General features: G+C 46.0%; 2 protein-coding genes across 2 annotated transcripts; both read left to right on the top strand.

Moving 5' to 3' along the window:
• The first annotated feature begins 35517 nt into the window (after positions 1–35517).
• On the top strand, positions 35518–42389 carry LOC113747456 (mucin-5AC-like). Its single transcript, XM_027287292.1, has 8 exons — positions 35518–35521; positions 35906–36507; positions 36730–37044; positions 38350–38487; positions 38524–38697; positions 38821–38907; positions 40049–40080; positions 42086–42389. The coding sequence occupies exons 1-8, from the start codon at positions 35518–35520 to the stop codon at positions 42387–42389; spliced, it is 1656 nt and encodes a 551-aa protein (XP_027143093.1).
• An 812-nt stretch (positions 42390–43201) lies between these two features.
• LOC109137030 (cell wall protein DAN4) lies at positions 43202–46758 on the top strand. The gene is made up of 7 exons (XM_019254125.2): positions 43202–43860; positions 44069–44133; positions 44299–44486; positions 44626–44882; positions 45515–45579; positions 45670–45818; positions 45909–46758. The coding sequence occupies exons 1-7, from the start codon at positions 43375–43377 to the stop codon at positions 45992–45994; spliced, it is 1296 nt and encodes a 431-aa protein (XP_019109670.2). The 5' UTR covers positions 43202–43374; the 3' UTR covers positions 45995–46758.
• Positions 46759–71756: the final 24998 nt, after the last annotated feature.

Raw genomic sequence — 71756 nt, 5'->3', positions numbered from 1 at the left:
GTTACCCCCCCAGTCGTTGCAAGCAGTAGTAAGTAGTTGTCGGGGCAGTTGTTTTGTTGCTGCCAAAACTTGTGTTGCCGGCGATTTTGTTGGAGCAGCCATGTTGTGCCTCAGTAAGTTGTTGGAGCACGTGTTGTCGTTTCCCCGCAGTCGTACTCGTTGTTCGCACCAGTAGTTGTTATTGGAGCCAGCTGTTGTTGTCTGCTTGCACCAGTAGTTGTTCTTGGAAGCAGCTGTTGTGTTGTTGTGCAGGCAGTAGTGTTGAAGTGGCTGTTGTTGTTGCCCCCCACAGTCGTTGTTGCAGCAGTAGTTGTTTGTGGGGGAAGCTGTTGTTGTTTACCCCACAGTGTTGCAGCAGTTACGTTGTTCTTGGAACAGCAGTTGTTGCCTCAGCTGTTGTTGTTGGAGGCGATGTTGTTGTTGCCCCCACAGTCGTTGTTGCACGCCAGTATTGTTGTTGTTTCAGCAGTAGTTGTTGCAGGCAGATCTGTGTTGTTGCCCCCACAGTCGTTTTTGCAACAGTAGTTGTCGGGGCAGCTGTTGTTGTTGCTGCCAAACTTGTTGTTGCAGCCGAGCAGTAGGGTAGTGTTTTTCTTTTGGGGCGGCCCGCTGTTGTTGTTGTATGCAGCAAGTAGTTGTTTAAGCAGCTGTTGTTTTTTTCTGCCAAAGTTGTTGTTTGCAGCAGTATGTGGCCACAGTTGTGTTGAGGAAGCGTTGTTGTTGGCCATCGAAGTTGTTGTAGTTATTGAGCGGGTAGTTGTTGTGGAGCAGTGGCAGTTATCTTGCAGCAGCATTTGTTGCAGTTGTTTGTAAGTGAAGCTTTGTTGTTCCCCCCACAGTCATTGCCAGCAGTAGGTGTTGTTGGAGGAGCTGTTGTTGTTGTTGCAGTAGTTGGTTGTTGAGGCTTGTTGAGGCAGCTGTTGTTGTTGTTGCGACCTGTTGTTGTGCAACGTAGTTGTCGGTTCAGCTGTTGTTGTTGCCCCCACAGTCGTTGCACCAGTGTTGTCAAGGGCAGCTGTTGTTGTTGCAGCCGTAGTTGTCGAGACAGCTGTTGTAGTTGCCCCCACAGTCTGTTGCAACAGGTAGTTGTCGGGGGCAGCTGTTGTTGTTGCAGCTGTAGTTGTTAGAGTGGCTGTTGTTGTTGCCCGCACAGTCGGTTGCACCAGTAGTTGTCGGGGCAGCTGTTGTGTTGCAGCTTTATTGTTAGAGTGGCTTGTTGTTGTTGTCGCACAGTTGTTGTGCAGCAGTCGTTGTTGTTGGAACAAGCTGTTGTTGTTGTTGGAGCTGTTGTGTTGTTGCAAGAGTAGTGTCAGGGAACTGTTGTTGTTTCCCCCACAAGTTTTGTCTGCAGCCGTAGTGTTGTTGGAGCAGCTGTTGTTGTTTGCCCCACAGTCGTTGCAGCAAGTTAGTTGTTGGTCGGAGCTGTTGTTGTTGCAGCAGTAGTTGTTGTCCAGCTGTGTTGTTGAGCCGTAGTTGCGGGGCAGCTGCTGTAAGTTGCCCACACAGTTGTTGCCAACAGTAGTTGTTCAGGGCAGCTGTTTGTTGTGCAGTCGTTTGTTGTTGGAGCAGCTGTGTTGTACTTGGAGCTGTGTTGTTGTTGCACAGTAGTTGTTGTAGCAGTTTGTTGTTGTTGCAGCCCCTAGGTTGTCGGGGGCAGCGTTGTTGTTGCCCCCACAGTTGTCTGCAACAGTTTAATTGTCGGGGCAAGCTGTTGTTGTTGCAGCCGTAAGAGTCGGGGCAAGCTGCTGGGCAGTTGCCCCACCGTTGTTTTGCAACAGTAGTTGTCGGGGCAGCTGTTGTGTTCGCTTGTTGTAGTGTAGCGTGGCTGTGTTCTTGCCCCCCCGGTCGTTGTTGCAGCAGCAGTTGTTGTTGTGAAACAGCTGTTGTTGTTGTTGGAGGCGTTGTTGTTTGTTGCAACAGTAGTTGTCGGGGCAAGCTGTTGTTGTTGCCCCAACGTCATTGCAACAGTAGTTGTCGGGGCGGCTGTTGTTGTGCAGCCATAGTTGGCGGGGCCAAACTGTTTAGTTGACACCACAAGCTTTGCAACAGTTAGTTGTCGGGGCAGCTGTTGTTGTTGCAAAAGTAGTTGTTGTTGGACAGCTGTCAGGGCAGATGTTGTTGTGCCCCAACAATCGTTGTTGCAGCCGTAGTTGTTGTTGGAGCGGCTGGTTGTCGTTCGCCCCCACAGTAGTTGCAGGCAGTAGTTATTGTTGGACAGTAGTTGTTTGCCACAGCAGTTGTGTTGTTGGAAGGAGCTGTTGTTGTTGCCCCCACAGTCTTTGATGTGAGCAGCTGTTGTTGTGTCAGCACTAGTTTGTGGGAGTGGATGTTGTGGTTGCCCCTAAGTGTTGTTGCAGATAGTAGTTGTTGTTGGACAAAACGCTGTTGTTCTGCGTTGCAGCTATTGTTGTTGTTGCAAAACAGTTAGTGTAGGCGCCAGTTGTTGTTTGTTGACAGAAAGTAGTGAGGGGAAGCTGTTGTAGTTTCCAACACAGTCGTTTTGCAGCAGTAGTTGTTGTCCGGGGACGGTGTTGTTGTTGCAGCGTAGTTGTTGGGTAGTAGTAGCTGCTGTTGTTGCCCCCACATTCATTGTACGCAGTAGATGTTTTTGGAATAAGATGTTTTTTGATGTTGAGCTGTTTTTTTGTTGCAACAGTAAGCTGTCTGGACAAGCTGGTTGTGTTGCCCCCACAGTGGTTGTTGCAGCCATAGCTGTTGTTGGAGCAGCTTTGTTGTTGTGTTGCCCCCCCACATCGTTGCAGGCAGTAGTTATTGTTGGACACCAGTAGTTGTTGCCAAGGCTGTTTGTTGTGGAGAGCTGTTGTTGTTGGAGGAGCTGTTGTTGTTGCCCCCACCGTAGTGTTGGCGCAGCTGTTGTTGTTGCAGCGCACTAGTTTTGGAGCCAGTTGTTGTGTTGTTGCCCCCCACAGTCGTTGTTGCACCAGTAGTTGGTTGTTGGGAGCAGACTGTTGTTGCAAGCAGTAGTTGTGGGTGAAACTGTTATTGTTGCAGCCGTATTATTGGAGTGGCGTTGTTGTTGCCCCTACAGTCGTTGTTGCAGCAGTGGTTGTGTTGGAGCAAGTGTTGTCGTTGCAGCCGTAGTGTTGGAGCAGCTGTTGTTGCTTGCAGCCGTAGTTTGTTGGCGCAGCTGTTGTAGTGCCCCACAGTTTAAAAAAAAAAAAAACAAAAATGTTCAGCAGTAGTTGTGTTGGAGGCGCTGTTGTTGTTGCCAGAGTATTTGTTGTTGGCGCCGCTGTTGTTGTCTGTTTGCACCAGTAGTGTTGTAGCCAGCTGTTGTTGTTGCAGCCGTTGTTGTCGGGGGCAAGCTGTTAGTTGCCCCCACAGTTGTTGCAACAGCACTTGTGGGGAGCTGTTGTTGTTGCAGCCGTAGATGTCGGGGCAAGCTGTTGGAGTTGCCCCACATTTGTTTTGCCAACAGTAGTTGTCGGGGCAGCTGTTGTTGTTGCAGCTGTAGTGTTCCGAGTGGCCGTTGTTCTTTGCCCCCATCGTCGTTGTTGCCAGCAGTTAAGTTGTTGTTTGTAGAACAGCTGTTGTTGGTTGGAGCTGTTGTTGTTGTTGCAACAGTAGTTGTGGGGCAGCTGTTGTTGTTGCCCCAACAGTCATTGCAACAGTCGTTGTGGGGCGCTTTTTGTATTTCCGGGGGGGCCATCAGTTGTGGGGCCACTGTTGTAGTGCCCCCCACAGTTGCTTTGCAACAAGTAGTTGTCTGGGCAGCTGTTGTTGTTGCAGTAGTTGTTGTTTGGAGCAGCTTTCAGGGCAGCTGTTGTTTGTTTTGCCCCCCACAATCGGTTGTTGCAGCCGTAGTGTTGTTGGCGCGGCTGTGTCGTTGCCCCACAGTAGTGAAGCAGAGTTATTGTTGGCCAGTAGTTGTTTGCCACAGCATGTTGTTGTTGTAGGAGCTGTTGTTGTTGCCCCCCACCGTCGTTGATGGAGCAGCCGTTGTTGTTGCAGCCACTAGTTGTTGGAGGTGGATGTTGTTGTTGCCACTAACAGTTGTCGTTTTTTGCAGCAGAGTAGTTGTTGTTGGAACAGCTGTGTTCGTGTTGCCAGCTCTTGTTGTTGCTTTGCAACAGTAGTTGTCGGCGACGTTGTTGTTGTTGAGCAGTAGTTGCGGGCATCTGTTGTAGTGCCCCCACAGTCGTTGCAATAATAGTTGTCGGGGAGGTTGTTGTTGTTGCACTGTTAGTTGTTGGAGTAGTTGCTGTTGTTGCCCCCCCCCAGTCGTTTGTTAAGCAGCCGTAGGTTGTTGTGGAATAGCTGTTTTGTTGTTGGAGCTGGTTGTTTTTGTTGCACAGTAGCTGTTCGGGCAGCTGTTGTTGTTACCCCCACAGTCGTTGTTGCAGCCGTTAGCTGTTGTTTGAGCAAGCTGTTGTTGTGTTTTGCCCCCACAGTCGTTGCAGCAGTAGTTATTGTTGGACAGTCGTGTCTGCCACAGCCATCATCGCTGTTAGAGGAAGCTTTGTTGTCGCCCCCACAAGTAGTTGTTGCGAGCAGCTGTTTTGTTTGCAGCATAGTTCGGGAGCAGCTGTTGTTGTTGTTGCCCCCACAGTCTTGTTGCACCATGTAGTTGTTGTTGGAGCCGCTGTTGTTGCAGCAGTAGTGTCGGGGAAACTGTTATTGTTGCAGCCGTTTCACGTAGTATGGGAGTGCTGTTGCTTGTTGCCCTACAGTCGTTGTTGCCGCAGTGGTGTTGTTGGAGCAGTGTTGTTGTTTGCAAGCCGTAGGTGTTGCGCAGCTGGTTGTTGTTTGCAGCCGTTTAGTTGTGGGGGCAGCTGTTGTAGTTGCCCCACAGTCGTTGCAGCAGTACGTTTTGTTGGAGCAGCCGTTGTTGTTGTTGCCCCCACAGTCGTTTGCAGGCAGGCTAGTTATTTGTTTGGAACCGGTAGTTGCCCCACAGTCGTTGTTGCAACATTAGTTGTTGTTGGAGCAGCTGTTGTTGCAGCAGCAGTAGTTTGTCGGGGAGGAAACTGCTTGTTTCAGCCGTGTATTGGAGTGGCTGTTGTTGTTGCCCCTTACAGTCGTTATTGCCGCATTGGTGTTGTTGGAGCAGCTGTTGTTGTTGCACCGTAGGTGTTGGAGCAATCTGTTGTTGTTTGCCCGCCGTTTAGTTTTGGGGCTAGTAGTTGTAGTTGCCCCCACAGTCGTTGCAACAGTCGTTGTAGGGGAGCAGCTATTATCGTTTGTACCCAGTAGTTGTTGTTGGATAGTTGTTGTTTGTGTTACAACAGTATTTGTCGGGGCATCTGTTGTCTGCTGCCAAAGTATTGTTGCAGCAGTAGTTGTCGGGCAGGCTGTTGGTTGTTTTTCCAGCAGTATTTGTTGTTGGAAGCTGCTGATGTTGTTGTTTTCCCCCACAATCGTTGTTGCAACAGTTAGTTGTTTGGAGCGGCTGTTGTTGTTGCCCCAACAGTTCGTTTTTGCAGCAGTAGTTGTTTGTTTGGGTAGCTGTTGTTGTTGTGCAAGCAAGTAGTTGTCGTTGGAGCAGCTGTTGTTGTTGTTGCAACAGTAGTTGTTGTAGCAGCTGTTGTTGTTGCAGCCGTAGTTGTCGGGGCAGCTGTTGTAGTTGCCCCCACAGTTGTTGCAACAGTAGTTGTCGGGGCAGCTGTTGTTGTTGCAGTAGTTGTTGTTGGAGCAGCTGTTCGTTTGTTGGAGCTTTGTGTTGTTTTGCAAACAGTAGTTGGTTGTTAGCAGCTGTTTGCTGTTGCAGCCATATGTCGGTGCCAGCTGTTCTTGTTGCCCCCACAGTTGTTGCAACAGTAATTGTCGGGGCAGCTTTTGTTGTTGCAGCCGTAGATGTCGGGGCAGCTGTTGGAGTTGCCCCCACAGTTGTTGCAACAGTAGTTGTCGGGGCAGCTGTTGTTGTTGCAGCTGTAGTTGTTAGAGTGGCTGTTGTTCTTGCCCCCACAGTCGTTGTTGCAACCGTAGTTGTTGGAGCGGCTGTTGTTGTTGCCCCCACAGTCGTTGTGCAGCCGTAGTTTCAGTAGTAGTTGTTGTTGGAGTAGCTGTTGTTGTTGCAGCAGTAGTTGTTGTTGGAGCAGCTGTTGTTGTTGTTGCAACAGTAGTGGTTGTAGGCAGCGTTGTTGTGCAGCTGTAGTTGTCTGGGCAGCGTTGTAGTTGCCCCACAGTTGCTTGCAACATTAGTGGTCGGGGCAGGTTTGTTGTTGAAAAGTAAGTTGTGTTTGGAGCAGTGTTGTGTGTTGGACTGTTGTTGTTGTTGCAACAGTAGTTGTTGTAGCAGCTGTTGTTGTTGCAGCCATAGTTGTCGGGGCAGCTGTCGTTGTTGCCACCACAGTTGTTGCAACAGTAATTGTCGGGGCAGCTGTTGTTGTTGCAGCCGTAGATGTCGGGGCAGTGTTGAGTTGCCCCACAGTGTTGCAACAGTTTTTCAGTTGTTGTCGGGGCAGCTGTTGTTTTGTTGCAGCTGTAGTTGTTCGCGTTGTCTGTTGTTCTTGCCCACAGTCGCTGTTGCAGCAGTAGTTGTGTTGGAGCAGCTGTTGTGCAGCCGTCGTTGGGGGAAACTGTATTTGTTGCAGCCGTATTTAGTTATTGGAGTGGCTGTTGTTGTTGCCCCTACAGTCGTTGTCTTGGCAGTGGTTGTGTTGGAGCAGCTGTTGTTGTTGCCCCCACAGTCGTTGCAGCGTAGTAGGTGTGTCGGTGCAGCCTGTTGTGTTGCAGCAGTAGTTGTTGTTGGAGCCGCTGTTTGTTGTTGTTGCAACAGTCGTTGTGTTGTAGCAGCTCGTTGTTCTGTTGCATCAGTAGTTGTCGGGGGACGAGCTGTTGTAGTTGCCCCCCACAGTTGTTGCAACAGTAGTTGTCCGGGCAGCTGTTTTGTTTTGCCGTAGTAGTTGTTGTTGGAGCACGCTGCTTGTGTTGTTGGAGCTGTTGTTGTTGCTGCAACAGTAGTTGTTGCAGCCGCTGTTGTGTTGCAAGCCATAGTTGTCGGGGCAGTGTTTTGTTGCCCCCCACAGTGTTGCAAACAGTTAATTGTCGGGGCCGCTGTTGTTGTGCAATCCGTAGATGTCGTGGCAGCTGTTGCGTTGCCCCCACAGTTGGTTGCCCCAGGTTGTCCAGGGCCGCTTGTTGTGTTGCAGCGTAGTTGTCGGAGAAAGCTGTTTGTAGTTGCCCCCACAGTTGTTGCAACAGTGTTGGTCGGGGCAGCTGTTTTGTTGCAGCTGTGTTTTTAGGAGTGGCTGTTGTTGTTGCCCGCACAGTGTTGCACCAGTAGTTGTCGGGGCAGCTGTTGTTGTTGCAGCTGTAGTTGTTAGAGTGGGCTGTGTGTTGCCGCAAGTCGTTGTTGCAGCAAGAGCAGTAGTTTCTGTTGGAACAGCTGTGTTGTTTTGTTGGAGCTGGTGTGTTGTGCACGAGTAGTTGTCAGGGCCACGGTGTTGTTTCCCCCACAATCGTTGTTTGTTGCGCCGTAGTGTTTATTGGCGCCGCTGTTTGTTGCCCCACCGTCGTTGCAGCGTAGTTGTTGTCGGGGCAGCTGTTGGTGTTGCAGCCGTAGTTGTTGTTGGAGCAGCTGTTGTTGTTGTTGCAAATTAGTTGTTTGTCGCAGTGTGTTGTTGAGCCGTGTTGTCTGGGCCGTGTTGTAGTTGCCCCCACCGTTGTGCAACAGAGTTGTCCGGGCAGATGTTGTTGTTGTTGCAGTCGTTGTTGTTGGAGCAGCTGTTGTTGTTGTTGGAGCTGTTGTTGTTGTTGCAACAGTGTTGTTGTAGCAGCTGTTGTTGTTGGCCAGGACATCGTTGTGGGGCAGCGGCCAGTGATTGTTGTTGCCCCCACAGTTGTCTTGCAACAGTAATTGTCGGCAGCTGTTGTTGTTGCCCGCCGTTCGTTAGCCGTTAGATGTCGGGGCAGCTGTGGAGTTGCCCCCACAGTGTTGCAACACGTAGTTGTAGGGGCAGATGTTGTTGTTGCGCTGTAATTGTTTAGTTTTCAGAGTGGATGTTGTTCCTGCCCCCCCGTCGTTGTTGCAGCAGTAGTTGTTGTTGGAAAACAGCCTGTGTTGTTGTGGAGCTTGTTGTTGTTGTTGCAAAAAGTAGTTGTCGGGGCCAGCGGCAGCTGTTTTGTTGCCCCAAACAGTCATATTGCAACAGTAGTGTCTGGGCGGCTGTTGTTGTTGCAGCATAGTGTCGGGGCCATGTTGTAGTTGCCCCCACAGCTGTTTGCAACAGTAGTTGTCGGGGCAGCTGTTGTTGTTGCAGTATTTGTTGGGAGGCAGCTTTCAGGGCATCTGTTTTGTTGTTGCCCCACCATCGTTTGTGTGCAGCCGTAGTTGTTGTTGGAGCGGTGGGGCTGTTGTCGTTGCCCCACAGTAGTCTGCAGCAAGTAGTTATTGTTGGACCAGTAGTTGTTTGCCACAGTTGTTGTTGTTGGAGGAGCTTGTGTTGTTGGGCCCCCACAGTCGTTGATTGAGCAGCTGTTGTTGTTGCAGCACTAGTTGTTGGAGTTGGATGGTTGGTGTTGCCCCTTACAGTTGTTGTTGCCCAGCAGTTAAGTAGTTGTTGTTGGTGGAACAGTGTGTTGCTGTTGTTGCAGTTTCCTTGTTGTTGTTGCAACAGTAGTTGTCGGCGCAGTTGTTGTTGTTGCAGCTCCAGAGTAGTTGTCGGGGCAGATGTTTGTAGTTGCCCACAGTCGTTGCAATAATAGTTGTCGGGGGCAGGTGTTGTTGTGTTGCAAGCCATAGTTGTTGAGTAGCTGCTGTTGTTGCCCCCACAGTCATGTCGCAGCAGTAAGTAGTTGTTGTTGGAAATAGCTGTTTGTTGTTGGGCGCTGTTGTTTTTGTTGCAACAGTAGCTGTGCGGACAGCTTGTTGTTGTTGCCCCCACTAGAGTGGTTGTGCAGCCATAGCTGTTGTTGGAGCAGTGTGTTGTCTGTTGACCCCACAGTCGTGCAGCCGACCGGTAGTTAGTATTGTTTGGACCAAGTAGTTGTGCCACAGCTGTTGTTGTGGAGGGAGCTGTTGTTGTTGGAGGAGCTGTTGTTGTGGAGGAAGCTGCTGTTGTTGCCCCCACAGTAGTTGTTGGATCAGCTGTTTGGTTGTTGCAGAACTTAGTTGTTGGAGCAGTTGTTGTTGTTGTTGCCCCCACAGTCGTTGTTGCCACAGTAGTTGTTCTGTTGGAGCCGCTGTTGTGCAGCAGTCGTTAGTTGTCGCCGGAAAACTGTTATTGTTGCATCCGTAGTTATGGAGTGGCTGTGTTGTGCCCCTACAGTCGTGTTGCAGCAGTGGTTGTTGTTGGAGAGCTGTTGTCGTTGCAGCCGTAGGAGGTGTTGAGCCAGCTGTTGTGTTGCAGCCGTTAGTTGTTGGGGCAGCTGTGAGTTGCCCCACAGTCGTTGCAGCCAAGTAGTTGTTGTTGGAGAGTGTTGTTGTTGAACGCAGTAGTTGTTGTTGGAGCAGCGGTTGTTGTTGTTGCAACATGTAGTTGTTGTATCGCTGTTGTTGTTGAGCCGTAGTTGTCGGGGAGCCTGTTGTACGTGCCCCCAAAGTTGTTTGCAAACAGTAATTGCGGTGCAGCTGTTGTTGTTGCCAGCCGTAGATGTCGGGGCAGCTGTGGGAGTTGCCCCCACATTTTGCAACAGTAGTTGTCGGGGGCAGCTGTTGTTTTGCAGCTTTGTCGTTGTTAGAGTGGCTGTTGTTCTGCCCCAACCGCCGTTGTTGTCTGCAGCATTAGTCTGTTGTTAGAACAGCTGTTGTTGTTGTTGGACGCTGTTGTTTTGTTGTTGCAACAGTATTTGTAGGGGCAGCCTGTTGTTGTTTTGCCCCAACAGTCATTGCAACGTCGTGTCGGGCGGCTGTTGATTTTCAACCATAGTTGTTGGGCAAAACTGTTGTTAGTTGCCCCCACCGTTGTGCCACCGAGTTGTCTGGGCAGCTGTTGTTGTTGCAGTAGTTTTAGTTGTTTTGGAGCAGCTGTAAGGGCAGCTGTGTTTGTTGCCCCCCCATAATCGGTTTGTTGCACCGTAGTTGTTGTTGGAGCGGGGTGTTGTCGTTTGCCCCACAGTTAGTTGCTCGCAGTTAGTTATTGTTGGACAGTAGTTGTTTGCCACAGCTGTGTTGTTGGAGGAAGACTGTTGTTGTTGCCCCCACAGTGTTGTGGAGCAGCAGCTGTTGTTGTTGACAGCACTAGTTTGTTTGATGGATGTTGTTGTTTTTGCCCCTAAAGTTGTTTGTTTGCAGCAGTAGTTGTTGTTGGAACAGCTGTCGTTGTTGTTGCAGCTCTTGTTGTTGTTGAACTAGTATTGTCGCGCAGTTGTTGTTTGTCTGCCGCAGTAGTGTGGGCAAGCTGTTGTAGTTGCCCCCCACGTCGTTGGCAATATTAGTTGTTCGGGGGCAGGTGTTGTTGTTGCCGCCGTAGTTTTGGAAAGTCGTTGCTGTTGTTCGCCCCCACAGTCGTTGTAGCAGCAGTAGTTGTGTTGGAAATAGCTGTTTTTGTTGTTGGGCTGTTGTTTTTGTTTGCAACAGTTAGCTGCGGGGCAGCTGTTGTTTGTTACCCCCACAGTCGTTGTTGCAGCCGTAGCTGTTGTTGGAGCAGCTGTGTTGTTGTGCCCCCACGTCAGTCGTTGCAAGCAGTCGTTTATTGTTGGCACGAGTAGTTGTTGCCACAAGCTGTTGTGTTAGAGGAGCTGTTGTTGTTGCGTTGCCCCCACAGTAGTTGTTGGAGAAGCAGCTGTTGTTGTTGCAGCACTAGTGTTGGAGCAGCTGTTGTTGTTGTTGCCCCACAGGTCGTTGTTGCCCCAGTAGCTGTTGTTGGAGCAGCTGTTGTTGCAGCAGTAGTTGTCGGGGAAACTGTTATTGTTGCAAGCAGCCGTAGTTATTGGAGTTGGCTGTTTTTGTTGCCCTACAGTCGTGTTGCAGCAGGGGTTGTTGTTGCGTATCGCTGTGTTGTTGCAGCCCTAGGTGTGGGCAGCTGTTGTTGTTGCGCCGAGTTGTGGGGCAGGCTTGTTTGTAGTTGCCCCCCACAGTCGTTGCAGAGTAGTTGTTGTGGAGCGCTTTTGTTGTTGTTGCCCCACAGCGTTGCAAGCAGTAGTAGTTATTGTTGGACAGTATTGTTGCCACAGTCGTGTTGCACCAGTAGTTGTTGTTGGCGCAGCTGTTGTTGCAGCAGTAGTTGTCGGGGCAAAAACTGTATTGTTGCAGCCGTAGTTATTGGAGTGGCTGTTTGTTTGTCGCCTACAGTCGTTCTTGCAGCAGTGGTTGTTGTTGGGCAGCTGTTGTTGTTGCAGCCGTAGGTGTTGGAGCAGTGTTGTGTTGCAGCGTAGTGGTTGGGGCAGTGTTGTAGTTGCCCCACAGTCGTTTGCAACAGTAGTTGTCGGGCAGCTCTTATTGTCCTGTACAGTAGTTGGTGTTGGAGAAGTTGTTGTTGTTGTTACAACAGGATTTGTCGGGGCAATCTGTTGTTCTTGCTGCCAAAGTTATTCGTTGCAGCCGTCGTTGTCAGGCAGCTGTTGTGTTGTTCCAGCAGTAGTAGTAGTTGTTGTTGGAGCTGATGAGTTGTGTTTCCCCACAATCGTTTGTTGCCAAGTCGTTGTGGCGCGGGCTGTTGTTGTTGCCCCCACATAGTCGTTGTTTCGCAGCAAGAGTGTTGTTGGAGTAGCTGTTGTTGTTGGCAGCAGTAAGTTGTTGTGGAGCAGCTGTTTTTGTTTTTGCAACAGTAGTTGTTGTAGCAGCTGTTGTGTTGCCATCCGTCGTTGTCGGGCAGCTGTTGTAGTTGCCCCCACAGTTGTTGCAAAGTAGTTGTTCGGGGCAGCTGTTGTGTTGCAGTAGTTGTTGTTGGAGCAGCGTTGTTGTTGTTGGAAGCTGTTGTTGTTGTTGCAACTGTAGTTGTTGTAGCAGCTGTTGTTGTTGCAGCCATAGTTGTCGGGGGGCAGTGTTCTTGTTGCCCCCACCGTTGTTGCAACAGTAATTGTCGGGGCAAGCTTTGTTTTGAGCCGTAGATTCGGGCAAGCTGTTGGAGTGCCCCACCGTCGTTGCAAACAGTAGTTTCGGGCAGATGTTGTCTGTTGCAGCTGTAGTTGTTACGAGTGGCTGTGTTCTTGCCCCCCCCCACAGTCGTTGTTGCAAACCGTAGTTGTTCGGAGGGGGCTTGTTTGTTGCCCCACAGTCGTTGTTGAAAGCATTAGTTCGTTGTTGGAGTAGCTGTGTGTTGCAGCAGTAGTTGTTGTTGGAGCAGCTGCTGTTGTTGTTGCAACAGTATTTGTTGTAGCAGCTGTGTGTTGCAGCTGTAGTTGTCGGGCAGTGTTTTAGTTGCCCCCCCAGTTGTTGCAAACAGTAGTTGTCGGGGGGCAGCCTGTGTTTGTTGCGTATAGTTCGTTGTTGGACGAGCTGTGTTGTTGTTGGAGCTGTGTTGTTGTTTGCCAACAGTTAGTGTTGTAGCAGCTGTTGTTGTTGCAGCCCATAGCTTGTCGGGGCAGCTGTTGTTGTTTGCCACCAACAGTCGTGCAACAGTAAATTGTCGGGGCAAGAGCTGTTGTGTTGCAGCGTAGATGTCGGGGCAGTGTTGGAGTTGCCCCCAAAGTTGTGCCAACAGTAGTTGTCGGGGCAGCTGTTTTGTTGAGCTGTATTGTTCGAGTGTCTGTTGTTCTTGCCCCCCAGTAGGTTGTTGCAGCGTTAGTTGTGTTTGAAAGCTGTTGTTGTTGTTGTGGAGCTGTGTTGTTGCCAACCGTAGTTGTTAGGGCCCAGCTTTGTTGTTGCCCCACAGTCATTGCAAAAGTAGTTGGCGGGGCGGCTGTTGTTTGTTGCAGACCATAGTTGTCGGTGGGCAAAATGTTTTGTAGTTGCACCCCACCGTGTTGCAACAGTAGTTGTTCGGGGCAGCTGTTGTTGTTGCAGTAGTAGTTGTTGTTGGAGCAGCTGTAAGGGCACGCTGTTGTGTTGCCCCACAATCGTTGTTTGCAGCCGTTTAGTCGTTGTTGAGTGGCTATTGGCGTTTTGCCCCCACAGTAGTTGCAGCAGTAGTTATTGTTGTGGACCAGTTAGTTGTGCCACAGCTGTGTTTTTGGAGGAGCTGTTGTTTGATGCCCCCCACAGTCGTTTATGGAGCAGCACTGTTTTGTTGTTGCATCACTAGTTGTTGGAGTGGATGTGTTTTTGCCCCCACAGTCGTTGTTGTACGCAGCATTAATTAGTGTTGTTGGATAGCTGTTTTTGTTGGTTGGAAGCTTTTTGTTTTTGTGAAAAAGTAGCGTCGGGACAGCTGTTGTTGTTGCCCCCACAGTCGTTGTTTCAGCACTATCTGTTGTGGAAGCAGCTGTTTGTTGTCGTGCCCCCACAGGTCGCTTGCCAGCAGTAGTTAGTCGTTAGAGTCAAGTACGTTATAGCACGCAGTAGATTGTTGGACCAAGTAGTTGTTGCCACAGATGTTGTTTGTGCCACAGCTGTTGTTGTTGTTGGACCTTGTGTTGTTGCAACGTAGTTGTCGGGGCAAGCTGTTGTTGTTGGCAGCTTGTAGTGTAGAGTGGGCTGTTGTCTCTGCCCCCACAGTCGTGTGTGCAGCATTAGTTTGTGTTGGAACAGCAGCGTTGTTGTTGGAGCGTTGGTTGTTGTTGCAACAGTAGTTGTCGGGCAGTGTTGTTGTTGCCCCAACAGTCATTGCAACAGTAGTTGTCGGGGCAGCTGTTGTTGTTGCAGTAGTTTTGTTGAGCGCAGCTGTCAGGGGCAGCTGTTGTTGTTGCCCCCCACAATCGTTGTTGCGGCCGAGTTGTTGTTGGAGCGGGTGTTTGGTCGTTTGCCCCCACAGCTTAGTTGTTTGCAGACAGTAGTTGGTTGTTGGAGTCGCTGTTGTGTTGTTGCACCCCACAGGTCGTTGCAGCAATAAGTTATTGTGGACCAGTAGTTGTTGCCACGCTGTTTGTTGTTGGAGGAAGTGTTGTTGTGCCCCCACAGTACGTTGTTGGAGCAGTGTTGTTGTTGCAGCACTAGTTGTTGGGAGCAGCTGTTTGTGTTGTTGCCCCCACAGTTCGTGTTGCAACAGAGTTGTTGTTTGAGCAGCTGTTGTTGCCAGCAGTAGTTTTGTCGGGGAAGGGACATGTTATTTGTTGCAGCGTTAGTTATTGGAGTGGCTGTTGTTGTTGCCCCTTTACATTCGTTGTTGCAGCAGTTGGTGTTGTTGGAGGCAGCTGTTGTTGTTGCAGCTGTAGGTGTTGGAGCAGCTGTGTTGTTGCAGCCGTAGTTGTTGGGGCAGCTGTTGTAGTTGCCCCCACATCATTGGCAAAAACAGTAGTTGTCGGGGAAGCTATTATTGTTTGTAGCAGTAAGTCGTTGTTGTGGAGAATTGTTGTTGTGTTACAAACAGTATTGTCGGGGGCCATCTGTTGTTCTTGCTGCCAACGTTATTGTTGCCATGAGTAGTGTTCAGGGCAGCTGTGCTTGTTGTTCAGCAGTAGTGTTGTTTGGACGCTGTTGATGGTTGTTGTTGCCCCACCAGTCGTTGTTGTAGGCAGTTAGGTGTGTTTGGAACAGCTGCTGTGTTGTTGGAGCGTTGTTGTTGTCTGTAACAGTCGTTCTCAGGTCGCTGTTGTTGTCGCCCCACAGCGTTGTTGCACCCGTAGTTTTGTTGGAAGCCGTGTGTTGTTGCAACAGTAGTTGTTGGGGCAGCTGTTGTAGTTGCCCCCACAGTCGTGCAACAGTAGTGTCGGGGAAGCTATTTTTGTCTTTTTGTACCAAGAATAACCAAATAAACAAACTCCAAAAGAAAACAAACAAACAAACAAACACAACAGAACAAAATTAACTTCCACACTGTTCCCTCGCACACACGCACACAGACACACTTTAAGACGCGGCTGCGCTGCACTGCACTACCACAGGGCCAGCCGGCAAATAGTCAAGGGTTACGGCAGTGACCCAATGATAGTGTAAGCAACTGAATTGTACATAAAAATTAAAAACGGACCCAGCCAAGGCAAAACAGTTCGCCAGGGGGTAAAGCAATCCCCGGGAAACAAAGCAATCATCGGGAGGCAAAGCAATCACCGGGAGGCAATGCAGTCACCGGGAGGCAAAGCAATCACCGGGAGGCAAAGCAATCACCGGGAGGCAAAGCAACACCGGGAGGCAAAGCAGCAGTGATTTGTGGATGGTTCACTGCCTGAGGGAGCACAGGATAAGATCAGGGCTCTTCTTGGTCGGTACAGCTCCATTTTCTCAGCCCATGACGGGGACCTAGGGTGCACTGATCTGATTTCCCACGAGATCCCTCTGCTAGATGATGTCCCAGTGCGGCAACGGTGTCGCCGAATTCCCCCATCTGAATATGAGGTCGTTAAAGACCACATCAATCAGCTGCTTGGAGCCCAGGTCATTAGGGAGAGCAGCAGTCCTTATGCCTCTCCAATTGTGCTGGTCAGAAAGAAGGACGGCAGTATTCAGATGTGTGTGGACTACAAGCTCTTGAATAGTAAGAGCAGGAAAGATGCCTTTCCCTTGCCCCGCATTGATGAGTCGTTAGATGCCCTGACTGGAGCTCGTTGGGTTTCCACCATGGACCTGGCCAGTGGGTACAATCAGGTCCCTGTGGCAGAGGCTGATCGTTCCAAGACGGCCTTCTGTACCCCCTTTGGCCTTTTTGAGTGGAACCGCATGCCCTTTGGGCTTTGCAATGCACCCAGCACCTTCCAGCGGTTGATGCAGCGGATATTTGGTGACCAGCAGTGCCAATCCCTGCTGCTCTACCTGGATGACATTGTGGTTTTCTCCTCTACCATTGAGCAACATCTGCAGAGGTTGGGTGTGGTGTTGGGGCGCTTGCAGCGCGAAGGGCTAAAGGTGAAACTCAATAAGTACACCTTCTTTCAGCAGGAAGTGCGTTACTTGGGGCATGTCATCTCTGACCAAGGTGTCTCCACCGACCCCAGCAAGGTTGAGGCGGTCTCACGTTGGCCATCTCCTGCCACTCTGTCAGAACTCCGCTCCTTCCTTGGTTTTGCCAGCTACTACCGCCGCTTTGTGGAGGGTTTTGCAAGGTTGGCTGCACCTCTGCACAAGCTGGTGGCAGAGCTGGCAGGTCTCAAACCCAAGCGAGTAGATCAGACAGTTTCTGGTCGTTGGACGGAAGAGTGTTGCCATAGTTTTGAGGCACTGAAAGCCCGTCTCACCTCTGCACCTGTTCTGGCATATGCTGACTTCAACCTCCCATTCATTCTGGAGGTGGACGCCAGCTATGGTGGTCTTGGAGCTGTTTTATCACAGGAACAGCATGGTAAGGTTAGGCCCATAGCCTATGCGAGCCGCGGTTTGAGGCCCACTGAACGCAATATGAGCAATTACAGCTCCATGAAGTTGGAGTTTTTGGCGCTCAAGTGGGCAATGATGGAGAAATTTAGGGAGTACCTGTTGGGCCATAAATGTGTCGTTTACACCGACAACAACCCCTTGAGTCACCTGTCATCCGCCAAGTTGGGGGCCACCGAACAGCGTTGGGCAGCCCAGCTTGCATCGTTTGACTTTGAACTCAAGTACCGTTCAGGCCGCAGCAATAAGAACGCTGATGCTCTCTCTCGTCAGCATTCCCCCAAACCACAGGATATACAAGCCATGGTCCATGGTACATCGCTCCCAAAGCCCTTGCAGCAGGCCCCACAAATAGACAGGGTAGATATGACACAAGCCACCATTGCAGCTTTGCCCCATCAGCCCCCCTCTGACATTGCCACGCTCCAACACACTGACCCCGTTATCCAGGAAGTCTTGGCTTTCTGGGCACGTGGACAGCGTCCCAACAAGGAGGAGCGGAAACAGTTGTCCCAGTCAGCCTTGGTGTTGCTTCGGCAGTGGGATCGGTTGGCCGAAAGGAGTGGTGTTTTGTATCGGCAGGTTTTTCGGCCAGATGGGGGTGAGGTAGTGTGTCAGTTGTTGTTGCCTGCAGCGTTAAAAACAAATGTGTTGACTGAGGTTCACCAGGGGCATGGTCATCAGGGGGTCGAGAGGACCTTGGAGCTCCTACGCCAGCGATGTTATTGGCCAGGTATGTCTGCTGAGGTGGCACAGTGGTGCCAGGCATGTGAAAGGTGCCAGGTTGCCAAGGTGAGTCAACCCGCCGCTCGTAGTGCTATGGGGCACCTGTTGGCCTCTCGGCCTAACGAAATCCTTGCCATCGATTTTACTATTCTGGAGCCCAGCCATAATGGCATGGAAAACGTCCTTGTAATGACGGATGTTTTTACAAAGTACACGTGGGCTGTCCCTACCCGTGATCAGCGAGCTGCCACTGTAGCTCAGGTCCTGGTTGTTGAGTGGTTTTCAAAATTCGGTGTTCCAGCACGGATACACTCCGACCAGGGACATAGTTTTGAGGGTATTCTCATTCAGCAGTTGTGTGTTCTGTATGGTATAGAAAAGTCTCGCACCACGCCATACCATCCTTCAGGGAATGGGCAGTGTGAGCACTTCAATAGAACACTCCAAGACCTGCTGCGTACATTACCCGTGTCCCGTAAGCATGACTGGAATTCCTGTCTGCCCCAGGTCCTGTACGCCTGTAACACCACCCCGCATCAGGCCACTGGTGAGTCTCCCTTTCTCTTGATGTTTGGCCAGGAGCCGAGACTCCCAGTGGATTTTCTGCTAGGGAGAGTTCCGGATCCCGTTTGCGGCAATGTCCATGAGTGGGTCCAAGAGCACCGAACTCGCTTACAGATAGCTTTTGAGGGAGCTCGTGAGCGGTTGAGGGTTGCTGCCGAGCGCCGGAAGAAAAACTATGACCAACATGTGCGAGATGTTCCTCTGAAGAAGGGCCAGTTGGTATGGTTGCGAGACCTTGGTATACGGGGCCGCCACAAGATCCAAGATCAGTGGGCCTCGGTTACGTATTGTGTCTTGAGGGCACCGAGGGATATAGAGGGGGACAGGTGCATCAAATCAAAATCAAATCAAATCAATTTTATTTGTATAGCCCAAAGTCACAAAGTACATTTGCCTCAGAGGGCTTTACAATCTGTACAGGGAGTGACACCCTCTGTCCTTAGACCCTCGGTTCGAGTGAGGAAAAAAAAAATACAAGACACTCTGGCAGGGATGAAAAAAAAAAAAAAAAATCCTGCCCGCCTTTATGTGGCTGTCTCCCCTTGTGATTGGCCGAGGCTGCGACACCGGTAAATATGCCCAGGACCAATGAGTCCGTCCTGCTACACAGAGTAAAAGTCTCTGTGTGCAAGAACGTGTGTGTGTGCGTGCCTGTGTTTAGATGCATGTGTGGCAAAAAGTGACACTTTTTGTGTGTTCTTTGCAGATATATTTCTTGCATAGCTCAAAACATGTTTTTATGTCAATGACTCTGGTCACAGCAAACCTTGTGATACCAGGGGTCATTGTGATAACATTTTCAGCAGCTGCCCTGCCATGTGCATGTTGAGGTACTAAACTCCAAAAGATCCTATCATTTTTTTACTTGAATCCTTCAGCAGGAGCAGCCTCAACACCAGTAAACCATAAATCTTTTAATTTTTTTGCATGCTCCAAATTGGAGATGTGCCCTCTGCAAGGCAAATGAGTGACCTCATATATCTGGACAGGCCTGTCTTTGTTTGTTTTGTTTATTTGCAGCTATACTGGACAAATGAGCATGATTGGGAGAGGAGGTGGCTGTCAGTGTGTTTAAACTGAAACGGGTCGGTGGTGACCCTAACACAAGAGTAAGGTTAAGAGTAGACTTAAGACTTTCCTTTCTGATAGAGCTTATAGTTAGGGCTGGCTCAGATCATCCTTTAGTTATGCTGCCATAGGACTAGACTGGGGACCCCCTTCCCTCCCCTCTCTCTCTTTCTCTCTCTCTCTCTCTCTCTCTCTGTCTGTGTCTGTCTCTTTTAGGGTTATGCCTAGTCAGGCATGGTATTGGTTGAAGATGCAGTCACATCTCCCTTACTGAAAACTCTATCTCCCTCTTACCATCTGTAAACATACATGTATCATTAATGCATGTTACTAACCAAACTTCCTCCCTGGAGTTTCTGTGTTGTCCAGCAGGTTCTCATGGATCGTGGCTGCTGCTGTGATCCTGCACGACGTCCACTACATATATTATTACTGTCATTATTACTACCATATCTCCATTACAGTTTATAGTTAATGATTTGCTGCTGCTGTGTATGTGTATCTCTATCTCTATCACAGGTTCCACTCCTACTGTAATCATTTTATCATTCATTGTAATTCATTGTCATTTTATCATTCATTGTAATTCATTGTCATTTTATCATTCATTGTAATTGTACAGTATGTTTGTGTTGATTTGTTCTGTACACGTGACATCCATTGCACGTCTGTCCGTCCTGGGAGAGGGATCCCTCCTCTGTGGCTCTTCCTGAGGTCTCTTCCACCTTTTTTCCCTGTTAAAGGGTTTTTGTGGGCAAGTTTTTCCTCACTCGAACCAAGGGTCTAAGGACAGAGGGTGTCACTCCCTGTACAGATTGTAAAGCCCTCTGTGGCAAATGTACTTGTTGAGTTGTTCACGCTCCCTTCAAGTGAGTGCCTCAGTGAGGAAAAAAAAAAAGCGAGCGTCTCAGAGTCGGCAGCGAGCCTAAAGGAAGGCAAGGACCATCCGTCCTCATTCTGAAAAATGAGCCAAAGAAAAAGGAGCAGCATTTGGATGACGGCTGACACGCGTCCAGTGTGAGTTGACGCCGGGCAAAGGAAAACGCGGCGCAGCCGTCACGCGGCCGTAACGCCTCCGGTGTGAGTTGGCCTTAAAGCGCAATATTTGCTTTAAAATAATTTCGTTTAAGTCTGGCTCTAAAAACAATTTGCATAGTTCTATGAAAATATTCTTGTGTGAAACATTTTAATTTCAAATTTTATTGTTTTGAGTTTCTGTATTGTGTTTCCACACAAGAACAATTTTGCACTAAAAGCTTTTGCACTTTATTGTAGCCTGCTGTGTTTTTTATTGTGTATTCATAAGTCACATAAGTCAAAGTAGTTTTACACACATACACACACTTTATACAAAGGGTAAATAGGGATCTCACTGTCAACTCAAAGGGATATGGCAATGGAATATTTACAGTGAATCCATATCAGACTTTAAATTTCTTCCACTCGTCAAATGAAGCTATAATCAATATTTCAGAATAATTCAAACTCAAATATTGGTGGGAAATTGGTGGGAGTTCGAAATTATTCTGATCCAAATTTCAGCCCATCATTCCTCCCTTTGATTATTTTATTTCCAGGATAAAATGAATTAACCCCAAGCTAGCTTCCTAAAAGTGAATAAATATAAAAATGAGCCAGATGAGCCAATTTTTTTAACAGCTCTTTGAAATGAACGGATCACAAAGATCCGGCTCCCTCCAAACAGCCATAAATCCCATCTCTAATCAGGACTCAAAAGCTGAGGTGTCAGTGAGCAGATTCTATTGGAGACAAAAACCTCTCGACAGAGTGAGCCAAAACAATAAGGCTGTGAAAACTAACCTAAATGAGTCTCCCAGAAGGGAGAACTAGGCCAAACTAAAGTTAACAAAAAACACTCCTAAGGAGGAAAATCAAAAGGCTACAAAACATTAACTTAAACCACTTCTAGAAAAAATGGTAAAGAAACAAAAACTCTCCTGAAAGGTGGAGGCTAGACAGTACCTTATATACTATAACCAAGAACTGAAAATCTCTCCAAGGGAGGCTGGCAATAAATCCACTAAACTAAGAAGTACGTGTCGGTTGCGAACGAGCCAGTTCAAAGAGTCGGCTCTTTAAAGTGAACGATGGGAGCCAGCTCCCGTCCGTCCACGAGTCATTTAAAAAAAATTGTTTTTTTTTTTTTTTACTTTTCTATTCAGGAAAAGTACCTGCAGGCACTGCGGGCATTGGCTACGGGTGTCACATGCATGCTGTGCAACCAATCATGTGAGGATTGACAAGGAGCATACCACCAAGCAGGGACGGGCGGGGGTAGCACTGCTGAGAGGTGACAAGAGACAAGAGGAGGGAGACACGCTGAAGGAGAGAGAGAAGGGAAGACAAGAGAGGAGTGTGGTGCAAAAATATATTATTTTTTACACTACAGTCGTCCCTCGCTATATCGCGGTTCACTTTTCACGGACTCGCTGTTTCACAGATTTTTTAAGTGTAATTTTGCATGCTTTTTTTTACAGCGTACTGTACAGTATGAACGCGCATTGGGTTCTGCGTCCTAAATTGGCTAAGGGAGAACCGCACATGTGTTCTGCGTCCTAATTAACTAAGGGAGGACTGTACAAAATGCGTGTAAAAAGGTGTATAAAAGTGTGTGGTTAGGGGTTTTACGGCCTTAAAACATGTATAATAATTGTAAAACTTACTTCGCGGATTTCGTTTATTGTGGGTTATTTTTAGAACGTATCCCCCGCGATAAACGAGGGAGCACTGTATACAAAAACATTTTGGTTTTATTTGTCCTGTTAGATCCCGAGTTACCCCTGTACAGGTGGTTTCGGCCCAGCTCTCCGTCTCACGGGTCCGATCCTCAAGCCCGTGGGTCTTACCCTATCGGGACGGTTTAGAGGACTGTTTAAGCTGGTGGCGAGGAGATTCGCCAAGCTTCTAACTGCCTTCATCCGCACGTCTACCCTGCTTACTCTAGTATAGCACCTGACCATAGCACCTGACCGAATAGCCCCTGTGGGCCAAATACTACACTAGCCGCGTACGTTCACGGCAGCTCTCCTCTCATTGATCTGTGCACTTGGTATGGTGCTAGGATATTTTTTAGTGGCTCGGACAGTGAGCCCCAAGGGTCTGTTAATTTCAGTGGGCTAGAGTAACCTATTAGAACCTTATTTGATGTTGAACACACTATACCTCATGATTACACCCTGTAGGAGATGTCATAAATGTGAGGTCCACAACTTAATCTTTAACTGCAGTGGATATATTTATTGCGAAGTTTAGCAAGGGCAAGCATACAGTTTAATTCATTCAGATTTGATTACTCCTATCCTCTAAAATCACTATCCTTATATTAATAAATTTGATAACCTGATACGAAGGCTGTTGCTGAGTTACTGAGGTTGGTCCAATTTGGAGAGAGGGAGGGAAAGGGTGAAGCGGTGATCAGTCGATCCAATCCTTTCACGACTGCCAAACTGCTGGATTTCATCGAGAGTCCCTGGCTTCGTCCAAAGCCCAGAAAGTCCCCGACATCCACAGTCTGTCTTCGGCAGGAGGAACACGAAAAGAATTCTGGTTGGTCCAGTCGAGGCCCACAGCTGGTTTGGGGGTGGTTATCCTTCTTGGCTCGGCTCCCTCTTGCCAGCTGTGGCTCACCGGATTCTTCTCTTGCGATGTTGGGCCGTTCATCTTCCCTCTCTGTGGTTTGGTGTCTAAGTCCGTAGATTCAATGCTCCCGTTTTGGTCTGTCGTCCAGCATGTCTCGAACTTGGGTGCCGGCTGACGAGGATAACCCCGATCTCCGTTGTGCAGTGGCTCTTATACTCCCCGTTTGTTGGATTTTCCCCCTACCAGGCTACAATGAGTCACTTGCTGGAGTCCAACCATATTAGGTGGTGATTGTCATAGTTCATCCTCTCTGTTTGTCCCTCCAGATGTTTCCTGTTTGCTTCTCTCATCCCCTTCTTACCCTTTCTCCAGACTGGTTGCTCAAGTTTCGCTTCCTCAACCCCTCAGCATGATTTAGTTATTATTTTTTACCTTAGCTACCAACTTATTGCAATGATTTCACAATCTCCAGTAGTCAGAATCTTCATTTATAATCACAATCTTTTCTTATGGTTACACTCATTTCAACAGTTCATTTTTGCATTTGTTTAAACACAGAATCATCATTAATCACATTTTAGCTTAGCTCATTTTTATCTTTATGCATTACTCACTCATATATATTTTTTTAAATGTCCAAAGGCTTAACATTACTGGCATAAATGAAAAGTCCCTTCGTTCCCCATTTTCAGGCCGTCTGCTGGGGGGTTTCACTTCCCCATTTGCAAGGCCAGACAGTAAGACACTCTGTCATCCGTCTCACAGGTTGTTATTTTAACTTTTCCGTTGTGTCAGCGGATCAGGGATCTCAACTCACTTGACAGTCCAGATGTCAGTGGTGGGCAAATTTTTTCAGTACTGTGTGTGTGTGTGTGTGTGTGTGTGTGTGTGTATATATATATATATATATATATAATGTCAATAGCTGTCCTTTTTTTAAAACTTCTTTGCTAGGTTTTTACAGGCCTTTCTATCTGCTTTGTGTAGCAGAGTGATTTTTGAAGCAAGTTAGTGCAATCATTGGGTGGTTTCAGGGAGTTACAAGGGATTTTACAACTGTAAATGCAATTGGCAACAACAATTTATTGAAATTGAAGTGATATGTGTTCAAATACAAATCACATACAAGTCAGCGCTAAATAGTTTTTAAAATTCTAAAAGGTCGAAGTGGTAAAATGAAGAGCCATTTGGGAGCCAAATGATCCGGCTCACTAAAAAGAGCTGGAATTCCCATCACTACTAAGAACTATGGAACCAAAAGCTAGACTAAGAAAGTTACAACAGAAAATCACTCTTTCGAGGCAGGAAAAACTTAGGAAAATACACACTGTGGCTTTGAACAAGACTTTGGAGCTAGCTTTGGTGATGAGACATGAGACAAAACACTTTGGCATAGGACAAAGGGAGACACAGAACCTATATAGACACACACAGACAGGTAATGGGGAACAGGTGGAGACAATCAGGAATCATGGCAACAGGTGACACACAAGGGAAGGGCAAGTGATCTGAAACGAGAGGGCAGGTAAATTTCTAAATAAAACAAGAAGTCACAAGACAAAAACATGAACACCAACATATCACTCCGTTGTGACAGTATTATGTTGCTGTGCCCTGCTCTGCTCACTCACACACAGAACAGCTCTCTGTCTCTCTCTTAGTCACTCAGGTTCACGGGTCTTTTCCGTCAACGTTTAGGGTTTCTTCAGCTTTAGGTTTGTTTTTACTTCGGTTGTAGTCACTTCCACGACTTTTGCCTCCACCGGCCGCACCTGCCCCTGACCAACCTGCTTCCCTAGGTACGTGACCATAGCCTTACCAAACTCACACTTGGCCAGGTTAAGTGTTAGGGATGCGTTAGCCAGCCGTCGAAACACTTCCCTCAAGCTGAACATGTGGGCCTCCCATTCACTTGAGTACACTACCACATCATCGAGTTACACATTACAACTAGGCACGTCTCCTAGCACAAGGTGCATTAAGCGCTGGAAGGTAGCCGGAGCGTTTCGCATGCCAAAGGCCACGACTGTGTACTGCAGAAAGTGGTCAGGAGTAACAAATGCAGATAAGTCAGAGACTTGGGACGTTAGTGGCACTTGCCAGTACCCTTTAAGCAGGTCTAATTTTGTGATAAAGGTAGCAGGGCCAATACTGTCAATGCAATCTTCCATATGGGGCAATGGAAAAGGGGGGTTAGCAAACATGGGAAGCTCCAGGGGCTGCAGCTGGGCTTATGTAAACCATTTTCTACCAAGTAGCTAACCTCTTCCTTCATCTTTTCTCTTTTCGCTACTGGGCAGCAATAGGTGTGTTGCTTGATAGGAGTGGCTGCACCTACATCAATGTCATGCTCCAATACGGTGGTACGGGAGGGCACATCGTGGAACAGAGCGGGGTAGGATTGGAACAGCTGGAGTATATCATCACGCTGAGACTTGGGCAGATACGACAAGCGCACACCAATATTGGACAGAAACTCTGAATTTGTCAACCTACCACACTGCTGACCATCAGAGGGTAATACCAAATCATCAGAGGGGGACTTCACACACACCAGAGAGGCAGTGGCTACCCTGGGAACGATGGGCTCAGGGATATTGTCCTGCTCTGCCCGGACTGCCTCTCCTCGCATGGTCTCTCCCCTGGGAAGATAAGATTTTAACATGTTAACATGGCATAAGCGTTTTTTTCTCCTACGGTCAGGGGTGTGAATGATGTAGTTTGTGTCAGACACTTTGCTCTCCACCGAGTAGGGACCCGAGAAACGAGCACTAAGCGCAGAGCCAAGCACAGGCAACAGAACCAGCACCTGATCACCTGGCAGGAACAGTCTTTTCACCGCTTTTTGGTCAAACCGTTGTTTCATCCCAACCTGTGCTGAAGAAAGAGCCTCCTTCGCCAATGAGGTCACAAACTGCAGACGCTCCCTACACCAGGAAACAAAACTCAGCATGTCAGACTTAGGAGAAGGGGATACAAACTGCTCTTTTAACACTTTCAATGGACCACGCACATTGTGACCAAAAACAAGCTCAGACGGACTGAACCCAAGAGACTCCTGCTTAGCGTCACGGATAGCATAAAGCACAAAAGGCACACCCTCGTCCCAATCCCTCCCCGTATCATGACAGTACTTTTTCAGCATGGACTTCAAGGTCTGGTGCCAGCGTTCAAGAGCGCCCTGTGACTCAGGATGGTAAGCGCTGGACACTGCATGAGAGACACCTAGAGACTGTAAGTGTAACACCCTGTCTTTCTTTATTCGGTCCCTTGTCTCTTTAAGTACTCTCCTGTCATTTCAGGTCCCATCTTCCTTGATCAGCTCATTCCCCTCACCTGGTTTTCCCCGCCCATCTCCACACCTGCAGCCCATTTTCTCATTAGCTCCTCAGGGTATATATACTAGTCCATTTTCATTTCATCCCTGCCAGAGTGTCTTGTATTGTTTCGCCAAGCTCTCCAGCAATCCCTGTTTTTTGACTTCCTGTTCTGATCCTGTTTTTGCCTGTCGTGGATTTTGGATTCCTGCCTGCCCCCCGTCGGATTTGCTTGCCTGTTTTTTGATCTCCTGGTTTTGACCCTGCCTGTTTCTGGACTTAGTAAACTGATCTTCCCTCGAACTTGTCTGCTTCAGTGTCGTGCTTTTGGGTTCTCCTTGCCAGTATCAGTACTCGTGACAGTAAGGTTTGTCGAAAGGTTTTTGAAAGGAAGTTTGTTCCTTGGTCAGTCTGCACTGTCTTCGGTAAACCAAAGGTGGTGAAGAATTTTGTCAATGCCTTTGTTACCGTTGGGGCAGTGATTTTTCGTAAGGGGATAGCCTCAGGGAATCGAGTTGACACACACATCACGGTTAACAAAAACTGGTTACCGGACTTCGTTCGAGGTAGGGGGCCAACACAGTCAACAATCATATGCTCGAAGGGTTCGCCAACAGCAGGGACTGGATGCAGAGGGGCTGGAAACACTACCTGATTTGGTTTTCCTACAATCTGGCAGGTATGACATGTTTTACAGAAACCTACGACATCAGTTTTTAACCCTGGCCAGAAGAAGTGTTTCAGGACTCTATTATATGTTTTTGTGATACCTAAGTGACCAGAGCACAAGTGCTCATGTGCTAACTTGAGCACATGCTCGCGACATCCTACAGGCAGCACAATCTGGAACACAGTGTTCCAGTCCTCCTCTACCTTACTCTTCTGTGAAGTCCACCTATGTATTCCCTGTCATCAACAAAAAATGGCTGCTTGTCAGTGCCCTCACTAAAATCCTCAGCAGCCTCAGCAAAACATTTTGCCAAGGATGGATCACTTTCCTGAGCATCAACCAGCGATGCACAGGTCAGCGGCACTGAACCTACAGGACTGTCAGACTCTGGCACCGGCTCTAGCTCCTTCTCTATACCACCCACTGGATCGCCACCAGGGGGCAACGTTTCTTTCGCTAGAATAGATTAGAGGGAAATACAGAGTCGGAGAGCGCATCCTCATCCTGCCTCCGAGCCTGAGCCCGAGTTAACACACATACAGTAAATACGCCTGGACGACACTTAGCTAGGCTATCAGATTTGGGATTTGAAATTGGCACAGTCACCACCTCTGCAACCGGATACACTCTACCACCTGCAATGTCATTGCCCATGATGTAGTCAACCCCATCAATAGGAAAACTGTTTTGAACAGCCGTTGGGAAAAAACCTGTTACTAGTTTTGTCTGAACATGGACACTATGAAGAGGCGCAGGCACAAACCCCATTTGAATACCCCTCACAACCGCACTGCCCTCACAGTCTGACTGGGCGTTTAAAGGCAGGATATTGGAAAGAATGAGGGATTGAGAGCAGGCGGTGTCCCGCAACACCATGACAGGATGCTGATCCTCAGCTTTCCCTGAGAGAGACACCAAACCTTCGAAAATTAAAGGTTTGAAACATTCATCAGGCTCTCTTCGCGGAGTGACCTGGTTACAGGGAGATACAGTTTTAACCAAACCCACACCTTTAGGTTGTTTTGTGCCACCCACCTGCTGCTTCTTCTTCCATGCCACACAATCAGTAATTAGATGACCAGGCTTGGTACAATAATAACACAATCTCTCCCCCTTTTCGCTGGGTGAGGGCACAGAGGCACGAACAGCAAACATTTCACTACGTTTATGAAAAGTGTCAGGCTTCTGAGCACTTTCATGAGCTGGAAAATCGCGTATGAGAAAAGTCACCTTATGCGTCAGTGCAAACTCCTCCGCCAGAGAAGCAGCGTGCTGCAGATTGCTTACTTTCTGTTCATTCAAATACACCACAATACACTCAGGCAAACAGTTTTTGAACTCCTCCAGCAACATCAATTCACGCAGTGAGGTCCGATCTTCAGCCTTACATGCTGTACACCACCTGTCAAATAAAATGCCTTTCTTCCTCGCGAAGTCAGCATACGTCTGACCTGACATTTTTTTCAGCCCTCGAAAACGCTGCAGATATGCCTCGGGCACTAACTCGTAAACACGCAAAATCACACTCTTCACCTTCTCAAATTAAGCTGTCTTCCACCGACAGAGACGCACAAGCCTCCTGAGACTTGCCTGCCAACCTGCACTGCAAAAGTATAGCCCAGACATCCCTCGGCCAGTGTAAAGCAGCCGCAATACGCTCAAAGGCGCCGAAGTAGGACTCCACTTCAGACTCCCGAAACACAGGAACAAGCGAAATGTGTTTACTTACATCAAATGTGGAAGCAGCTGCTCCTGACGGTCGCTGGACACCATCAGAAACATGAACTGAGCTAACCTGCATTTCTAATTGACGCAGTTTAATGGTTGTCTCTGCCTCCAACCTTTTGAGCTCCAACTCCCTCCGGAGCTGAAACTCGCGCTCATGCACGCACTCCTCTTTCTCCAACTGGAGACGAGCTAAGCGTACCTTTAACCGGGCATCTACCCTAGAACCAGGAGATGACTCGATAGAGTGCGGGACAAACTGCAGCAATTCACCTCCACCCCACCACTCCGTGCGTCAGGTGTAACGCTGGCCAACCGAGGTTCAGCTGCCCGTTCGCGTCCCCTACCAGAGGATCATCCCCACCCGTCATCACTGGAGACTCCGCCAACGCTGGTAAGCCAAGTACCCCTTCAGCCAGTAACCGGTCCAACACAACGGCCTTTAACTCTGCTTTTACAAGAGTACTTGAAACGGCCACACCAAAATATTCAGCGATCTCACATAGCTCGCTCTTTTTACATTTGTCAAGCTGTCCAAGCGAAGGATTCGCCACCATCTTGTTAATGTTAAATGCTGCCATACCCACCGCCACCAAGACGCACACACACTGTAATAAACGGCAAGCACCACACGATCTACGGCCGAGCCACACACAATTGACAGAGGAAACCCGTCAGTCTGCAAATGTCAGATGTCCCCACACACAGACATGCACAGTTTCTCCCAGTGCCTACCAAGACAAAGCTATACCTACTTATCATCTGGAGCACACTGGGCTCGAGGCGACTTTAAAGGCTGAACTTCACTGACCGAAGCCGTGAGATGCCCACCCCCAACAGAGAATTTGTTCCCACCGATTACTCCGAAAATAGAAAAGGCAAAATAATAAACGAGTGCCCGTTGGAAGGATTGGATAATCTAGCTGAACACTCCCCTAACTAGCTGAGGAAAACCGCCTTGGAAAGGCCGCTCAGTGAACAACACTCCGACATTAACACCTCCGTGACAGCCACAGAAACAAAAACACTGTCTCCAATCAGTAGAACGCCACCGCTTTCTTACAAAACGATCCCGGACGAGCCCCCAAATATGTTACGTCCCCAGTTGGACCAGGGGATGAGGGAGTAACATATAATTAAATAACCGGGAGTCTTGACAGAAAACGGTAGACAATGTAACCAAGAAAATAAGTTTATTTACAAATAAAAGAAGAAAACAAGTTAACTCAGGACGGACTCCCCCAAAACACAGGGAGCCGAATCACCAGCTTTTTACGTGGCTCACTCCAGAGCCAGATCGCACACACGGCTACGCGGCTCACTCCTGAAACAGATCGCTCGCACACACACACACACAGTTACCACCCGGTCTCTGCCACACAGGCCCACCGCAGGATGAGAGAGAGAGAGAGCGCCGGCTCCACCTCCTGCCTATATATGCCCTGCCCGCTTGAGTGGCCACAGATCAGTCATCAACACGCAAAGGAAAAGGGGCAGAACCTAGAGGGGAGGAGGAGAGGAGAAAAAGAAGGCGAACACAAACAAAAAGACAGGCCAGCGGCCGTAACAGTGTATAAGAGGAGATTATATGTATGTAAAAGGAAAATATATGTATGTGAGAGGAGAATATATGTGTGTAAGAGGGAGAATATATGTGTGTAAGAGGGAGAATATATGTGTAAGAGGAGAATATATGTGTGTAAGAGGGAGAATATATGTATGTGAGAGGAGAATATATGTATGTGAGAGGAGAATATATGTGTGTAAGAGGAGAATATATGTTTTAAGAGGGAGAATATGTGTGTAAGAGGAGAATATATGTATGTAAGAGGAGAATATATGTGTGTAAGAGGGAGAATATATGTGTGTAAGAGGGAGAATATATGTATGTGAGAGGAGAATATATGTGTGTAAGAGGAGAATATATGTGTGTGAGAGGAGAATATATGTGTGTGAAAGGACTAGAATGAATAATGTCTTTAATGGCCCCTCATAGAGGCTCAAGTCACAGCCTCACCCAAAAATAAAAGGAAGTATTATATTTTAATATTTTATATTGTTGTCACTGCATGTTTTCAATTTAAATTAATTAAAATCAAATCAAATTTTATTTGTATATCCCAAATTCGCAAGACACATTTTGCCTCAGAGGGCTTTACAATCTGTACAGGGAGTGACACCCTCTGTCCTTAGACCCTCGGTTCCAGTGAGGAAAAACTTTCCCACAAAAACCTTTAACAGGGAAAAAAATGAAGGAAAAGTGGAAGAAACCTCAGGAAAGCCACAGAGGAGGGATCCCTCTCCCAGGACGGACAGACGTGCAATGGATGTCACGTGTAAGGACAAATCAACACAACATATTGTACAATTACATGAAGACAAAATGACAATGAATCACAATGAATGATAAAATGACAATGAATCACAATGAATGATAAAATGATTACAGTAGGAGTGGAACCTGTGATAGAGATAGAGAGACACAGAGAGAGTTTTCAGTATATAATTTAAATATGTGAGACTGACTGATCTCTTTAGAAGTACAATGTAAAAACAACAGAGAGAAAGATCACATAGCTAGTCACACAGATATTCAGAGAATTGGAAGTAACAAATAATAACAGTATTAAAAATAGAACAGCAGGTCACGTTAGTGCTTAACAATTTCACAATGTCCTCTTCAGAAACCAGACTAACCTATTTTTAAGTTTATCATTGTTCAGCTTTAACACACTCCACTGCCAGTGAATAAAACAGTGGATCAGCAGTGGAAAAGAAGTGAATACATTTGTCTCATAGAACACCTCATAAATATTATCTAATTTGATTTGGATTTCTTCTCACTCAGAGGAAGATGAGATGAAACCCTTTTCTTTTAATGTGTCCATATACATTTAATCTTCTGTTTACAGATATTCTCTGATAATGCCAAATATCATGTACAATATGTGGTCAATATCTTTGTCTATTCAAATCATCATATAAATTAGTTTTCTTTTCTTGCCTTTGTTCCTGCTCCATTACCACGTCACTACATCTTAATTTCTTTGTTACTACTTGTCACACAGGTGCAACTTCTGTCTGCATTCAAATAGATGGAATGCACAGAGAACAAAAGAAGGGAGTAACCGCCATAGTGAGAATGACAGATTGACAGCTCGAGCTTCCATAACTTATGATTTGCCACAGTATTTAGAAATATATCACCTGAGTCACGCTCATTAGCATTTTTCTGTTCCAGTAATAAAAGGCTTTAACAGATGTGGGACTGTCACATTAGGTGGAAGGTTTTATCACAGTTCAGCTGTGAACTCAGTTAACAAAAAGAACACAAAATAAACAAACAAACATTTGAAACAAACAGAAACAGGATTTATGACTTTTTATCTTCTATGATTTCATGGGTAAGTAAGTAAATTTTTTCGTTTACACACACACACACACACACACACACACACATATATATATATATATATATATATTATTTTTTTTTTTTTTTTCATCATTGGTCAGATATCATTGTTCAGATATCAGAGGCAGCTTGTAGCATTCCTGCTAACAGGGTTTCACTGCTTTACTCAAAGACATTTCAGTATGTTTTTTCTTCTGGATAGTCTCCTCACAGACAGTGAAATTTGAAGAAATGATTTGGGAAGCAGTCATTTTCCATTCACTAGATGAGAATAGATAATGTGGTCCTGTGAAGAAAAGTGGTGTATTATCTAGTATCTTCTTTACCCAAGAACAGGACATGGCCAGTTATTCATAAGGTGAGTTGAGTGTGTTGATCCATAGCTGGGCTGGAAAACAGGCGGCAGACAGTAAGATGTAAATCCCAGGGGAAGTGAACCTGATGCAGCGAGAGACACAAAGGTCAGGAAAGAGAAACAAACAAGAGGAATATTTAAAGCTACATTTTTGGTCATAGCGTGTAGTACATGATGAATGAAGGAAAGAGTCAGGGTTTATTGACTGCAGGAGAAACATTTGTCTCATGAACACCTCATAAATATTATCTAATTTGATTGGATTCTTCTCACTCAGAGAAGGAAGATGAGATGAAACGCTTTTCTTTTAATGTGTCCATATACATTTGATCTTCTGTTTACAGATATTCTCTGATAATGCCAAATATCCATGTACAATATGTGGTCAATTCTTTGTCTATTCCAATCATCATATAATTAGTTTTCTTTTCTTGCCTTTGTTCCTGCTCCATTACCACGTCACTACATCTTATTTCTTTGTTACTACTTGTCACACAGGTGCAACTTCTGTCGGCATTCAATAGATGGAATGCACAGAGAAAAAAAGAAGGGAGTAACCGCCATAGTGAGAATGACAGATTGACAGCTCGAGCTTCCATAACTTATGATTTGCCACAGTATTTAGAAATATATCACCTGAGTCACGCTCATTAGCATTTTTCTGTTCCAGTATATAAAGGCTTTAACAGATGTGGACTGTCACATAAGTGGAAGGTTTTATCACAGTTCAGCTGTGAACTCAGTTAACAAAAAGAACACAAAATAAACAACAAACAAACATTTGAAACAAACAGAAACAGGATTTATGACTTTTTATCTTCTATGTTTCATGGGTAAGTAAGTACATTTTTTTGTTTACACACACACACAACACACACACAATATATATATATTTATTTTTTTTTTTTTCATCATTGGTCAGATATCATTGTTCCAGATATCAGAGGGCAGCTTGTAGCATTCTGCTACAGGGTTTCACTGCTTTACTCAAAGCATTTCAGTATGTTTTTTCTTCTGGATATTCTCTCTACAGACAGTGAAATTTGAAGAAGTGATTTGGGAAGCAGTCATTTTCCATTCACTAGATGAGAATGAATGTGGTCCGTGAAGAAAATTGGTTTGTATTATCTAGATATCTTCTTTACCCAAGAACAGACAATGGCAGTTATTCAGTAAGGTGAAGGTTGAGTGTGTTGATCCATAGCTGGGCTGGAAACAGGCAGGCAGACAGTAAGATGTAAATCCAGGGAGAAGTGAACCTGATGCACGAGACACAAAGGTCAGGAAAGAGAAAAAAACAAAGGAATATTTAAAGCTACATTTTTGGTCATAGCACGTGTAGTACATGATGAATGAAGGAAAGAGTCAGGGTTTATTGACTGCAGGAAAACATTTGTCTCCTAGAACCCCTCATAAATATTATTAATTTAATTTGGATTTCTTCTCACTCAGCGGAAGATGAGATGAAACGCTTTTCTTTTAATGTGTCATATACATTTTATCTTCTGTTTACAGATATTCTCTTATAATGCCAAATATCATGTACAATGTGTGGTCAATATCTTTGTCTATTCAAATCATCATATAAATTAGTTTTCTTTTCTTGCCTTTGTTCCTGCTCCATTACCACGTCACTACATCTTAATTTCTTTGTTACTACTTGTCACACAGGTGCAACTTCTGTCGGCATTCAAATAGATGGAATGCACAGAGAACAAAAGAAGGGAGTAACCGGCATAGTGAGAATGACAGATTGACAACTCGAGCTTCCATAATTTATGATTTGATTTGGGTTTGCCACAATATTTAGAAATATATCACCTGAGTCACGCTCATTAGCATTTTTCTGTTCCAGTATATAAAGGCTTAACAGATGTGACTGCACATAAGGGGTGGAAGGTTTTATCACAGTTCAGCTTGAGACTCAGTTAACAAAGAACACAAAATAAACAAAACAACATTTGAAACAAACAGAAAACAGGATTTATGACTTTTTATCTTCTATGATTTCATGGGTAAGAAAGTACATTTTTTTGTTTATATATATATTTATTTATTTTTTCATCATTGTTCAGATATCAGAGGGCAGCTTGTAGCATTCCTGCTAACAGGGTTTCACTGCTTTACTCAAAGACATTTCAGTATGTTTTTTCTTCTGGATAGTCTCCTCACAGACAGTGAAATTTGAAGAAGTGATTTGGGAAGCAGTCATTTTCCATTCACTAGATGAGAATGAAATGTGGTACTATTATTATTATTATTATTATTATTATTATAAAAGTACTTTTTACTATTATTTAATATTATTATTATTTATAATTTACTAAGTTGAATGTCAAACTTACTTTGCTTTGACTTTTTTTTCTATTCATTTGATGTATTATGTATTATTGTATGTAGCTCTCCAGAGTCCAGAGTGTCACTGAAAATAAATATTGTTGACATTAATATGACTAAGATGATCGGTGGTTCGATCCTCCAGTCTGCATGTCGAAGTGTCCTTGGGCAAGATACTGAACCCCAAATTGCTCCTGAAGGCTGTGCCATCAGTGTGTGAATGTGTATGAATGGTTAGCTCCTCAAACTGATGAGCAGTTGGCACCTTGCATAGCAGCTAATATAGAATAGAATGCATGGCAGCTAATGTATGAATGTGTCTGAATGTGTGAATGAGATATGTAGTGTAAAAGCGCTTTGAGTGGTCGGAAGACGAAGAAAGCTCTATATACCATGATGTTGAATTATAGCTTTCTTTGTTTGATTTGAGTAGTTGACTTCACAAAGTGCAGATGTTGATACAACACAATATAAAATTATTGTAATGTATAACTAATTGGGCTGTCAAATGATTTTATTAATTCCGAATAATTCTAGAAAATATAACATGATTAAAAAAATTACGCAGATCAATCAGGCGGCGTCCACTACGGAATTAGGAAACTTCAGCCCACTCTCCAGCACAGTAGGTGGTAATGCTCCCCAAATGCTCATTGCCATCCGTGATTAAATAGAAATTTTAGAATCAGGCTGCGTGGTACCTGCTGGTGCCACCTTTAAGTTGAAAAAAGGCTCCGCCTACACCTTCTTTGTAAACATGACGGAGGCAGATGAGAAGCAATACCGAGCGAACTGCCATACTAAATGGACTACAGGTCAATGTCAGTGTTAGAGGACAGGCAGAGGTTTTACAGAGAGCATCCTCTGAGCTAACTGAACTTTATTTTGATTCATAAGATGTTGGAAAAAAGTTAATGTGCTGTCAGGTTGAGGTTGGAGGTTTGTCCTGAGATGCTCATATTAAATATGTATATTTTCATATAAAACATATTGAACTTTCATGTTTAAAATATTTTTCATTGGTTTATTCAGCTACTAAATTCAGTTTGCTCTAAAATATGTTTGAAAATGTTTCAATGCTGTTAAAAAATGTGTTCAATTCATTTAGATTAATTAATCAGAGAGCCTATAATTAATTAGATTAGTTTTTTTACTTGCTTGACAGCCCTAATAACTAAATTATAATGAAACCTAAACAGGTTAATGTTGCGGACCTGAACATGAGGAAACCTTATCTATCTGGACCTCCTGAAATCATAATTGACTAGCCCTGATATATACGATATAATGGGTGTGAAGTTTCTTTTTACTGTTTAGATGTTATCTCTTAACATACCCTGTTCTAATTGTATGTCAAAAATTTTTATTTAAATAAAAAGTATTCTTACAGGCATTTCAACAAAACCATCATAGAAAAAGTTATAACATGAGAAAGTAGTAAATGTGATACTTCAAGTAAGTCTGTTGTTTGATTTTATATCTTCAACAGAAGACAAGATGGGTATCAGAAGGATCATATCATTTTTCTTAATTCTAACAATTACTGCTGCAAGAACTGCTGCTGCAACAACAACCACTGTACCAACAACAACTTTAGTGGCAACAACAACAGCTGCCACAACAACTACTGCTGCAACAACAACAGCTGCACCAACAACAACAACCGGGGCAACAACTACTGCTGCAACAACAACGGCTGCTGCAACAACACCACTAACAACAACTGTCGCAACAACTACTGCTCCAACAACAACAACGGGTGCCCCGACAACTGCTGTTGCAACAACAACAGCTGCTCCAACAACAGCTGCTCCAACAACTACTGCTCCAACAACAACAAAAACAACACCTGCTCCAGCAACTACTGCTGCATCAACAACAACAGCTGCTCCAAGAACAACTTTGGCAACAACAACTGCTGCTCCAACAACAACTACTGCTGCAACGACTGTGGGGACAACAACGACAGCTGCCCCAACAACTACGGCTGCAACAACAACAACAACTGCTCCAACAACAACTGCAGGAACAACTGCTGCTGTAACAACGACCACTGCTCCAACAACAACTACTGCCCCAATAACAACAACTGCGATGGCAACAACAACAGCTTCTCCAACAACAACAGCTGTGACAACAACTGCTGCTCCAACAACAACTACTGCTGCAAAGACTGTGGAGGCAACAATGACGGCTTCTCCAACAACTACTGTTGCAACAACAACAGCTGCTCCAACAACAACTTTGGCAACAACAACTACTGCTCCAACAACTACTGCTGCAACAACAACAACAGCTGCTCCAACAACAACTACTGCTGCAACAACTACTGTGAAGGCAACAACAACAGCTGCCCCAACAACTACAATTATGATTGCAACAACAACAACTTCTCCAACAACAACACCTGTGGCAACAACTGCTGCTCCAACAACTACTGCTGTGACGACTGTGGGGAGAACAACGACAGCTGCTGCAACAACGACTGTGAGGGAAACGACAACAGCTGCACCAACAACTACGGCTGCAACAACAACAACAGCTGCCCCAACAAGTACTGCTGCAACAACCACAACAGCTACTTCAACGACTACTGCTGAAACAACAACAACAACAATAACACCTGCTTCACCAACTACTGCTGCATCAACAACAACAGCTGCTCCAACAACTACTGCTGCAACAACAACAACACCTGCTCCAACAACAACTACTGTGACAACAACAACTGAGATGGCAACAATTCCTGCTCCAACAACAACTACTGCTGCAACAACTGTGGGGGCAACAACGACAGCTGCTCCAACAACTACTGTTGAAACAACTACAACAGCTGCTCCAACAACAACTGCGGGAACAACTGCTGCTGTAACAACGACCACTGCTCCAACAACAACTAATGCCCCAATAACAACAACTGCGATGGCAAAAACAACAGCTTCTCCAACAACAACAGCTGTGGCAACAACTGCTGCTCCAACAACAACTACTGCTGCAACGACTGTGGGGACAACAACGACAGCTGTCCCAACAACTACGGCTGCAGCAGCAACAACAACAGCTGCCCCAACAAGTACTGCTGCAACAACCACAACAGCTCCTCCAACAACAACTGTGGGAACAACTGCTGCTGTAACAACGACCACTGCTCCAACAACAGCTATTGCCGCAATAACAACAACTATGGTGGCAACAACAACTGCTGCTCCAACAACAACCACTGCTGCAACGACTGTCGGGACAACAACGACAGCTGTCCCAACAACTACGGCTGCAGCAACAACAACAGCTGCCCCAACAAGTACTGCTGCAACAACCACAACAGCTGCTCCAACAACAACTGCTGCTGTAACAACGACCACTGCCCCAATAACAACAACTGTGATGGCAACAACAACAGCTGTGGCAACAACTGCTGCTCCAGCAACAACTACTGCTGCAATGACTGTAGGGGCAACAACAACAGCTGCCCCAACAACTACTACTGCAACAACAACAACAACAGCTTCTCCAACAACAACAGATGTGGCAACAACTGCTGCTCCAACAACAACTACTGCTGCAACGACTGTGGGGGCAACAACGACACATTCCCCAACAACTACTGTTGCAACAACTACAACAACTGCTCCAACAACTACTGTTACAACAACAACAGCTGCTGTAACAACTACTGCTGAAACAACAACAACACTTACTCCAACAACTATTGCTGCAACAACAACAACAGCTGCTCCAACAACAACTACTGCTGCAACAACTACTGTGAAGGCAACAACAACAGCTACCCCAACAACTACAATTATGATTGCAACAACAACAACTTCTCCAACAACAACAGCTGTGGCAACAACTGCTGCTCCAACAACAACTACTGCTGCAACGACTGTGGGGGCAACAACGACAGCTGCCCCAACAACTACTGGTGCAACAACTACAACAATTGCTCCAACAACTACTGCTGCAACAACAACAACAACTGCTCCAAGAACAACTTTGGCAACAACAACAGCTGCACCGACAACTACTGTTGCAACAACTACAACACTTGCTTCAACAACTACTGCTGCATCAACAACAACACCTGCTCCAACAACAGCTTTGGCAACAACAACAGCTGCACCGACAACTACTGTTGCAACAACAGCTACTCCAACAACAGCTGCTCCAACAACTACTGCTGAAACAACAATAACACTTGCTTCACCAACTACTGCTGCATCAACAACAACAGCTGCTCCAAGAACAACTTTGGCAACAACAACAGCTGCACCGACAACTACTGTTGCAACAACAACAGCTACTCCAACAACAGCTGCTCCAACAACTACTGTTGCAACAACTACAACTACTGCTCCAACAACTACTGCTGCAACAACAACAACAGCTGCTCCAACAACAACTTTGGAAACAACAACAGCTGCACCGACAACTGCTGTTGAAACAACAACAGCTACTCCAACAACAGCTGCTCCAACAACTACTGCTGCAACAACAACAACAACAATTGCTCCAAAAACTGCTGTTGCACCTACCACAACAGCTGCTCCAACAACAACTGCGGGAGCTTCTGCTGTAACAACGACCACTGCTCCAACAACAACTACTGCCTCAATAACAACAACTATGGTGGCAACAACAACTGCTGCTCCAACAACAACTACTGCTGCAATGACTGTGGGGACAACAACAACAGCTGTCCCAACAACAACACCTGCTCCAACAACAACGTTGGCAACAACAACATCTACTCCAACAACTACTGCTGCAACAACAACAACAGTGGCTCCAACAACAACTACTGCGACAACAACAGCTGCTCTAACAACTTCTGCTGCATCAACAACAACAGCTGCTCCAACAACAACTTTGACAACAACAACAGCTGTTCCAACAACTATTGCTGCAACAACAACAACAGCTGCTGCAACACTGGCTGTGAGAGAAACAACAACAGCTGCCCCAACAACTACGGCTGCAACAACAACGACAGCTGCCCCAACAACTACTGCTGCAACAACAACAACAACTGCTCCAAGAACAACTTTGGCAACAACAACAGTTGCACCGACAACTACTGTTGCAACACAAACAGCTACTCGAACAACAGCTGCTCCAACAACTATTGCTGAAACAACAACAACACTTGCTTCAACAACTACTGCTGCATCAACAACAACAGCTGCTCCAACAACAGATTTGGCAACAACAACAGCTGCTCCAACAACTACTGCTGCCCCAATAACAACAACTGTGATTGCAACAACAACTGCTGCTCCAACAAAAACTACTGCTGCAACAACTGTGGGGGCAACAACGACAGCTGCCCCAACAACTACTGTTGCAACAACAACAACAGCTGCTCCAACAACAACAACATCTATGGCAACAACTGCTGCTCCAACAACAACTACTGCTGCAACGAGTGTGGGGGCAACGACGACAGCTGCCTTAACAACTACTGGTGCAACAACTACAACAACTGCTCCAACAACTACTGCTGCAACAACAACAACAACAACTGCTCCAAGAACAACTTTGGCAACAACAACAGCTGCACCGACAACTACTGTTGCAACAACAACTACTCCAACAACAGCTGCTCCAACAACTACTGCTGAAACAACAACACTTGCTTCAACAACTACTGCTGCATCAACAACAACAGCTGCTCCAACAACAGCTTTGGCAACAACAACACCTGCTCCAACAACTGCTGTTGAAACAACAACAGCTGTGGCAACAACTGCTGCTCCAACAACAACTACTGCTGCAACAACTGTGGGGTCAACAAGGACAGCTGCCCCAACAACTACTGTTGCAACAACTACAACTACTGCTCCAACCACTACTGCTGCAACAACAACAACAGCTGCTCCAACAACAACTTTGGCAACAACAACAGCTGCACCGACAACTGCTGTTGAAACAACAACAGCTACTCCAACAACAGCTGCTCCAACAACTACTGCTGCAACAACAACAACAACAATTGCTCCAAAAACTGCTGTTGCACCGACCACAACAGCTGCTCCAACAACAACTGCGGGAGCTTCTGCTGTAACAACGACCACTGCTCCAACAACAACTACTGCCTCAATAACAACAACTACGGTGGCAACAACAACAGCTGTCCCAACAACTACTGCTGCAACAACAACAACAGTGGCTCCAACAACAACTACTGCAACAACAACAGCTGTTCTAACAACTTCTGCTGCATCAACAACAACAGCTGCTCCAACAACAACTTTGACAACAACAACAGCTGTTCCAACAACTACTGCTGCAACAACAACAACAGTGGCTCCAACAACAACTACTGCGACAACAACAGCTGCTCTAACAACTTCTGCTGCATCAACAACAACAGCTGCTCCAACAGCAACTTTGACAACAACAACAGCTACTCCAACACCTACTGCTGCAACAACAACAACAGCTGCTCTAACAATTACTGCTGCAACAACAACAGCTGTTCCAACAAAAACTTTGGCAACAACAACAGCAGCATTGACAACTACTGTTGCAACAACAACAGCTGCTCCAACAACTACTACTGAAACAACAACAACAGGTGCTCTAACAACAACTTTGGCAACAATAACAGCTGCTCCGACAACTACTGCTGCAACAACAACTACTGCTGCAACTACTGTGGGGACAACAACAACGGCTGCCTCAACAACTACTGTTGCAATAACAACAACACCTGCTCCAACAACTACTGCTGCATTAACAACAACACCTGCAACAACAGCAACAGCTGTTCCAACAACTATTGCTGCAACAACAACAACAGCTGCTGCAACACTGGATGTGAGGGACACAACAACAGCTGCCCCAACAACTACGGCTGCAACAACAACAACAGCTGCTCCAACAACAGATTTGGCAACAACAACAGCTGCTCCAAGAACTACTGCTGCCCCAATAACAACAACTGTGATTGCAACAACAACAGCTGTGGCAACAACTGCTGCTCCAACAACAAGTACTGCTGCAACAACTGTGGGGCCAACACTGACAGCTGCCTCAACAACTACTGTTGCAACAACTACAACAACTGCTCCAACAACTACTGCTGCAACAACAACAACAGCTGCTCCAACAACAACTTTGGCAACAACAGCTTCTCCAACAACTACTGCTGCAACAACAACAACAGCTTCTGCAACACGTCTGGCAGCAACAAGTTTGGCAGCAACAACAACAGCCGCCCCGACAACTACTGCAACAACAATGACTGTGGGGGCAACAACAACAGCTGCTCCAACAACTACTGCTGCAACAACAACTGCAATACCCACAACAGCAACAGGTGTGCCAACAACAACGGCTGCCCCAACAACAACAACTGCTGCTCCAACAACAACTACTGCTGCAATAACTGTGGGGACAACAACAACAGCTGTCCCAACAACAACACCTGCTCCAACAACGACGTTGGCAACAACAACATCTACTCCAACAACTACTGCTGCAAAAACAACAGTGCCTCCAACAACAACTACTGCGAGAACAACAGCTGCTCTAACAACTTCTGCTGCATCAACAACAACAGCTGCTCCAACAACAGCTGTTCCAACAACTATTGCTGCAACAACAACAACAGCTTCTGCAACACTGGCTGTGAGGGAAACAACAACAGCTGCCCCAACAACTACGGCTGCAACAACAACAACAGCTGCCCCAACAAGTACTGCTGCAACAACCACAACAGCTGCTCCAACAACTACTGTTGCTACAACAACAACAGCTGCTCCAGCAACAACTGCTGCAACAACAACAACAGCTGCACCGACAACTACTGTTGCAACAACAACAGCTGTTCCAACAAAAACTTTGGCAACAACAACAGCTGCACTGACAACTACTGTTGCAACAACAACAGCTGCTCCAACAACTACTACTGCAACAACAACAACAGGTGCTCTAACAACAACTTTGGCAACAACAACAGCTGCTCCGACAACTACTGCTGCAACAACAACTACTGCTGCAACTACTGTGGGGACAACAACAACAGCTGCCTCAACAACTACTGTTGCAATAACAACAACAGCTGCTCCAACAACAACTTTGGCAACAACAGCTTCTCCAACAACTACTGCTGCAACAACAACAACAACTGCTGCAACACGTCTGGCAGCAACAAGTTTGGCAGCAACAACAACAGCCACCCCGACAACTACTGCAACAACAACGACTGTGGGGGCAACAACAACTGCAATACCCACAACAGCAACAGGTGTGGCTACAACTACTACTGCTGCAACAACAACTGCAGTACCAACAACAACGGCTGCCCCAACAACAACAGCTGCTGCAACAACAGTGCCAGCAGCAACTCCTGGAACAACAATTGATCCAACAACAACTGCAGTACAAACAACAACAATAGCTGTGGCTATAACTACTGATGCTGCAATGACAACTGGAGTGCCAACAACAACTACGGGAACAACACCTGTTGCAACAACTGCAGTACCAACAACAATGGCTGTGGCTACAACTACTGCTGCTACAACAAGAACTGCAGTACCAACAACAACTGCTCAAGTTACAACACCTACTGCCCCAACAACAACTGCTGCCCTAACAGCAACAACTGCTGCAATAACAACTGCAGTACCAACAACAACGGCTGCCCCAAGAACAACAACAACTGCAGTACAATCAACAACACCTGGAACAACACCTGTTGCAACAACAACTGCTGCCCCAACAACAACTACTGCTGCAACAACAACAACAGCTGCTGCAACAAGTTTGGCAGCAACAACAACAGCTGCCCCGACAACTACTGCAACAACAACGACTGTGGGGGCAACAACAACAGCTGCTCCAACAACTACTGCTGCAACAACAACTGCAATACCCACAACAGCAACAGGTGTGGCTACAACTACTACTGCTGCAACAACAACTGCAGTACCAACAACAACGGCTGCCCCAACAACAACAGCGGCTGCAACAACAGTGCCAGCAGCAACTCCTGGAACAACAATTGATCCAACAACAACTGCAGTACAAACAACAACTGCTGCCCCAACAACAACTGAAGTACCAACAACAACAATAGCTGTGGCTACAACTACTGATGCTGCAACAACAACTGTAGCACAAACAACAACGACAGTAGCAACAATGTCTGATATTACAACAACTGCTGCTCCAACAACAACAACTGTTCTTTCAACAACAACTGCAGTACCAACAACAACTGCTGAAACAACTGGAGTGCAAACAGCAACATCTGATGTTACAACAACTGCTACTGCATCAACTGCTGGCCCAACAACTGCTGCCACAACAACAACTGCTGCCCCAACAACCACAACTGACGCAACAATGACTACCGCAGTACCAACAACAAATGCTGTTACAAGAACGACTGCAGTCCCAACAACAACTGCAGTACCACCAACAACGACTGAGGTTACAACAACTGCTACTGCAATAACAGCAATGGCTGTTGCTACAAGTACTACTGTTACAACTGGAGTGCGAAAAACAACAACAGCTGAGATTACAGCAACTGCTGCAACAACAATATTTGTTGGAAGAACAACAACTGCAGTACCAACAACGGCTGAAGTTATAACAACTGCTGCAGGCACAACAACAACAGTTTCTACAACAATGACTGCTTCAACAACAAAAACTGCAGCATCACCAACAGCTGTCACAACAACTACTGCCACATCAACAACAGCTGCTGCAACAGAACATGAATATACTGTGGCAGCAGATATGCCTAAAGAACCTTTTACAGAAGACCTTAAAGATCGCAATAGCACTGCATTCAAAGAGCTTGAAAAACGAGTTTTACAGACGGTGAGTGATTATTCAAACTGAATCAAGCTGTGCATGAATGAATGGATGGAGTTTTGTTTTTTCAAACTCAGAAGAGTATTTGCTAATTCATCACAACTCATTTCAGTTCAAATCTTAATTTGTTTTTAATTTCCCTTAAAGTCAGTTCAGTTACAAGCCACTCAATTTTTTTCAATTATGGGTTTGTTTGTTTTTTGTTTTTTTGCAGTGTTCTGTCATATACAAAGAAAGATTTGGTGATCGGTTTGACCACTGCCGTGTGAAAAGTTTCAGGTAAAGAACATTTTTCTAACAGTTGTTAACTGATTTTGTATGCAAGATTAAGACTTCAAAATTGGAATCTTCTGATGTTGATGGTTTCATGTGTCAATCATATGACACCCAGTAACAAAGTTGTCTCATTCTTTGACACTTGTCCTGTTTGCTTTTATGATACAGTCGTGCTCAAGGTACAAATTCACGAGCGGATGGAACTCAAGCAAACATTGGGATTGTGTTCAAACCAAGTACTCCACTTGCAGAACTCCCACAGAACAGTGTTGTTGTTCAAACTTTAGTAGAAGCTGTAAACAATTCCAACAATAGCTTCAGTGTGAGCATAAGTCCCTCTTCTGTTCAAGTGTTAGGTAAGTAAACACAGCACCATGATGTTTTACTCTAATCAGTCCTTACACATCTGTGACTAATAAAAACTGATGCTAAAAATCCTTTTGGTTTGGATGCAAATACTTAATTCAATTATTCCTTTCAAAAATGTTTTAATAGCAAGTCCAATTCCAACAACTACTACACCTGCAACTACTGCGTCTGCAACTACCACACCTGCAGCTACTGCGTCTGCAACTACCACACCTATGACTTCCACATCTACAACTACCACAACTACCACTACCACAACTACCACTGTAGCAACTGTAAACAAAACAGTGATTTTCAGATCTCGTCTAGACACATATACCAGTGACTTGGAAAATGCTTCATCTCCAGCCTTTAAAAATCGAGCTTCAAATATAAAGGCACAGGTAAGTCTCAGGTTCTGTAGGTACATCTACTGAATTATTTACCTGAGAGCCCAAGTTCCTATGCCAATCAGATCTTTACCAGGCATGATAATCCTGGTATCCTTTGGGTACAGTACGAGGAAATAAAACAGGAACCACATTAGCCCTCCTCCAATTTTGTAGCATATTATAACTGCACAGAATTTCAGCGTTGTAAGCACCATGGAAACATAAAAAACATATTTTCATAGGACACTGTTTAGTTCCTAGTCAAAAAAAGACATTTATGTGTCAACAGACTGAAACTTATATACAGTCAGAATCTACATACTTTCCTGCTGCATTGACAATTACCAGCAACTTAGAAGTACAGGCATTAAGGTATGCTTAAACAGTCAAACAAGTAGCTTTAAGTTCACACTTTTACTGTAATAAAACTATGTAGTATAAATAATTCAGAAACAGGTTTAAGAGGTTTAGTGTCAGTCGTGGAAAGTGAAAACATTTCCCCATCAGGAAAGGAACAAATATCAGCTGAAAATGAGAACACAGTCCAGAAATACACATCAAGAAACCTGATGTAATTGATGTAGTGCAAAAGTGAAGAGCAGCTCAATACAGATGAAAGTACAGTTTGTTTTCTGTTTATGCAGCTTGACCCGAAATTCAAAGAGGAATTCCCTGGCTCCTTCCGGTCCTTGGAGGTGGTGGCATTCAGGTAATTTGTTGTCTTATTTTGTTACAGTTTAAGAATAGTGGCCTAAATCTGAAATTCCAAACATATTTTTTTTTATTTCTCCTCCTGCAGACAAGGATCAATCATCAACGAAATGAAACTTACATTTGAAAGCACATCTGTTCCTAATAACACTCAGATTGCAAGTGTTCTGATCAACGCAGCTTCAAGCGTCACTGGCTTTGACATTGAAGGCAGCTCCATCACTGTGGATGGCCTCGGTAAGCAATGAACACAACTTAAACAAAACTTTCAAAAGTTCCTCAATTTTCTTCCACTAAACTTTTGTTTCATTTTCTCCTCATTGACAGCTTCGAGTGGAGTAAACCACAAGATCAGTCTGCTCACTGCATTCTGCCTAGTACTGTTGTCATGGTTACTGTCAAGCCAGCAATAGGATCAGCACTGATTTCCCTTTGAATTCAAATCAGAACATGACTGCCATCATTGGTATGAAAAATTGTTGTATGGCTTTGTATGATCTTAATTTAACCTTGCACAGATTTGACAAATTGATCAGATTGATCAGGTGCAGTATGTCTGTTGAACAGTGTCTGTTTAGAAACCGGAGCCAGACAGAATGACACAGACAACTTTAAGCATCTGCTCTACTGAGTCATCAATAGAATAATAAGACAAATGATATTCTAACCATATATTTAGCTGGAAGTCAGAAAATAGATACACTGTTAATGTATATGTGTATTTTGCTTCACTGAGCACTTTGCTATAGCAATATTTAAAAGATGTAGCTTCATTTTGAGACATACAGACTGAAGAATCTGAATGCTAGATTCTGAATAAAGATAACTCTCATAATTTGTACAAACACATATTCAAAATGCTGTTGTTTTACTTTTGAACTTGAAATGATCTAAACCTTTCTGTAGTCTCAAAGTTCATTTTTAGCGTTGCAGCATAGCATAGCAACATAACTGCTCCACAGAGAGCATAATGAAATGAAATGAAGGAACACATGAAGCAATGCAAGTTGTATCATGGATGGAGGTATGCATGATATATAATGTATGTCAAACAATGCACTGTCAGTTTTTTTCTTATTTATCCAGAGTTTATTTATGTAATCATGCACATCTGTATTCTGTAAGATTTATTATAGTTTGTACAACTTCTGTCAGAAACTTTACAATGAATACAAAACCTCTGACAAATTTAAGTCTCTTGTGTGATGTGTTGTTATTTTGTATCAGGTCATGTCTCCTGTCACAAGGTTTTGATATTGCTCAATTGCACAACATCTTTCAACACACCTTTGTTTTGTCAGTGAATGCAGTTTGTTCACAATGAGAACTGTAAGAATGCACACAGTTTACTTTGACTGACATTTTTGAAGTCAATCAAGAAATAAGAACATTGGTGAGTGTTCATGCCAGGCCAGCAAGGCTGTAACATGGAAACTCCTGAGCAGTATTGTATTTAACAATAAGAATAATTGGGCCTGAGTTCAAACACACAAGGTCAGTTATTGCAGACATCTTAATAAGTGTGTGTGTGTGTGTGTGTGTGTGTGGGTGCTACTTGACTGCAAGTTGCCCTAACTTCTGTCATCATCTGTCAAGTTGGGGAAAATCTTTGAGCGCTTCCAAATTACTGTTCTTTCTCTTTCTTTTAACTGTACTGTTACTCAATATTGAATTATAAATATAGTATATTATAAATGGTCTTTGAGAAGACCTGACTGAAGTTATGTGCCAGTTCAGGGGCTGCCTCATTTTTTATTTCTCTCTTCATGTCATTTCAGTTGTGGGTATTAGTACCAGGTGACACCTGAGCAGCTATGACCATCCTAGCCATGCTGATGCTCAGTGCCATTGGCATGATGACATGCTACTACACTGACCAAATAGTTCCATATAGTAATGTGTAAAATGGTAAATGGACTGTACTTATATAGCGCCTTTCTAGTCTTCCGACCACTCAAAGCACTCTACACTACATATCTCATTCACCCCATTCATACAACGATGGCACAGCCTTCAGGAGCAACTTGGGGTTCAGTATCTTGCCCAAGGACACTTCGGCATGCAGACCGGGGAGCCGGGGGATCGAACCGCCGATCATCTGATTAGTGGACGACCCGCTCTGCCTGTGAGCCACAGCCGCCCTGTGCAAGCCCTGTAAAATGCAAGCTCACGTCCAGGCCTTTAGAGGATGAGAACATGCCTGCTGTGTTTGGGCCATTTTCTTTCTGCACTGTTGCTGGTGGTAGAAAGTAATAGTCTCAGTGCAAGAGAGGTGCTTCTGGGAAAGCAAAAGCTCCTTGCTATGACGGCTGTGATTTCCTATACCAGCGTATTGCTTGCATGTTCACAAGCTGACGCGCTTAGTGGGACCCATGCTGAGTGCACATTTAAGTCAGCTAACAAAACTCCGGCCCGGGCTAATATCAGTGGTTATGAGTCCTTCGGCGTGTTGCTCATGGGCCGTGAGCTTACGCGCTTGGTGGAGCCCTTGTTGAACGCAGACGTTTCAGTCTGCAGCATATCCCAGCCAGTCGAGCTGGCGTCTCCCGTTCCCAGTCTATTGCTCACTGTCTCATGAGTTAATGTGCTTGGTGTGGGCCCTGTTAGTCATAGACTTTCAAGTTGTCTAACAGCAGTGTGGAACTCCAGCCTGGGCCAATATCAACAGCTGTGATTCCCTTACACTGAAGTATTGCTCACAGGTCATAAGCTAACACACTCAGTTGGTCCCCTGTTGAATACAGGCTTTCCAAGTCAGCTCTACAAAACTCAGGCCCAGGCTGACATTGAGGGCTGTGATCCCTTATACCAGCATATTGCTCATAGTTCGTGAGCTAACACGCCTGCTGAGGCCCCTGTTAGGCGCAAACTTTCAAGGTTGACTGGCAGCAGTACAAAACCTCCAGCCCAGGCTGTTGTCAATGGCTGCCATCCCTGGTACTGGTGTATTGCTCACGGTTTGTGACCTAACACGCTCGGTGCTCCCTAAGTCGGCTCTAGCCAGACTGTACAGCACACCAGCTCAGGCAACAGCTGTCCCTGTTACAGATGTATGTGGATTGAGCACACATATAGCATCATACAAAATATATTAATGCCTACAACATATATTAATGCTTGGTTGACATTTTATACATATATAAGAATGGCTGATCAGCTATACTTGGGGTTAAGTTCAGATCAACAATTGTCTCTTGTCTGTCTCAGCCTGCAGAGGAAGTAGCTGCTGAGCCTGCAGAAGAAGAAGTTCCAGCTTGAGGTATAGAGGAAGTCAGTTAGACAAATGAACCGTCTCTAATGCCATATATGGAGCAGTCTTGAGTGTACAACCTTTAACCTAGTCACCTAAGAGTGACACAAAACTGACAATAAAAGAGCGATTGGCTGTGACAGATAGGAGGATGTATGGGATGTGACTTTATGCAGAGTCTATATGAGCTTGGTATTGAGGAAGTTATTCAGATCTCGCTTGATGTTGTACTGTGACAGAGGTATATTCTGGGGCGAGATCTCCAGGAGCTCCTGTTAAAAATCATAAAGCTTGCTTGTGTGATATTCAACTACTCTCAGAACTCTTCTTCACATCAACCAACTCGGGTGGAAGCAGCAAGGATGCTTTCAACACGTATTACTCTTTCTAAGAGAAAAAGAAACGGTGAGAGTGTAGCCTTTACTGTAGGAAGGCGGAGGACTGCTTTCCAGAGCTTCAGGGGGGGACCCATGGTGTTTGTTTACCATGACCCCAGGCTACTGCTTGCAGTTTTCTTGCGGCCCTCAGGTAACAGGAACGGCCACTTTCACCTGGCACTCACTATGCAGAGATGCTGCAGGCCAAGCTGTCCTTCCTCTTAGAGAAGAAAGCGTGTGGAGCATAGGAAATCGCCAGGTTCCGTTTTTCCCACCAAACTTAGTTTTCAAAAGTTGCATGATGTTTAAAGGAATCATGACAATAAAGGTAAACTCTAAATGAACTGTTTTGTGTGCTTTCAGTGTTTGATATGTAACATGATAACAAGTAACAAACATGACAGATTAACTGTAAGCAATGTAAGATAGAGGGGACAGTATTTTATTGTATTTTAATCCTTACTCATTTACATTACAATAGTAAATAAAATTAAAAAATCAAATCAAGTTTATTTATATAGCCCTTTACAATAGCCAGATGGTACCCAAAATGCTTTACAAAGCCGTAGAAACAAAACATAACAGGTACATAGATAAATAAATACAGTTTCCTCAGCTGCCAGGGGACACTCTAACAGGAAGTGCAAAAACAAAACAGACAGGGGAAGTCAGTGCATTGATTTGTAATCAATGGCACTATGCGAACATGGGAGCAGATAAAACTTCATATCAAGGCCCCTAATGTATATACTGATACTCCAATTTGTGAAAATCACGCTTTCATACCTGGCCTAAATGATATTGCTTTCTCTGCTTGGAAACAGAAAGGCATTAATAACATAAATGATTTGTATATTGGGGGGAAAGTTGCCTCATTTACACAGCTACAGGTATAAGCAAATATAGAATATCTGCCTTAAGTTTTTTCAGGTTTTTGCAGATTAGAGATTTCATTTAGAAAAAAAAGTACCAAACTTTGAAGTTCTAAATAAACATGATACTCTTGAGGCAGTTAACAGATTTGACTTGGGCTTTACAATAGGGGCAATCTCCGTTTTCTATCGCATCTATCGGAGCTCTGATGAATACGGTATGTATATGTATGTGTATAACCGGGCATGGGCAGATCAGTTAAGTATGGAATTAAATGATGAAATTTGGGAAGAATGTCTACGTAACGTGCAAAAGTGTTCAGATAACACCAGACACAACCTAATACGGTTTAAAACACTCCACAGACTCTATTCACAGGAGAAGCTACACAAATTTTATCCTGATATCACACCAGTATGTTGGGTGGCGTTTGCTGCTTTCCCCGCTGAAGCGACTTGGGAGCGTGGAGGTCTGAAAAGTTGTCTCATCTGACTTTCCGCCGAGCTATGAGCAACATTAGGTGTAGACGAGCATGTCCTCTGCCGCTTAACAGCTGAGGACAAAGATGTGATGGTTTCCCGCAATGATAAAATATTTCTTAATATATCGATGACTTGTTGCAGTGCTTGTTATTCCTCTCCACCATCTTTGCTGTGTGGGACATGAACGTAACCTGGCACAAGCTTCTCAGCCAATCACAAATGAGCTGCCTTTCATTTCATCTATACTCCTTCCGTTTTATCCACACTTTAGCTCTCACAAACATACATTCTCCTTTTACATACATATATTCTCGACAGACATAAATATATGTACGTGAGAGTGAGAATATTATGTAAATAAGAGATCAAATATATGTATGTAAGAGTGAGAATATATGTATGTGAGAGGAGAATATGTGTATGTGAGAGGAGAATATATGTGTGTGTGAGGGCCAGAATAAATAATGTCTTGAACGGCCCCTCATAAGCCTCTGTACATCTTTGCTCACTGTTGGTGTGTCTGATGTTGTTTCAATCCTCAAGTCCCTTTTAAGGAAATCCACTAGGTCCTTGAAAGTAGTTTGGGTGTGATTTTCCTGGAAATCACATGCCACCGCTCTCCAATTATCCCTCAGCATATAGAGTAAGTTCTTTAGGACACTTATCATATTAGTTGGTTAGTTAAGCTCATGCATGTAGCTGACATCTTTCATGGCATACAAACAACCGCTGACGCCATATGTAGGAAACTCCCCCAAGTTCCCTTGGCTGTCCTGTTGTATATTGTTTCAGGTAATTGGCATGGAGGATTTGGGTTTGTGGTTTCAGCTTACTTTACCTGTTCACTCAGTTGCGGAATTCAGACAAGCTCAAATATTTCCTTGACTAATTGTAGCGACCACTTTCAGCGCTTTTATGTTGACAAATCAAAGACAAATCCACAGTTGCGTTTCGTGATGTCATGCCATTTTGTTTAATAAACAATATAAAATGTATCTGGTGTGGATTTTTCAACAAGTGCTGATATAGAGTACAAGAACACTAAGACGTATCATTCTGATTTACAGCTGTTCTAATGAATGTTGCATTAACAGAAGAAGAGATACTTTTATTAATCCCTCGAGGGGAAATTCTGTTTTTCACTAAGTTTTACATGCATAAGTGGACTTGTTGGATAAAAACAATACCACCCTTGAAGTCATGCTGTCATTCTGAATTTCAGCATGCTGTGATTCACTTTGGCACTCACTCTGCCAACAGCCGTGCTGATGTTTGTACAACTGCACAGGCGTGAATCAATCAATTATATATATAATAAATATCAATTTCAAGTCACTTAAAAGGATTCCAGGTAAAAATCTACCAAAGTTTCCCTCTATGTTGTAGACCTCCGCATGCACATTTGACACATTCTTGTTCTTCATTCTTGAATGTAGGTGCAGCAACACCTCAAAACTGCTCAAAGCTAGCTCTTGCTCAAGGCGTGTCAGCAGCAGTTGTCAAGCAAGTTACATTGTGAATACAGAGAGGAAGTGACAATCGCAAGAGCAAAACAGTGAATCAGAAAAATTAAATGTTATTTTATTGTTTCACAGTTCACAAAATCACAAATACAGCCACACCTCTGCATAATGGGAGGATTTCCCAATGGGAAGGTTTTTGTGTGAATACAGCCAATGCGCACATCTTGTCCTGTTTCCTATGGCATCTGTGACTAAGGACAGGACTGAACTCCACACACACACACAGGGCAAACAGACACAGACCTGCAGCTCTACATCCATGACCAAGAGTCCTGTCCTCATCCTGTACACTCTACACATCATTGTCCAAAAGGGCAAAGACAAAACACACCCCAAACACAGCAAGATACAAAAATACAGGCACAGGAAGGGTCTCCACAGATACAGACACTTCCACCCTTGTAGTGTGCCATACAGTGAGTGATCACTGAGGAGGATTATTAGGGCCTGAGCACCGACAGCAGTCCGAGGACCTATTGGACCTGAAGGAATTTTTCCACACTATTTTACTTCCTCTTCCCTCTTCTGGGACGAATTACATGCCCGTAATGTTTGCGAAAAGTCACAGACTTTTGCTGGCGCATCATGCCTGTGAAAAAATTTGACAATTTGGTGGTCGCGTGTATTGGCGTCGCAAAATGGCTCTATAGCGCCCCCTACAAATTTTTAAAAACGGCAAATAAATGGGGTGACTTTGGCGTAGGATGACAAAATTCGGTACACGTGTGTGTCATACCCAGATGCACAAAAATGTTTATGGACACCATGGTGCCAGATGCACAGGAAGTCGGCCATTTTGGGTGGTACACAGAGAAATACCCGTAAACAATGCTGATAACAGCCTGTACAGCATGCAGTTAAAAAACACACTCATGATTGGATTCAGACCAGAAATCAGTCAGTTCATAAGGAAACATTTGGTTGCTTGGAAAAATGAAGGATTGCAGAGGACCAGTGATTATGCAATTCATGCAGAAGAAACAATTGAAGCAAAAAAGAAAAAAGATACGAATGCATTTTTGTGCTATGATAGTAACACTGGTGATCTTTTCCGAGATAACCACGAGAGGGGGAGAGGATGTGGAGGTGGTGAAAACAGAAGAATGGACAATGATTCGTGCTACAATTGTGGAAAATTTAGACACTACGTGAGATACTTGTAACATGTACACCACCCTATTAAAAGTACTGTTTGGCTATCAGTCAGTAGCTACACAGTTATCATTTCTAGGCTAGGTTCAGAAGACTAGGTTAGACTCTAGGAGTGGAGAGTGAGACACTGAACGCAGATAAGGTTTAGCACCACCATATATTGTGCACCATATACATATTACAATTTATCCACAGTGAATAAAGACACAGCACAAATACAAATGGCCATTCATATAAAAATAAATACAATATGTACAGAAAACTTCATCAATTGGCATTATATAATTTGAGAGCGCACATCATCTATAATATGCAGAGGAAAGGGACTCAAGCTTCGCTTGTGATGGCGAAGCGCGACCAAAATATAACAGGCCAACATTGGAGTGTCCAGTGGAAAGAGAGGGGGGAGAAAAGAGTCAGTATTGAGAAGTGTATGTAATGAATGTATGGCCGTTAATAGGTCGCAAGGCAAAGGTTTAGGGGAAAAAAGTGTGGCTGCATACAAGAGCCTCCTACCAGCCCGACTAGAGCTGACTCCTTTCTGGGTCCTCAGGCTTTGTGCCCAGGCTAGGCTTAGCTCGCCATCAACCTGGCCAATTCAGTGATTCAAGTGGCACACAGCTCAGATTCAGGCAATTAGCGGCTCCGGTAGTCGGCTCCTATAGTTCGACAGTTGTTGCATTTAGTTCAGTGTGTATGATGTTATATTAATGAGCAATGACGCAACGTACCTGCAGCAACCAGCGTGCTCCTGCGGCTACTGCCGGTAGCAACTGTGCTGTGTTTATCCGGACTCTATCACGTGAAGGTGCGACTGCAGAACAGCATGACGTCGTGACGCAATGACGTGTGTAATATTTTAGGCACGGGGGGGCGATCCTGATTAATTAATAAAAAGGTTTTTCCACCCGGGTTACATCCTCTCCCCTTTAGACCAGGCAACTCCCGATGCATGCTAAACATCGTGAACGCGAGATGGCATAAGATCAGTTGCTGCAACGGTACCAAGTGCTTCACTATAAGCATCAACAAAACCATGAAATAGTGTCTGCACAACTGAAATAAGCGGATTACCTAATGCCCCATATTGAAGGCGATTGGGCGGTTGGCACTGCCGACTAGAACGTCTGGCGTCAGGAATCGATTCAACGACTGGATCAGGTAAGTCTGGAGCTTCAACCGATATTGGAGGAGGACTGAGCAATGGCTCACTTTGTAGATTTTCAGGAACACAGGTTGATGGTATTCCTTCAGTCTCAGATAAGTTCTCACCAGGCTCAAGCTCATCTTCTCCCAGGGGTAAAAGAGCTTCGGACTCAGCAGAGGACTCCCCATCAACAGCTAGGTGCCCGATGTCGGGGACAGAGACCACCGGATTCCCCAAGAACACAGGTGAACCAACAGCCCAGGGTAAAGGCTGAGAAATAAGTCCAGAACTTGGGAACTGGAATGTGGCTGGCTGAATCTGTACCTCGGGCACATCCCATTCATCTTCCTTCTCAACCAGATCTTCAGTGCAATCAACACTGGCTGGTTTCTGGCTCCGGGTTTGAGGACGATGCGGGGATGTGACTGACACAGACTCTGAATCACCACACGCTGGTAAAAAGGAACACGGGAGAAGTAAATCTCGATGTAGTGTACGAGTCGGTCCATCTGCGTAGTTCTTGGGCCACACTTTGTACACGGGCAGGTCTCCAGCACGTTTCTCAACTACATACACATCCTGTTCCCATTTGTCTTCGAGTTTGTGCTTGCCACGAAGTCTGACATTTCGCACCAAAACTCGGTCACCCTCCTCCAGACTAAATGGAATGACTCGCTGATCAAAGCGGGCTTTGTTTCGGTCGCCAGATTTTATAGCATTATTCGAAGCTAGCTGGAAGCTTTCTTCATGTCTGGACTGCAAGTTCTCAACGTACTTGGAATGAGAAATAGACTGATGCTCCCGCACAGGCAAACCAAAAGCCAGATCTACTGGAAGACGCGGTGAACGGCCGAACATTAGTTCGTAGGGTGTAAAGCCAGTGACATCGTTCCGTGTGCAGTTGTAAGCATGCAACGGTTTCATGTAGTCTTTCCATCTAGCTTTCTGCTTGTGCTCCAGCGTCCCAAGCATGTTGAGCAGGGTCCGGTTAAATCTCTCAACTGGATTTCCCCGAGGATGGTAAGGGGTTGTTCGGGTTTTCACGATTCCAGAGAGTTGGCAAAGCTCCTTAATTAACTTCGACTCAAAGTCAGGCCCTTGATCCGTGTGGAGGCGTTCTGGTATCCCGTTACACACTATGAAGTTCTCCCATAGACATTTTGCCACTGTCTTTGCCTTTTGGTTTGATGTAGGAATGGCTATTGCAAACTTTGTAAAGTGATCAGTAAAGACGAGAATGTCCTTTGTATTGCTTTGATCAGGTTCAAGTGACAGGTAGTCCATGCAGAGTAACTCCAAGGGACGAGTGGTCCTGATGACAAGGACCACAGATAACAAGGGGTGCTGACCGTTCTGGGAGTGCCTTGCGTCTCACACAACGGTTGCAGGTCTTGATCTTGGTTTCAATGTCAGCTGCCATGCGAGGCCAAAAAAAACGTGAACGTACAAGGTCTAAGGTCCGCTCGATGCCCATGTGACCCATGTCGTCATGCAAGCTTGTAATCACTACCGTCCTCAGCTCCTCTGGTAACACCAACTGGAACGAGACTTGTTCTCCATCTTGCCTCCTTCGGTACAAGATGTCGTCTTGCAGCTCGGGGAGGTTCAGCTCCCTCAACGGCACAAGGTCTGGAAGTTCCTGCCTCGCCGTTGGGGGAACTTTTTCCCCAGTCTCCATCTGATGGTTAACCTCTCTTATGACTGGATCAGCACGTTGCTTTTCCTTGAGGCCCAGGTGTGACAGGGGGGGAACAACTGGTAAGCCATGGAGGTCCTCACTCGCATAGCAGTCAGGCATGGCTTTAGCCGAAAGGCTCAGGGACTCGACCAAGGTGATGGGACTCGCTGCCTGACGGGTGACGAGACAGCGGTGGCAGATGGCAGAAGCAATGTCTGTGTTGAGTTCTTCTAATTCACCAGATTTAATGACATGCTCCGCAGTAAACTTGTTGATCAGGTCACAATCTTTCTGTTCTGTCAAGTCAGCAGGGTGGCTGTGAGGGCAGCGAGATAGAGCGTCAGCGTCGAGGTTTTGCTTCCCGGCCCGATATTGCAACTTAAAAGTGTAAGTGGACAGGGCAGCAAGCCACCTGTGACTGGCAGCATCCAACTTTGCTGTTGATAACAGATAAGTGAGCGGGTTGTATCAGTCACTACCACAAAGTTGGCTCCGTATAGGAAGTCATGGAACTTCTCACACACACTCATTTGAACGCAATAAATTCTAACTTGTGTGCAGGGTACCTTGACTCGCTCACTGACAGACCACGGCTGGCATAGGCGATAACTCTCAGTTGACCCTCCTGCTCCTGGTATAAAGCTGCTCCGAGCCCGATGGTGCTGGCGACCGTATGCAAAATGTATTGCAGTTTTGGGTCAGCGAAACCCAGAACTGGGGAACTGGTCAACTTCTCAATGAGCATTTCAAATGCAAGCTGGCAAGTGGGGGACCATCTCTCCCCAAAGGGCTGTTTCGAGTCCTGGATTTTTATTGGGCTGGCCCTTTTCTGGGCCTTGGAGGTAGGTGTATAGCCACGCGTCAAATCATTGAGGGGTTTTGCAATGGCGGAGTACCCTTTTATAAACCTCCGGTAATATCCAGCAAATCCTAGGAACGACTTTAGCTCCTTCAGGTTTCTTGGAATTGGCCAGGATTTTAGAGCAAGGATTTTATCCGGATCAGTCTCGACCCCTTTCTCTGAAACAATGTGTCCCAAGTATTTGACAGATGTCTGGAAGAATTTACATTTCTCAGGAGAGAGCTTCAGACCGTACTCTTTCAACCGATGTAGTACCCGCAGCAACCTCTGCTCATGTTCCTCCAGCGTGGCTGAAAAGACAATAAGATCGTCAAGGAAAACCAGAACTTCTTTCAAATGGAGATCTCCCACGCTCTTTTCCATTAACCGCTGAAATGTAGATGGAGCATTGGTTACCCCTTGGGGCATTCGGTTGAATTCCCAAAACCCAACGGGTGTCACAAAAGCTGTTTTAGCTTTGTCTTCTTCGTTCATTTCAATCTGATAATACCCTGATTTCAAGTCAAGAACACTGAACCATTTGGACCCGGACAAAGCAGACAGGGACTCCTCCAGGTTTGGCAGGGGATAGGCGTCCTTAACAGTCTGCAGGTTCAGCCTTCTATAGTCAATACACAAACGGATGTCACCATTCTTCTTACGGACCACAACAATGGGTGATGAAAATGGCGACTCTGATTCTTGAATGACACCAGCCTCTAGTAGATCCCTCAGATGCTGGCGGACTGCTTCGATATCTTGAGGGTGGATGGGCCTTGCCCTGTGCTTGAAGGGAGTTTCATCATGCAGCTTTATGTGATGTTTCACCATGTCCGTGCATCCAAAATCCATGTCACTGAGAGAAAAAACATCAGGAATCTTATTGAGCGTATCAATAATTCTCTTCTTCCACTCTGGCGGGATGGGTGATTCTCCAAAATCCAACTTCAGCGCTGGGGAAGCTCCTGATGGTGAACAGCTTGTTGACACAGTGTGTGACAAGATTTGGGGTGAGACGGTCAGTTCACCGATAGTGGACAGAGGTGGAATGATCACATCCTGGTCCGACTCATTACTGAGGATTGCTGGGATCTTCTTATGGGATTGGCTTGGGAGCATAACCAAATAGTTCTTGACACACAGCCCACCTGGCAATGGTGAGGCTGGATGCTCCACAAGCACCCATTGAGCAGGAGACAGAATGCTGGCGTGGATGAAGCCATCGATGAGGGTAGTGTGGCCAGCAGGGATGAGAATAGGAGACTTGCTGGCCAACCTCACCACCCCATCGCTGCCCACCTGTTGTTGCTGATGGCGGATCTGTAGCAGTTTGAGCACTGCTTTGTAGCCGTGAGCAGTTGGCTGGAAGTTGGCGTATTCACTCCCCGTGTACTGTTTGTAAAGCGGCTCCAGAGTGTTCATGCCAATTAACACTGGGGACTGATGGGCTCCGATGCCAGGAACAACGAGCGCCAGCGTGGAGACATCCAAATCGACACCCAGGAACTCACTGGGGAATGTGACCACCATCTCCACATATCCAAGATAAGGAACTGCTTGTCCTGCAGCTCCTTCAACTTGCAATAAATCACACAAAGACTCCAGGTTGGTCCGCAAAATGCTGGTTATAGAACGACACAGGGATCGTAGTAACTTGCGATCCTGTATCCAACAGACAATCAAATTCTTCACCAGCAATTTTGATGTTAGCTGTACAGTGGGATCCGACCAAACCTTTGGGTAGCCTAGCTGGAACAGCAGAGTTGATCTGAGTTACTTCATGACATTCAACTTGATTTCTCGGGTTGGGACATTGTGGGTCCACAACAGTTCCAGTTCATCCCACAACTGGAACTGGCTCTAGTTTAAAGAATGTCTTGAAGAAATGTCTGATCTTTGCCATCTTTGCTGCTTTTCAGCGAGCTGCATCCTCTTTACGGCGACCAGTGCAGAGTTCGGGGGGTTGTCACAGTGAGTCTTTATATGACCATCTTCACCACACCGATAGCAGTAGCCGGCTTTGGGTTCTTTGATGGCTTGCCCGTCTTCTGTCCCTCCCCCAACCTACGACCAGGTGTGGGCTTGAACACAGCAGAGTGACTGGAGCTTGAGCTGGACTGGCCTGCAGTGAGGGTTGCAAGCTGCTTCTGTATGTCGGCCAGTTGCTGAGCTAGCTGCAACCCACGCGCCGTATGTCTACACCGACGGTGCGGGGAAGGGAGAGATTGCTGCGCTCACCAACCTCACGCAGCAATCTCTCCCTTCCCCGCACTGTCGGTGTAGACATACTGCGCGTGGGTTGCAGCTCGGGATGGCCTGAGATGTTGCTTCATGCGGATGGTTTTTGCAGCTTCGCGATCCTCCTCAGTTCGCAGAAGGAGCAGAAATTCAGCAAATGACGGGGGATCATGTTTACGTTGCTTTAACTGGAGTTCTGTAATCGGGGAATTGTCCCAACAGCCACGGCAAAACTGAGTCAGTAGGTGTCGACCAAAGTCTTTGTTTAAAACTCCGCCTCGTTTCACAGCCTGATTCAACGTCACCTGCAGACGCTGCAAATAGTGGGACGGCTTCTCTCCATCATCCTGAAATGTGTCCATGAATTTGGCGTATAGCTCATCACCATCCTGCACTGTACCGTATGCTGAGTCAAGTGTCTGTAAATACACTGTTGGCTGAGTGTCGGATCTCAGGTGCTTAACCACATCAGCAGCAGGTGATAACAAGCTGTCAAAGATCTTACGTGAGCGTTGTAGGTCAGACACTGCAGGATCTTGTAATAGCAGCTCAACTCCAGAGCGCCATATTTCATAGTCTGCCCAGACCTCCAACCGAGTCAATCTTCCAGAGAAGGCTCTGAGACGCGGTGTGGGGTGCATAGCATTGTCGTCATTCTTGACGATATGCTCGACCACATTGAGGTTTGCGTGTGACATGGTTGGAAAAGGGGATCTTGAAGCATGCTGAGCTGTGGTGCCCGGCTGAATTTTTGGCCGGGACTCAGTGTTGTGGTTTGAAGCAGCAAGACCAACTGGATGACCAGAGATGGCAGCAGAAAGCAGCGGTGGCTTTTGCCCATCCTCCAAAGAAGACACAACATCAGTGGCAGTAGGATTGAGCTGAGTGACTGACTGCCCAAGCAGAGACATCACCCCATTCAGGACAACTGCGAAGTCTTGGCAGGTCAATTTCGCGACTTTTTGTAATTCGGCAAGGTAAGGTAGTTAAGGTAGTTTGCGACATCCCTACCTCGTGTGCGCAGACTGTAGATAGATCCAAGATCTCGTAAGTAACCTCATCGCCATTACACTCATATAGATATGGTAAAATTGGACGTAATGCAGCTAACGCAGTGCCTGCACTGTATTCAACCACAATTGTATGGTGAAAAACGGAGTTAGGTTCATCAATACGTTTAAATTTTGAAACAGCACCGTACTGCTGTAAAAACTCAACTACCTCTTCATCTGTTTCCATTTTTGTCGCTTCCTTTATCAAAACTGCGTTTTGGAATCTTAATGCCCAGTTTCCCTAATATGTCCATTTTCACACAAATTTATGAATACCGTTCAAAAGTTCAGGGGCCTCATGTACAAAGCATGCGTACGCACAAAAAAGGGGCGTACGTCCTTTCCCACGCTCACGTTCAAATGTATCAAACGTGAAACAATCGTAGAAATGTGCATGCCCCACGCCAATTTCATAGCTGTCGTACGCACGTTTCTACAGCTATTGTTCCTTTGGCGACACTTAGAGGTGAAGCTGGGAAACTGTTAATAATGTGAAACCAAGTAGTCATTAGAGTGATGTGCACATCAGAGACACACTTATGAACAATTAACGCACCCACGTGTTTGCAATTATATAGGTGGATATAAAAGCATGCGCAATGTGATGAAGAAAATGGTATTAACAATGGCAGCGTTAGCGTTGTTAGAGGACCTTGCAAATGGTGCAGTCCGACGTGAGCGATTTAAGGAACGCGAGGATTTACTTGCAAACCATGATAATTGGCTCATAAGCCGATTTCGGTTACCAAGACCAGTGTTACTGGAGTTGCGCACAGAGCTGCGGCCGGCCCTAGAGCGCAACGGGGGCCGGCGGGCCGGCTGCCTGACTACGCTGGGGTTCCCGGCAACAGGGGCATTCCAGCGGGAGCTGGCCGATCGGTCAGGAGTGTGCCAGTCAACCCTGAGCTGAGCCATGCCAGCTGTGTGGGACGGAATCATCCGAATGTCTTCCTGGTACATCAGATTCCCATACAATGCTGTTGAACAGGCCAATATTAAAGCGCAATTTGCAGCGAGAGCCGGTTTCCCTAATGTAATCGGAGCTATTGACTGCACACACATTGCTATAAAAGCGCCATCACAGGATGAATTTGTTTATGTAAGTAGGAAACATTTTCATTCCATCAATGTTCAAATCATATGTGATGCGCGAATGCAGCTAACTAACATCATGGCAAGGTGGCCTGGTTCAACGCACGACTCATTCATTATGACTAACAGCATGGCTGGGAACAGGCTGGAGGCTGGCTCGGTGCGCGATGGGTGGCTTCTATTCCTTTACTTGTCCCGTATGTAACGCTGGATTACATACGAAACAATTAAACGAATAAACTCTTTACTTACCCAGAAGCCGTGCCAGTGCATATTTGGGCATGTGCGCATTCAAATATCATGTTTTTGGTTTTCTTTATTTTCTGCTGGTGAAATTAGAGCTGCAGAGCTTTCTAACAAGCCCTGATTGTCTCCCTGTGTTCAGTATTCTTGTCAGTAAAAGCGGGCGTAAAATGTCAGCCACAGCGCCACACCTGTCCACACCTGTGTGCACGCTGCTCGGATCCCACGGCATTTACAGCCTCACACACATGCTCCCACTCACGTCTTTTTTTGGTCATATTTATCCCTGTTGACAGGGAACCAAACAGAATCTCCACTTCATTCACTAGAATATCTAGCTCAGACTCTGTAAAATGAATTTTCTTTCCTTTGTTCGTCGTGTTATCTGATCGGACAAAGAGGTGAATCTCAGGTCCAGGGCCTATTTAAATAGATTTGCATATGTAAATCGGGGCGTGGACAGGGAGGAGTTGCACGTGCGCTCAATTCCACGTTGACTGGGATGTACAAAAGAAACGTGCTTTGATACACTTTGATACATCTGAATATTTTTGTGCGTACGACAGTTTCCGGGTTCTGGCGTACGGCAAGTTTTAGTAGGAAATCCACGCAAGTATTCGTACATGAGGCCCCAGGTTTTTCTCCACTCCTGGCTAGCTCGCCACTTTATGTAACATGTACACCACCCTATTAAAAGTACTGTTTGGCTATCAGTCAGTAGCTACAGTTATCATTTCTAGGCTAGGTTCAGAAGACTAGGTTAGACTCTAGGAGTGGATAGTGAGACACTGAACGCAGATAAGGTTTAGCACCACCATATATTGTGCACCATATACATATTACAATTTATCCACAGTGAATAAAGACACAGCACAAATACAAATGGCCATTCATATAAAAATAAATACAATATGTACAGAAAACTTCATCAATTGGCATTATATAATTTGAGAGCGCACATCATCTATAATATGCAGAGGAAAGGGACTCAAGCTTCGCTTGTGATGGCGAAGCGCGACCAAAATATAACAGGCCAACATTGGAGTGTCCAGTGGAAAGAGAGGGGGGAGAAAAGAGTCAGTATTGAGAAGTGTATGTAATGAATGTATGGCCGTTAATAGGTCGCAAGGCAAAGGTTTAGGGGAAAAAAGTGTGGCTGCATACAAGAGCCTCCTACCAGCCCGACTAGAGCTGACTCCTTTCTGGGTCCTCAGGCTTTGTGCCCAGGCTAGGCTTAGCTCGCCATCAACCTGGCCAATTCAGTGATTCAAGTGGCACACAGCTCAGATTCAGGCAATTAATAAAAAGGTTTTTCCACCCGGGTTACATCCTCTCCCCTTTAGACCAGGCAACTCCCGATGCATGCTAAACATCGTGAACGCGAGATGGCATAAGATCAGTTGCTGCAACGGTACCAAGTGCTTCACTATAAGCATCAACAAAACCATGAAATAGTGTCTGCACAACTGAAATAAGCGGATTACCTAATGCCCCATATTGAAGGCGATTGGGCGGTTGGCACTGCCGACTAGAACGTCTGGCGTCAGGAATCGATTCAACGACTGGATCAGGTAAGTCTGGAGCTTCAACCGATATTGGAGGAGGACTGAGCAATGGCTCACTTTGTAGATTTTCAGGAACACAGGTTGATGGTATTCCTTCAGTCTCAGATAAGTTCTCACCAGGCTCAAGCTCATCTTCTCCCAGGGGTAAAAGAGCTTCGGACTCAGCAGAGGACTCCCCATCAACAGCTAGGTGCCCGATGTCGGGGACAGAGACCACCGGATTCCCCAAGAACACAGGTGAACCAACAGCCCAGGGTAAAGGCTGAGAAATAAGTCCAGAACTTGGGAACTGGAATGTGGCTGGCTGAATCTGTACCTCGGGCACATCCCATTCATCTTCCTTCTCAACCAGATCTTCAGTGCAATCAACACTGGCTGGTTTCTGGCTCCGGGTTTGAGGACGATGCGGGGATGTGACTGACACAGACTCTGAATCACCACACGCTGGTAAAAAGGAACACGGGAGAAGTAAATCTCGATGTAGTGTACGAGTCGGTCCATCTGCGTAGTTCTTGGGCCACACTTTGTACACGGGCAGGTCTCCAGCACGTTTCTCAACTACATACACATCCTGTTCCCATTTGTCTTCGAGTTTGTGCTTGCCACGAAGTCTGACATTTCGCACCAAAACTCGGTCACCCTCCTCCAGACTAAATGGAATGACTCGCTGATCAAAGCGGGCTTTGTTTCGGTCGCCAGATTTTATAGCATTATTCGAAGCTAGCTGGAAGCTTTCTTCATGTCTGGACTGCAAGTTCTCAACGTACTTGGAATGAGAAATAGACTGATGCTCCCGCACAGGCAAACCAAAAGCCAGATCTACTGGAAGACGCGGTGAACGGCCGAACATTAGTTCGTAGGGTGTAAAGCCAGTGACATCGTTCCGTGTGCAGTTGTAAGCATGCAACGGTTTCATGTAGTCTTTCCATCTAGCTTTCTGCTTGTGCTCCAGCGTCCCAAGCATGTTGAGCAGGGTCCGGTTAAATCTCTCAACTGGATTTCCCCGAGGATGGTAAGGGGTTGTTCGGGTTTTCACGATTCCAGAGAGTTGGCAAAGCTCCTTAATTAACTTCGACTCAAAGTCAGGCCCTTGATCCGTGTGGAGGCGTTCTGGTATCCCGTTACACACTATGAAGTTCTCCCATAGACATTTTGCCACTGTCTTTGCCTTTTGGTTTGATGTAGGAATGGCTATTGCAAACTTTGTAAAGTGATCAGTAAAGACGAGAATGTCCTTTGTATTGCTTTGATCAGGTTCAAGTGACAGGTAGTCCATGCAGAGTAACTCCAAGGGACGAGTGGTCCTGATGACAAGGACCACAGATAACAAGGGGTGCTGACCGTTCTGGGAGTGCCTTGCGTCTCACACAACGGTTGCAGGTCTTGATCTTGGTTTCAATGTCAGCTGCCATGCGAGGCCAAAAAAAACGTGAACGTACAAGGTCTAAGGTCCGCTCGATGCCCATGTGACCCATGTCGTCATGCAAGCTTGTAATCACTACCGTCCTCAGCTCCTCTGGTAACACCAACTGGAACGAGACTTGTTCTCCATCTTGCCTCCTTCGGTACAAGATGTCGTCTTGCAGCTCGGGGCGGTTCAGCTCCCTCAACGGCACAAGGTCTGGAAGTTCCTGCCTCGCCGTTGGGGGAACTTTTTCCCCAGTCTCCATCTGATGGTTAACCTCTCTTATGACTGGATCAGCACGTTGCTTTTCCTTGAGGCCCAGGTGTGACAGGGGGGGAACAACTGGTAAGCCATGGAGGTCCTCACTCGCATAGCAGTCAGGCATGGCTTTAGCCGAAAGGCTCAGGGACTCGACCAAGGTGATGGGACTCGCTGCCTGACGGGTGACGAGACAGCGGTGGCAGATGGCAGAAGCAATGTCTGTGTTGAGTTCTTCTAATTCACCAGATTTAATGACATGCTCCGCAGTAAACTTGTTGATCAGGTCACAATCTTTCTGTTCTGTCAAGTCAGCAGGGTGGCTGTGAGGGCAGCGAGATAGAGCGTCAGCGTCGAGGTTTTGCTTCCCGGCCCGATATTGCAACTTAAAAGTGTAAGTGGACAGGGCAGCAAGCCACCTGTGACTGGCAGCATCCAACTTTGCTGTTGATAACAGATAAGTGAGCGGGTTGTATCAGTCACTACCACAAAGTTGGCTCCGTATAGGAAGTCATGGAACTTCTCACACACACTCATTTGAACGCAATAAATTCTAACTTGTGTGCAGGGTACCTTGACTCGCTCACTGACAGACCACGGCTGGCATAGGCGATAACTCTCAGTTGACCCTCCTGCTCCTGGTATAAAGCTGCTCCGAGCCCGATGGTGCTGGCGACCGTATGCAAAATGTATTGCAGTTTTGGGTCAGCGAAACCCAGAACTGGGGAACTGGTCAACTTCTCAATGAGCATTTCAAATGCAAGCTGGCAAGTGGGGGACCATCTCTCCCCAAAGGGCTGTTTCGAGTCCTGGATTTTTATTGGGCTGGCCCTTTTCTGGGCCTTGGAGGTAGGTGTATAGCCACGCGTCAAATCATTGAGGGGTTTTGCAATGGCGGAGTACCCTTTTATAAACCTCCGGTAATATCCAGCAAATCCTAGGAACGACTTTAGCTCCTTCAGGTTTCTTGGAATTGGCCAGGATTTTAGAGCAAGGATTTTATCCGGATCAGTCTCGACCCCTTTCTCTGAAACAATGTGTCCCAAGTATTTGACAGATGTCTGGAAGAATTTACATTTCTCAGGAGAGAGCTTCAGACCGTACTCTTTCAACCGATGTAGTACCCGCAGCAACCTCTGCTCATGTTCCTCCAGCGTGGCTGAAAAGACAATAAGATCGTCAAGGAAAACCAGAACTTCTTTCAAATGGAGATCTCCCACGCTCTTTTCCATTAACCGCTGAAATGTAGATGGAGCATTGGTTACCCCTTGGGGCATTCGGTTGAATTCCCAAAACCCAACGGGTGTCACAAAAGCTGTTTTAGCTTTGTCTTCTTCGTTCATTTCAATCTGATAATACCCTGATTTCAAGTCAAGAACACTGAACCATTTGGACCCGGACAAAGCAGACAGGGACTCCTCCAGGTTTGGCAGGGGATAGGCGTCCTTAACAGTCTGCAGGTTCAGCCTTCTATAGTCAATACACAAACGGATGTCACCATTCTTCTTACGGACCACAACAATGGGTGATGAAAATGGCGACTCTGATTCTTGAATGACACCAGCCTCTAGTAGATCCCTCAGATGCTGGCGGACTGCTTCGATATCTTGAGGGTGGATGGGCCTTGCCCTGTGCTTGAAGGGAGTTTCATCATGCAGCTTTATGTGATGTTTCACCATGTCCGTGCATCCAAAATCCATGTCACTGAGAGAAAAAACATCAGGAATCTTATTGAGCGTATCAATAATTCTCTTCTTCCACTCTGGCGGGATGGGTGATTCTCCAAAATCCAACTTCAGCGCTGGGGAAGCTCCTGATGGTGAACAGCTTGTTGACACAGTGTGTGACAAGATTTGGGGTGAGACGGTCAGTTCACCGATAGTGGACAGAGGTGGAATGATCACATCCTGGTCCGACTCATTACTGAGGATTGCTGGGATCTTCTTATGGGATTGGCTTGGGAGCATAACCAAATAGTTCTTGACACACAGCCCACCTGGCAATGGTGAGGCTGGATGCTCCACAAGCACTCATTGAGCAGGAGACAGAATGCTGGCGTGGATGAAGCCATCGATGAGGGTAGTGTGGCCAGCAGGGATGAGAATAGGAGACTTGCTGGCCAACCTCACCACCCCATCGCTGCCCACCTGTTGTTGCTGATGGCGGATCTGTAGCAGTTTGAGCACTGCTTTGTAGCCGTGAGCAGTTGGCTGGAAGTTGGCGTATTCACTCCCCGTGTACTGTTTGTAAAGCGGCTCCAGAGTGTTCATGCCAATTAACACTGGGGACTGATGGGCTCCGATGCCAGGAACAACGAGCGCCAGCGTGGAGACATCCAAATCGACACCCAGGAACTCACTGGGGAATGTGACCACCATCTCCACATATCCAAGATAAGGAACTGCTTGTCCTGCAGCTCCTTCAACTTGCAATAAATCACACAAAGACTCCAGGTTGGTCCGCAAAATGCTGGTTATAGAACGACACAGGGATCGTAGTAACTTGCGATCCTGTATCCAACAGACAATCAAATTCTTCACCAGCAATTTTGATGTTAGCTGTACAGTGGGATCCGACCAAACCTTTGGGTAGCCTAGCTGGAACAGCAGAGTTGATCTGAGTTACTTCATGACATTCAACTTGATTTCTCGGGTTGGGACATTGTGGGTCCACAACAGTTCCAGTTCATCCCACAACTGGAACTGGCTCTAGTTTAAAGAATGTCTTGAAGAAATGTCTGATCTTTGCCATCTTTGCTGCTTTTCAGCGAGCTGCATCCTCTTTACGGCGACCAGTGCAGAGTTCGGGGGGTTGTCACAGTGAGTCTTTATATGACCATCTTCACCACACCGATAGCAGTAGCCGGCTTTGGGTTCTTTGATGGCTTGCCCGTCTTCTGTCCCTCCCCCAACCTACGACCAGGTGTGGGCTTGAACACAGCAGAGTGACTGGAGCTTGAGCTGGACTGGCCTGCAGTGAGGGTTGCAAGCTGCTTCTGTATGTCGGCCAGTTGCTGAGCTAGCTGCAACCCACGCGCCGTATGTCTACACCGACGGTGCGGGGAAGGGAGAGATTGCTGCGCTCACCAACCTCACGCAGCAATCTCTCCCTTCCCCGCACTGTCGGTGTAGACATACTGCGCGTGGGTTGCAGCTCGGGATGGCCTGAGATGTTGCTTCATGCGGATGGTTTTTGCAGCTTCGCGATCCTCCTCAGTTCGCAGAAGGAGCAGAAATTCAGCAAATGACGGGGGATCATGTTTACGTTGCTTTAACTGGAGTTCTGTAATCAGGGAATTGTCCCAACAGCCACGGCAAAACTGAGTCAGTAGGTGTCGACCAAAGTCTTTGTTTAAAACTCCGCCTCGTTTCACAGCCTGATTCAACGTCACCTGCAGACGCTGCAAATAGTGGGACGGCTTCTCTCCATCATCCTGAAATGTGTCCATGAATTTGGCGTATAGCTCATCACCATCCTGCACTGTACCGTATGCTGAGTCAAGTGTCTGTAAATACACTGTTGGCTGAGTGTCGGATCTCAGGTGCTTAACCACATCAGCAGCAGGTGATAACAAGCTGTCAAAGATCTTACGTGAGCGTTGTAGGTCAGACACTGCAGGATCTTGTAATAGCAGCTCAACTCCAGAGCGCCATATTTCATAGTCTGCCCAGACCTCCAACCGAGTCAATCTTCCAGAGAAGGCTCTGAGACGCGGTGTGGGGTGCATAGCATTGTCGTCATTCTTGACGATATGCTCGACCACATTGAGGTTTGCGTGTGACATGGTTGGAAAAGGGGATCTTGAAGCATGCTGAGCTGTGGTGCCCGGCTGAATTTTTGGCCGGGACTCAGTGTTGTGGTTTGAAGCAGCAAGACCAACTGGATGACCAGAGATGGCAGCAGAAAGCAGCGGTGGCTTTTGCCCATCCTCCAAAGAAGACACAACATCAGTGGCAGTAGGATTGAGCTGAGTGACTGACTGCCCAAGCAGAGACATCACCCCATTCAGGACAACTGCGAAGTCTTGGCAGGTCAATTTCGCGACTTTTTGTAATTCGGCAAGGTAAGGTAGTTAAGGTAGTTTGCGACATCCCTACCTCGTGTGCGCAGACTGTAGATAGATCCAAGATCTCGTAAGTAACCTCATCGCCATTACACTCATATAGATATGGTAAAATTGGACGTAATGCAGCTAACGCAGTGCCTGCACTGTATTCAACCACAATTGTATGGTGAAAAACGGAGTTAGGTTCATCAATACGTTTAAATTTTGAAACAGCACCGTACTGCTGTAAAAACTCAACTACCTCTTCATCTGTTTCCATTTTTGTCACTTCCTTTATCAAAACTGCGTTTTGGAATCTTAATGCCCAGTTTCCCTAATATGTCCATTTTCACACAAATTTATGAATACCGTTCAAAAGTTCAGGGGCCTCATGTACAAAGCATGCGTACGCACAAAAAAGGGGCGTACGTCCTTTCCCACGCTCACGTTCAAATGTATCAAACGTGAAACAATCGTAGAAATGTGCATGCCCCACGCCAATTTCATAGCTGTCGTACGCACGTTTCTACAGCTATTGTTCCTTTGGCGACACTTAGAGGTGAAGCTGGGAAACTGTTAATAATGTGAAACCAAGTAGTCATTAGAGTGATGTGCACATCAGAGACACACTTATGAACAATTAACGCACCCACGTGTTTGCAATTATATAGGTGGATATAAAAGCATGCGCAATGTGATGAAGAAAATGGTATTAACAATGGCAGCGTTAGCGTTGTTAGAGGACCTTGCAAATGGTGCAGTCCGACGTGAGCGATTTAAGGAACGCGAGGATTTACTTGCAAACCATGATAATTGGCTCATAAGCCGATTTCGGTTACCAAGACCAGTGTTACTGGAGTTGCGCACAGAGCTGCGGCCGGCCCTAGAGCGCAACGGGGGCCGGCGGGCCGGCTGCCTGACTACGCTGGGGTTCCCGGCAACAGGGGCATTCCAGCGGGAGCTGGCCGATCGGTCAGGAGTGTGCCAGTCAACCCTGAGCTGAGCCATGCCAGCTGTGTGGGACGGAATCATCCGAATGTCTTCCTGGTACATCAGATTCCCATACAATGCTGTTGAACAGGCCAATATTAAAGCGCAATTTGCAGCGAGAGCCGGTTTCCCTAATGTAATCGGAGCTATTGACTGCACACACATTGCTATAAAAGCGCCATCACAGGATGAATTTGTTTATGTAAGTAGGAAACATTTTCATTCCATCAATGTTCAAATCATATGTGATGCGCGAATGCAGCTAACTAACATCATGGCAAGGTGGCCTGGTTCAACGCACGACTCATTCATTATGACTAACAGCATGGCTGGGAACAGGCTGGAGGCTGGCTCGGTGCGCGATGGGTGGCTTCTATTCCTTTACTTGTCCCGTATGTAACGCTGGATTACATACGAAACAATTAAACGAATAAACTCTTTACTTACCCAGAAGCCGTGCCAGTGCATATTTGGGCATGTGCGCATTCAAATATCATGTTTTTGGTTTTCTTTATTTTCTTCTGGTGAAATTAGAGCTGCAGAGCTTTCTAACAAGCCCTGATTGTCTCCCTGTGTTCAGTATTCCTGTCAGTAAAAGCGGGCGTAAAATGTCAGCCACAGCGCCACACCTGTCCACACCTGTGTGCACGCTGCTCGGATCCCACGGCATTTACAGCCTCACACACATGCTCCCACTCACGTCTTTTTTTGGTCATATTTATCCCTGTTGACAGGGAACCAAACAGAATCTCCACTTCATTCACTAGAATATCTAGCTCAGACTCTGTAAAATTAATTTTCTTTCCTTTGTTCGTCGTGTTATCTGATCGGACAAAGAGGTGAATCTCAGGTCCAGGGCCTATTTAAATAGATTTGCATATGTAAATCGGGGCGTGGACAGGGAGGAGTTGCACGTGCGCTCAATTCCACGTTGACTGGGATGTACAAAAGAAACGTGCTTTGATACACTTTGATACATCTGAATATTTTTGTGCGTACGACAGTTTCCGGGTTCTGGCGTACGGCAAGTTTTAGTAGGAAATCCACGCAAGTATTCGTACATGAGGCCCCAGGTTTTTCTCCACTCCTGGCTAGCTCGCCACTTTATGTAACATGTACACCACCCTATTAAAAGTACTGTTTGGCTATCAGTCAGTAGCTACAGTTATCATTTCTAGGCTAGGTTCAGAAGACTAGGTTAGACTCTAGGAGTGGATAGTGAGACACTGAACGCAGATAAGGTTTAGCACCACCATATATTGTGCACCATATACATATTACAATTTATCCACAGTGAATAAAGACACAGCACAAATACAAATGGCCATTCATATAAAAATAAATACAATATTTACAGGAAACTTCATCAATTGGCATTATATAATTTGAGAGCGCACATCATCTATAATATGCAGAGGAAAGGGACTCAAGCTTCGCTTGTGATGGCGAAGCGCGACCAAAATATAACAGGCCAACATTGGAGTGTCCAGTGGAAAGAGAGGGGGGAGAAAAGAGTCAGTATTGAGAAGTGTATGTAATGAATGTATGGCCGTTAATAGGTCGCAAGGCAAAGGTTTAGGGGAAAAAAGTGTGGCTGCATACAAGAGCCTCCTACCAGCCCGACTAGAGCTGACTCCTTTCTGGGTCCTCAGGCTTTGTGCCCAGGCTAGGCTTAGCTCGCCATCAACCTGGCCAATTCAGTGATTCAAGTGGCACACAGCTCAGATTCAGGCAATTAGCGGCTCCGGTAGTCGGCTCCTATGGTTCGACAGTTGTTGCATTTAGTTCAGTGTGTATGATGTTATATTAATGAGCAATGACGCAACGTACCTGCAGCAACCAGCGTGCTCCTGCGGCTACTGCCAGTAGCAACTGTGCTGTGTTTATCCGGACTCTATCACGTGAAGGTGCGACGGCAGAACAGTGTGACGTCGTGACGCAATGACTTGTGTAATATTTTAGGC

Source organism: Larimichthys crocea, chromosome XIII, assembly GCF_000972845.2.
Source record: "Larimichthys crocea isolate SSNF chromosome XIII, L_crocea_2.0, whole genome shotgun sequence".
NCBI lineage: Eukaryota > Metazoa > Chordata > Actinopteri > Sciaenidae > Larimichthys > Larimichthys crocea.
Note: the sequence above shows the minus strand (reverse complement) of the source record. Positions and strands in the feature narration are given on the sequence as shown.

What these genes read in the sequence shown, in the direction of transcription:
- LOC113747456 (XM_027287292.1), top strand. An exon ending in TGGGGACAACAACGACAGCT is followed by an intron (nt 37,045 to 38,349) that starts GTCCCAACAACT and finishes GCTCCAACAACT; the next exon opens with ACTGTTGCAACAACTACAAC. An exon ending in CAACTGCGGGAGCTTCTGCT is followed by an intron (nt 40,081 to 42,085) that starts GTAACAACGACC and finishes TAACAACAACAG; the next exon opens with CTGCTCCAACAACAACTTTG.
- LOC109137030 (XM_019254125.2), top strand. Translation starts at nt 43,375, where the DNA reads ATGACTACCGCAGTACCAACAACAAATGCTGTTACAAGAACGACTGCA. An exon ending in TGCCGTGTGAAAAGTTTCAG is followed by an intron (nt 44,134 to 44,298) that starts GTAAAGAACATT and finishes TTTATGATACAG; the next exon opens with TCGTGCTCAAGGTACAAATT. An exon ending in TTGGAGGTGGTGGCATTCAG is followed by an intron (nt 45,580 to 45,669) that starts GTAATTTGTTGT and finishes CTCCTCCTGCAG; the next exon opens with ACAAGGATCAATCATCAACG.